Source organism: Anarrhichthys ocellatus, unplaced genomic scaffold, assembly GCF_004355925.1.
Source record: "Anarrhichthys ocellatus isolate YVR2014 unplaced genomic scaffold, GSC_Weel_1.0 scaffold125, whole genome shotgun sequence".
In the NCBI taxonomy this organism is placed as follows: Eukaryota; Metazoa; Chordata; class Actinopteri; order Perciformes; family Anarhichadidae; genus Anarrhichthys; species Anarrhichthys ocellatus.
In genome coordinates, this window is record NW_022280155.1 from 26838 (window position 1) to 98926 (window position 72089).

Genomic DNA, 72089 nt, shown 5'->3' on the forward strand with positions numbered 1-72089 from the left:
GGTGTAGGGCTTGACCATGGCCTGGAGACAGGAAGGAGCTGTTCCTTTCACTGCCCTGTAGGCTAGCACCAGAGTCTTAAACTGGATGCGGGCTCTTACAGGTAGCCAGTGTAGAGAACGGAGAAGGCATGTTGTGTGGGAGAACTTGGGGCGATTGAACACCAGGCAGAGCTTTCTGGACAAGCTCCAGAGGTCTGATGGCCGACGCCGGGGCTCCGGCAAGTAGTGAGTTGCAGTAGTCCAGGCGGGAGATGACAAGAGCCTGGATTAGCACCTGCGCTGTCTCATCAGTGAGGAAGGGGCGAATCCTCCTGATGTTGTAGAGCAGGAATCTGCAGGAGAGTGTAACCGATGCAATGTTTGCTGAGAACGACAGTTGGTCATCCAGGGTCACACCCAGGTTTCTCGCAGTCCGAGTTGGCGTCACCACGGTATCATCAATGGTGATGGACAGGTCTCGGTGCGGGCAACCCTTTCCCGGGAGGAACAGTAGCTCGGTTTTGTCCAGGTTGAGCTTGAGGTGGTGTGTCGTCATCCACTTCGAGATGTCAGCCAAGCACGCAGCGATGCGTGCCTCCACTTGAGTGTCCCCGGGGGGAAATGACAAGACCAGCTGGGTGTCATCGGCATAACAATGGTAGGCGAAGTCATGCGAGCGAATAACAGAACCCAGAGATGTTGTGTAGAGCGAGAAGAGAAGGGGGCCCAGGACTGAGCCTTGTGGAACCCCCGTAGTCAGCATGCGTGGTTCCGACACAGCCCCTCCATGACACCTGGTAGGATCGACCTGTCAGGTAGGATGCAAACAGGGAGAGTGCAGAGCCTGAAACGACCATTCCTCGAGGGTGGATAGGAGGATCTGGTGGTTAACGGTGTCAAACGCCGCAGACAGGTCCAGGAGAATCAGGACAGAGGAGAGAGAGTTAGATCTCGCTGCGTGAAGCGACTCCATCACCGCAAGTAGGGCTGTCTCAGTCGAGTGACCCACTTTGAACCCAGACTGGTGAGGGTCCAAGAGGTTGTTTTGGTGGAGATAGGAGGATAGTTGAGTAAAGATAGCACGTTCAAGTGTTTTGGAAAGAAAGGGTAGAAGAGACACCGGTCTGAAGTTCTTCACATCAGAGGGGTCAAGTGATGGTTTCTTCAAAAGGGGGCTGACTCTAGCAGTCTTGAAAGCCGTGGGAAAGCATCCTGAAACAAGAGATGTGTTCATGAGGTGGGTGAGAAAAGGAAGGAGTTCAGTCGCAATAGACTGAAGAAGAGGGGAGGGGATCGGGTCAAGGGAGCACGTGGTGGGGCGGTTAGATGTAACAAGGTTGAGGACCTCATTAGGGGAGAGGGGTGCAAGAAACTCCTCCGGGAGTTTGCCTTTTCTCCATTTACGCTCAGCCTCTCTTAGGCTCCGTCTGTCATTACGCAGTGAGTCCGACAGCCATGGGGCAGGTGGGGTTGGCCGTGCAGGCCTGGAGGTGAAGGGACAGAGGTTGTCCAAAGAAGAGGAAAGGGTGGAGAGGAGAAGATCAGTGGCAATATCAGGGGATAGGAGAGAGAAGGCTTCAGGGTCAGGGAGAGCAGAGGTAACAGAAGATGAAAGATCAGCCGGGGAGAGGGAGCGGAGATGACTACGGGTAGAAACCATGTGGGTAGGTGGTGGAAGTACGGGGGGAGAGGAGAGGGAGAGGGAGTAAGACATCAAATAGTGGTCAGAGAGCTGGAGGGGAGTGACGGAGAGGTTAGCAGTAGAACAGAGTCTAGTGAAGATAACATCCAGCTGGTTGCCGGCCTTGTGGGTAGGAGGAGAAGAGGCGGGGTAAAGGTCAAAAGAGGAGAGGAAGGAAAGAAGCGGTTCTAATTTATCAGTCTGGATGTTAAAGTCTCCGAGCAGGATGAGTGCGGAGCCATCATCATGGAAGTGTGAGACTAATGTGTCGAGATCTTCCAAGAACTCACCAAGAGGGCCTGGTGGGCGATACACAACAGCAATGGTGAGCTTGACTGGATAAGTGACAGTAACCGCATGAAATTCGAAAGAGGATGGGGAGAACTGAGGAACCGAGACAAGAGTGTATTTCCATTTTGGGGAAATTAGCAAGCCAGTACCACCACCCCACCTTGCAGCTCTGGGAGTGTGAGAGAAAGAGTACACATCTGACAGAGCTGCAGGTGTGGTGGTATTTTCTGGCGTGATCCAGGTCTCAGTTAGAGCAAGAAACCTGAGAGAGAGCAAGGAAGCGTAGCCCGAGATAAACTCAGCTTTCGGCACTGCCGACTGGCAATTCCAGTGCCCCCCCGGTACCACTTGCTCAACATGAGCTGAGAGAGTAGGATAAATGAGGTTAGCGGGGTCACGGCACCTGGGAGTGGCCCAATGTCTACGTGACCACCGAGCAGAAGAGAGGACCGAAATCAGATGCAAACACATGGTTTGAACAATAAAAATGAGGTAAGTACACGTTCGAGAAGTCTTAGCTTGACGAAGTCGGGCTTGAAAAAGTGGCCTTGTTGCCTTTGTTCGCCCTAGCCTTCGTCTGCCAGACGCTTGAAAGCTGACGCTTCCAGCCTACAGAAGTGCTTAAGGACAGCAATCTACTGATTGTCTGCCAGGAGTGTAGGCTCCTCCCTTGCAATTAGCAAAGCTATTCAGCAGCTGAGACTAAATCACACCTCCTCAGACAGGCAGAAACTCAGTCCAATCACCACTGAGGCAAGCCTAAGTACAGCTATAAAGACAACTTAGTTAAAGTAAGAATAAAATACCTATCAGATTCTGGGTGAGTCAGAAGTTCAGTTCTTGCTCCAGAAGTTGAAAACAGTCAACTAATGCTTTCACAACAGATAGGATAATAAAACACATCCGACTTGGTGTGCAAGGTTTCTTACCTGCAAGGTAACCGATTTTATCGGATGACGGATTAAAAGGTTGCATACAATAATGTGTGCTTGGCAACAGAGAAATGGAAACCAAATTCATGCTATGGGGTCCAATCAGTTTTGTGTTTTGAACACAGTCACGCTGCTTCGCCATGTCTTCATTTTATCATGACAGACACCTTTACATTGATGTAACACTGTTGATTCCGGTGTCTGTCCATGTTTCAAAGGGAAATCCAGTATACAGTACCAAAGGTTTTTTTACTCTCTAATGTTCCGATACATTTTCTCTGGTTGACATAATAATTTGACATTGACCATCAAGGAACCAATCCATCTTTAAATATAGTGTGCTTATTTGTTTAATTGTGACGGATTGATTATTTATAGTATTCAACATGGTAATAATAAATCTACTGTTCCTTTAAAACTCATTGTACCATACACATCATTGAACAGCAAAGTTCACCTTGACGGGCTAATGAACAGTTATTTCACTGCATACAGTAACTGTTTTTTTAGAGCTTGGCCAAATGTCGAATAATCCCTCAAAATAACAACAAACATTGTAAACATACCTGCAAACTTGTCACTTTTCGGGGGGGGTCAACTGGCCAGCCAGCGTTTCTCAGATTGAAGTAAGACGAGGAGAAAAGTTTATGTCGTGGTCTTTGCAATAAAACATCTTTGACGTGTCGAGTCTTGGCCAATCAGCGTTAAGATGTCTACAGCGTCTTCATTTCCCTCTGTTAAAGTTTAAGTTACGTTGTGCATGCGGAACTTTGTCGATTGTTAACGTTCGGCATTATCGCGATTTAGGAGGAAAAAACGTAACGTGATAAAACATGCAGCCCCCCCCGGTGTTCCGGTTCAGTCCACACGGTCACTCATTAACGTTAAACCGGAACACCGGCGCATCTGGTTGCAGGTTGTTTGTTTTAACTCAAAGTAGAATGAGGCAATTTCATGGTGCTAACTTTTATGACCACGAAACATGAGGCCCAGATACTGATGAGATGATGAAGAGGACTTGTCTTATCACTTCATTTTCTTATCAGAGTACACCAGAATGCTACATTATCCCCCCCGGACTGGCTTTTGTGCTTCTTACCAAACGAAGAAACAGTAGACTTTACATTTCAAAATCAGCAGCACAAGGCATATGTTTCAAAAGTACCATTTCACAGTTTTTTATTCACTATCAAATAACACAAAACTTTACATTCAGACACGTCACGCTTGCTTTTCTAGGGCTTCTCATTAGAAAACTGAGAACATCCAAGTGAACTTTATGTCTTTGAGTTTGTTATTATAAACAATAACTGGCTGATCTTTTAAGTCAGTAATGAAACACATTTTATATGAACAGTTGAAGCGCTGACTCAGATATTGCTGAATGACTCCGATGCACCGTTGCTTCTTGAGTTTGCCGCTTCTGACAAATGGTACATATCTGAAAGACAAAAAAACAAATTGTTAACAGCTAATTCAAATGGACGGAAAAATTGCAAAATTGAAAACAACTACTTGCATCTTCTTCCACGCAGTCGATTTATCCAGCTTAGTCCACTGTGAGAGGCAATGCCACCACTGGTACTCTATGGTAGAAAAAAGTGCATGTAAAAGTAAGTGATTGCAGAAAAGACTTGCGTAATTGTCATTGAGATTGATTGATTAAAAGCCTGTAGATTCAACTACAGGCATGCATCATTAGGAACAAGGAAAACCTACATGAATTTAACAGAGTTTATGTTTGGGAAATAAAATAAAAAATACTTACTCTTGTTGTATTATTTGAGCCTGTGCTTGATGTAGGTATTTTTCTTGACAGGATAGAACGGATCTAAAGGCACAATCAAATTTATGTCAATGTCAGATTTTAGTATGTTCTACTACTATGCAATTTGGTATATATTTAGCAAGACTAACGCTTAAAAGTAACAGTTTGACATTGTGGGTAATAAGCTTACTCGCTTTCCAATGATGTGTTTTTAAGTGAGCTTTAGAGGTAATGGTAGGCAGATTTTTTTACTTTGGACAGAGCCAGGCTAGCTGCTGCCAGTCTTTATGCTAAGCTAATTGCCTCCTGTCTCTAAGCTCCACACTCAAGCCGAAATTCTACTTTTAGAGTAAGCGAGGGTCCACTAGAGTCCACATGATGTACATTTTGTCATCAGTGGGTGTAGGGGTATTGGCAATTTGTTGCTAAGCTACAGTATAAACAGAACTATTACGTTGTGTCTGCAGCTGAATGCACCTGTTTGGGAGTATAACCGAGGCTTTAGTGCATACATGAAGGTGGCACAGGTGGAAAGTACCACATTTTCTCAAGTGCTGTACTTAAGTAAAGTTTTGAGGTACTTGTTCTTAACTTGAGTATTTATATTTTGTGCTACATAATACTTCTACCCCACTACAATCCTGGGGAAATATTGTACTTCTGTACTGTTACCAATTACTTCGCAGATTACACACAGAAAACTGAAAATACAATGAATAGCTAAGTAGTAGCAATTAGCTACACATCAGCCAACTACAACAGTAAAAAAAACTGCTTTATCATGATAATGTAATTATAGAATATATAATCATATCAATAACATTGATAGGAACCCTTCTGCTCAATAAGGAGTACTTTTATTTTTGATACTGTAAGTACATTTGAGTCACAATACTACTGTACTATCGTTTGAGAATAATTTATGAAATGCAGGATTTAAATACTCCCTCCACTGCTTTTCATCGATCTCTTCCAGAAGCAAATAAGTGCATTTCCTAAAAAAAACTATTTCCTTGAAGCCAACTTACCTTTGAATCAAACAGTGTCCCGAACACTAAAATGAAGAAACCCTGAGGAAAGGCAGATGACATGCAGATATCTTTAGAATCGAAAGGACGGAACACAAAGTGTTTCATTACACAAAAATACTGCCATGTAATTATTAAATTACAACGTATTTCAATAGTGGCAAATACCTGTAGTGAATTGAAGAAGGCAAAGGCAATGTGGATTCCCTTATTTGTTGATGATATCATGGTTCCGATTCCTAAAGCCCAGGTCAGTCCGAATAAAGGAGTCAAAATGACCACACACCTTAGAATGACCACCAGTGTGTGCCTTTCATCTGTTTGGGCAGCGTCTCCCACACCTCTTCTCAGCATTTTGAACAAGACCACGATTACAATTATGAGGTTGATGGAAACTATTACCAAGGCAGGTATCACCAAGGCCAGCAGGGCATGTGTCTCAAACCAGTTGAGCCAACAAGCCTTGTCTTTCCTGATGTATCCATTTCCTGGTGCTGTGACAGCAACAGTAATAACAGCTATAATCAGAGGGCACCCATAGCCTAATAGGAAGCCAATGCCCAACATGGTTGACCTGGACATGTGGGAGAAGACCATAACCGTCCGGTAGAAGAGCAGTAGGCCTGACACCAGCATCCAAAAGAACACAGCGAGGTAGAAAAAGTGCATGAAAAATGTTGCTGTGCTGCATGGTCCAACTGGAACCACAAAGTTCTCCCCTGGGTTTTCGAGGGGGTTCTTAGCAATAGAGGCTCCGATGATGAAACAGATGTTGGCGATCAACAGAGACAGGGCAGTGTTAATGATGGAAACATGACGCATGAAGGCAGTGCTATTTCTGGTAATGGCTTTCCAAACGTATCCTTCAATTATCAGACATATAACTAAGCTTGCCAGAGATATCGCAACCCCAACATAAGTGATTATATCCAAGGCGACTCCCAGCCCTGGAGGGATGTCAGTCGCCATCAGAATTGAGAAGGAGGTGAGATGGTTGCAGTTGCAGGTTACTATGTCGTTTATGTCGGAAATAAATGTACAGCCCTCATCATCCCAACCACCCAGATTATTAAAGACTGTAAAGTTCCAGAAGACGCACTGTGGGACTTGTGACAGCGACTTGTTCAGCTTTCTGTAGCGCAGAGTAACATTCTGAATTGTTTCATTCATATTTATTTGGACAAGCACGACAGCAGCATTGATGACAGTCTCATTGTTGGTGGCATTGAAGAGGCTGGAGTTCCGCGCCGGCATAACATTGTTAAGAGTAGCAAAGGTAATGGTGGTGATAAAGACATTGATAAGGTTGGGGTCGTCTGGTAGTTCTAAGAAGACGCTTGAATTCAGATTTGCCATGAAGCAGTTGTTAAATGTGGTACTGCTTAATATGATCCGTGGAGTCGTAAAGTTAACCTCCTCCACCAATCTACTAGCGAGGGTCTCCATGGAACCCAGTAGACTTGAGCTCGTATTACTGGTTTCATTTGCATTCAGAAATTCCCAGGACTCTCTTGAATCATCACCAATGATGACATCAACTGTTTCAAGTACATCCTGAAGTACATCCTGCAGATGAAGAGACATTTCATTGTGAGGGTGGGGCCTCTTCACAAAGTACACACATAACCTTTATTAACAGGCTACAGAGGGGAAGGTTTAACATACCTTTATGTCAGATGCACTGATTTCATCACCGATATTGGCTATGTTCCCTATGATGTCAACGATAGCGGATATGGTTGCAGGTGAATCAGAAACTTGAGTTTGTTCATTTCTGACAATCATACTTAGATTCGCCACAAATTCTGGCACCGTCTCCTCATTCAAATTCTAAAAGAATGAAACATCAGAAACACAAAAACATATTCATGACATATGCAGAGATGTTTCTTCCTGGTCACTAGAAACTGCTACAGACAACAGCTGTGCACCTTTCAAGCCACAAGAGGAAAGAGCAGGCTAAAAGAATTGGCTGGTCTTAAGGATGTCTCAGTTATTTTGGACCGATCTCGATCTGAGTCCTTTAATATTGTGTATCTGCCATACTGGGTGCATCCAATATTTACTTGAATGTTAATAAAAATGTATTTGACACATTGTAATAACAGCTGTAGCCTACTGCATCTGACGCACATTATTGTTCAAAAGTGTCTTCATCCAAATAGTGAAGGTCCTGGTTCAAAATTGATAAGCTCAAATTAATGATGTAAATAATTGTTTTAACTTGGAGGAAGGGAGACACGGGAGAACCAGACCCAGGAATGCGTGGGGCAGACTGTCAGGCCCCGCTGCAGTAAAATGAGAGGTTTTCTTAAGGGACTCTGGTGCTCAGAAACACCACCGCTTTTGTCAACAAGGGACCGCCATAATTAACATGAAATTCATTTCCTCGTAATAACTTTAAATAAACATTGTCTCATACAATTTGGTCAGGACATTCACAATGGCAAGTCTGCTACTGATAATCCCTGCACCTCAGTACATACCAGATACCTTACATCACAGAAGCATCAGACACATCTATAATAGAATCATTATTGACCAGTTGTCTTAGTGAATGTTTTCATATCAAATCCACAACCTGATTAAAACCAGGATACAACATAAAATGTCATGTCATGAAGATGATATGGCTCAGACTAGAAGTTGAGTTAAGTTGAAGCTACATATTGGTGAAATGGCATAATTGATCACCTACCTCCGAAGCAATTAACAATTCATTGATTTTTGTTACAATGCAGGTGTCCTCCAAAAGTTTCCACTCTCCTGGTAGCTGACACCGCGCCTTCTTGAACCCTGCTAGACCTTCATCACATTCTATGCTTGATTCGTCGTCTTTTTTTTCCATCCCCATATGGAGGATCATCACATAATACATCTGAAGAGTTAAATTATCAATTAGTGTCTCACATGAAGATGGCAAAAAAAAACATCTTAGGGAACAGCAAAATCATATTTTAAGTGTTGCTCTTACCGTCTATGAAAACGTTCAACCTAGTTTGATCTTGATTAGATTTATCCTTGACTTTACAAGTGAAAACCATTTCCTTTGCTACGCTGCAGCTCTCGAACGAGTAATCATACTTGATGCAGTTTCCTCCATCGACTTGGCCTGTGAACGTTAAACAGTGTTGTTAACGAGAGAAACTGCAAATAGCTGAGTCCAGCGTTTCAGTATGGTCAGATTGAGTAGTTTTCAACGTCACTTGATACTTACTATAGTCCAGTCCTACCCACTCGATCTTATAGGGGGACTGCACACAACACTCAAGGGGTTGTGTCTCTCCCTCCTTACATTTAGCATTGACTTCCCTCCGCAGTCGTATATTGGGAGCTTGTGTGATATCCGTTACATCTCCTTTTTGCCTGAAAGTTATGATTCCGCCCGTCAGAGTACATTCGTAACGTCCTGTGATTAAGAGAAGCAAGTGTCAATGGTTGCAATTTTATGCTGTAAAATAAAGAAACATTCTAACTTTTCACTATAGCTGTTACTAAACATTTTTGATACTGATACATTGACATTATTTTTCGAGATGAATGTTGTGGCTAGTATGCCAGCTAAAAAGGGACAATGTGTCCACTTTTTAAGTGGATGTCCAATCAGTGTTGATGGTAAATGTAGTCCATTGAAGCATTTCCTTAGTGCGTGCTATATTGACCCTGAGGGCTTTCTGCCAGAAATTGTTTATTTAAACCCAAAACATGATCTTTTCCTAAACCTAACCAAGTGAGATTATTGTCTAAACATTACAAGATTTGTGGGAGAAAGTCCTGAAGGCAAACATCTGCCATGTGTGCACTGCAAGCATCAAAACCACACACAGGTTGCTGCTGTGCTGAAACTAAACAAGAATGACACAATAAACAACGCTGTGTGCGGCGCACCGATAGAAGATATTGTTGCTTCTTCTGACATGACAATGGAGCCGAGTAAACACTATGCGCACAACGATGGGAATTATATACAAAATATATAATTACACTAATTTCATCTCACAGCACAAACTCCCAGTAGCTCTGGGGATTGCAGCAACTTCCGGTTCTGAAAAATGAAGCTTTAAACCTGCATTCTTTCTAATGGCCATCAGGGGCGAATCCTGGTTGCAAAAAGAAGTCTGAAAATGACTGATTTATTACCTCAGTCGACATTGTAAACATGAGTTTATGGTCTCAATTGCTAGTTTAAAGTATTCTTCAATACAGCATGATGTTCATTTTATAAATTATGGTCCCATTTAGAGTAAAATAGACATAAAAAAGGATATGATTTAGGGAGGGGCTACATTGTGATTGACAGGTCGCTACCACAGCGTTGTCCTGTGGGAGTTGTTTGTGACACTGTGTGTGGGTTAAAGTTCTAAGACTAAAAAACCCAGTGTGTTTTCAGTTCATGAAATTAAGATGGTAAATGGACTGTACTTGTATCGGGTTTTTCTAGTCTTCCAACTACTCAAAGGGCTTTAACACTAAAGGTCATCATTCACCCATTCATACACTGATGGCAGGGGCTACCATGCAAGGTGCCACCTGCCCATCAGTACTCTAACTAATCCTCATACCCATACCTGGAGCAATTTTTGTTCAATGTTTGGTCGTGCTTAGCTCCAAACTCTCGTGTCATTTGTGGTTGGAAAAAACCAAGACGGCGATGGCCAAAACAACACAATCAAGGCCTCAAAACCACAGTCAACTAACCAATGGGAGCCCTCACTGTTGCCGATGTCGGAGCAGTCTCCAATAGACCCCAGGGGGCTTTCGGCCTGAGTGTATGCCCTTTTAAGTCGCATTAAGCACGGAGTTGCATATTATTTTGTATTATGTATTTAAATATTTTGATTTGCCGATCTCATTCTGGAAGGTTTCGGGATCATGTTCCGGCAGGATTAAGCAAAGGACCAACAGAAGTTTCCTATGTTTTGCATCCCAGCTGCTGAGTGGAGGGATAAGGGGCATATAGAGGCACTGTTGGACAGAAGCTAGCGCGCAATGCATCCTGGTACATGTAGGCACTGCAAGCATGGCTCCGCAAGCAGGACAACTCTGCTTTTTTGGTCAATATAGTACGCACAGTTTTTTTGCTTCGATTCACTTAATTTACTATCAACACCGAACACATACTGTAGGTGCCAAATATTTCCTAAAACAAGAAGAGGAATTAATTTCTCTAAAACAAAAACAAAAAAAGTAATTTTACTCTAACACAGGAAAAGACAACTTTAATATTTATTCACAATATTCTGACATAACAGGAATAGAATCCCCAAACTATGATATATCTGATCTCAATTCACATAAATATGGAATGTAGAACCCAGCTTTGAGTGGTGAGGTAACTACTGCTTTATACAAATTGCAAAGTGATATTGTGGTAATTTATTTCTTATTAGTCAACAAATTCAGCTAGCTTTGACTTACCAATATCACGAAGGATGACGTTCTCAATTTGAAGGCTAGAGGTCAAACCAGAATCAGTTTTTGTAATCCTTCCATCGATTTCAATTTTCTTTCCATTCAATTTCCACACAGAACCGGTCATGACTGCCTCATTCAGGTTGTCCTCACACATCAGCTTCATGGGTTCGCCAGTTAGAAGGGGGCCTGGAGGAACAATGCGAGTTTGACCTTTGGAAAAATGAAAAGATATCAGTTTGGAATTCAATCAAGTAAACAAAAATGTCTTACCTACTAGCTTTTTTGAACTTACTGTTGAACAGCGCAGTAACTGAGCCAATAACAGAAGCAATGTGTAGCATTGCTTCTGGAAGGTTTTTATTTGCATTGTCCACTTCAGATGGATTAATTTCCGTTGTCAGAATATCAAAGTCTGTTATTATGCTTCCTTCCCTGTAAGAACAAACACAAGTCAGCGTTGTGGTGTAAAATGTGTACGGGTTCCTGCTTCCAAACATTTTTGACAGAAGAATTGCCAATACCTGAATCCGGTCACAGAGACATTGACAAACCCTGTGATTCCCTTATACTGGTTAAATAACTGTGGAAGAGATTAATAATATCAACATCGGAACACGAAGAACTGAAAATACAAGGACCAACTGAATATGGTGTTATCAATGCACTTACCACTGTACGAATATTTTTCCTAAGATCCTTGTATGCAAAACTTGATGCATTATTTAAATCGTCTGTGTAGGTTTTGTTTAATTCGACAGACATTTCCACGTTGAATTCTGTTTATTTAAAAGAGATGAAATACATGAGCAAAGCTATGGTTAAATACTTATGCTTTAAAGAAACTGACAAACACCAGTACAAAAAAGTCAGATGGACAGGACACAAAAGAAAAAACACAAGAGAGTGGACAATAAACCATGGCTCACTGTAGGATCTATTTGAACACCAGTGCATATCAATGGTGTATAAAACCATTTCTCTCAAAAGTGTTCATATCCTCTTAAAACATCCTTTGCCATTGAAGTTTTGAGCTGTAACGTGGCTGGCGGAATTTATATAGGCAGGCCGATAATCCAGCAGTATTCAGTGCAATTTGGTAGATGATTTAACAAACACACACACACTGTATGGGAAAGTATAGCCCCCTACTTTGAACAGTGCAATATGTGCAATACTTGAACAGTATTTGTAGCATAACGTAGCATTTTATCATTGTTAATTGTACTGTATATATTAAGGGCTCGAGTACTGACCTCTGTGCGAGGACCCTATTAAAGGAAGGAATTATTAAATATGCAAATTAATCACCTTTTCGAGGGGCTTAACATGCTCAGAAAGTTGGGACAGTTTGCATACGCATCACATGTGAGGAAAATGGTATATTCTAGGGGTCTCTGGCTTTGGAGTGCCAAAATGGCTCCTTTCAAAGCCCCCTATACAAAGTTGCTTGAATATACATTTTAAATGAAGCCGTTCATTGAGGTTTCACTTACATGTATGAAATTTGGTAGGTGGATGTAAAATGTGGAGACGTACAAAAAAGCCACTTGGAGTGACTGAGGTGTTAGTCTGAACTACTTGCAAGGGCCTGTTTTCTGCCCAATATATTGTTGGAGGGCATGCACCCCAGTGCAACTGCACTGTCTGCTCTGTTTATAATTAAGCCCCTGACTCTGAAGCCATAAATGAGGTAAAGTTTTTTTTAAATATGTGTATGAATGGTATTCTAGTGCCTGACATTACATCATCAAATGAGACAACTGGAACAGTGGTGTTTAAGACATCTGATTTAAGTAATGTAATTAATAATACAAGATACATTTAGTGATCATAAATGGATCCGAAGGACCATTTTTTGGGCAATGAAACAATACCTGTTTGGCTGTCAGTAGTGGTGGAGATAGTGGGAGAAACTCTGGTGGTGGTAGTGGTTGTAGCCTTGGTACTTGTAGCCGTTTTGGGGGTTGGAGCTGGAGTGGAGGTAACAACTGATTAACTATAATGTTTTTTATTTTTTATTTGTGTGCTAAAACAATTATTTTTCCATCACTTACTTGTTCCAATTGTTGTAGTTGTTGTGGTTACTGCTGTTGTGATCACGCCTGTTGTTGCAGCTGAAAAGATGATTTTATAATCATGTTACATTGGAAAGTGAAATCCTTCAAGTGAAGGTATATTACAGAAAATATTTTAATAAATGTCAACCAGGGATGAGATGTCCCAGCACACATTTCTAAATACCCACTGGTAAAGACAGCTGATGGTGATGTCAGAATTCTAGAGACATTTCATAACAGTGTGTTACTGCTGACAGTATAAGGCAACAGTATTCTAGCCCTGATCAGTTGCCTTTACAACATGTATACTGCACTGCAATGGATGCATAGTTTGAATACCTAATACCATGGTATAACTACCATGTTATAAGCATGAAGAACATTGCAACTATTCTTGGTGTAGTTTGGGTGTTACGATGTGATTTGGCAATACATGTTCAGTCAGGATCAGCAATATTCTGATCATATGCAATTCTTGAAAATATAAATGTATTTATTATATATTTAACTTTTAAATCATTTTTTGGAATCTGAAAAGACCATTTGAACATTTATTTGTCAGAGTGTTGCCTAAATCTTATTTGTAAATATGTTTTGTGCTTGTCATAAGTTCAATACTGTCTTCCCAGTCTTACTTGTTGATGGAGTTGTTGTTGAAATAGGACACGCTGTAAAGTCTGTAAGCAGGAAGAGAGAGAGGAGTCGCTGCTGAATAGATACAAATATAGGGAAATATAGAGACTGACACATCAAAGGTAATTACCACTGTACACTTTAATTGCTTGACTATAACTCGCGTCATTCTTCCAGATATTACATTTCAAAAAGTGGAGTCATCTTTCATTTAAGGAAAAGACAATTGCAATAATTGACAAACTATTGCGACCCAATTCACAATCAAGAAAAGAGCATGCATTAACTTTTAGGGCCACTGATTGGCCCACTATCGCAGCAGCTCCAGGCAACGAGAATAATGCCGACTGAGCTAAAGTTTTAACTTGGGAGGAATTGGAGGGTGGGCACCATGCGTCCGCGATAATTAGGTCCCGCCACGTAGGTTGGGGGACCACATCTGTATGAACGCTGTGCAGTGCACCCCACTGGTACCGGTATCAATTTAGGAGCACTGGCATTGGTAATGGCATTTTTTAAACTATACCCAGCCACACTAAGTGTCTTATCTTCATTTAAATTTTTATACAAAAGCATGAGTTGAAAAAGGGTTTCTACAATGAGGCACATCACATTCTGGCTTGAAAGCAATAACGACTACAGATCAACTTACTGTGCTGATCAGCAGGCTGGCAGTGTTGTCCATCAGGAGGAATGGCACTGATGCATCCACATGTGTCCTCAGTGATGTTGTCACAGGATCCGTACTGGAGACACTGGTCACATGACCAACGATACTGGTCCTCACATCTGCATTGATAACCGGCGCTGCTCGGAGAGCAAACTGGAGACAATCATATACATTGTGTAAAACATGTGCATGTATAACACATTTCAAAGACATATATTCGATGTAAATAGAGCCTTGAAAACCTGTATAATATTTGTAGTTACAAAAAACAAACTTATGTGTTTGATGTTGTCTAAAATATTTTCAATGTGACATTCACAAGAGCATCTCATGCTGCTGAACTGTCCTACCAGCTATGTTTGTTCATTGTGACACTTGACTTCATGGATTGGTACAGACACAGTATCAGTTTGAGTTGGGTTGGTACACTCTGATAACACCTTGTTTTTTCCTGAGCCGCCAGTTAAAAGATTTCTTGACATTTTGCCAGTCAGAGTCATCATCTGATGTTGTCATTGAGTGTCATGATTAGCTGCTGGTGCATTTTGAACTTAGTGCTGCTTTTGTCAAATATATTTCACACACTAAAACAGATCAATCAACTGTGAATCAATACAAAATGTGTTCATATCTATATCATGGAACTTGAGAAATTATGCATGCCAAATTTGGAGATGGAAATAAAATAAAATAAACATATATATAATAAAATACAACTTGCGCTATGTGCTGTCAATTCAATGTGTAAAATATTTAAAATACATCACAAGATGGAAAACAATTTTGTATATACTGAATAACTTAAAGGTGCAGTGTGTAGAATATGGCTCCATCTAGCAGTGAGGCTGCAGATTGCAACCAAGTGAAACTTGTCCTGCGTGCCAATTCACATGCCATTTCATCTGCATAAGCAGCAACAGCCAATCCCCTGTAACAGGGTCTCATGCCTCAGAAGGTTGGGTTGAGTTGTGTGCTGAAATAGGGTATGGCCTGCTTGTGCTCTCCTTGTGTCAGGACTGCATTAGCAAATCCTTGTTTTTCTGCTACGAACAAGTGAAAAGGTTTGGAGTAGTCTGTGTTAATCAGAGCCTGTGCACTTAACAGATCAGCCTTAAATAGCATGAAAGTATTTTCCGCAATGGTGGTCCATTGCAGAAGAACGGTTTTGTTCTGAACTGCGGTTTTCATGAGATCGCGGAGTGGTTGAGACTTGAGAGTATAGTCTGAGAACCATGGACGGCTATAACCAGCCATTCCCAAACATTTGTTTGATTGTCGCTTTGCAGATGACCTCCAGATCCTTGGAGTGCAGTCCAACCTGATGATTATGTTATATGTTAAAACCTACAAACACCCACAGGGTGGCCCTGTATGCTGATGATATCTTGATCTATTTAAGTACCCCCTCTAACTCCTTTTTTGAATTAATGAGCCTGCTAAAAACATTTGGTAGATATGCAGGATATAAACTAAATCTGCAAATAACACAAATTTTGACTTTTAATTGTACACCTCCTAAAAACATTAGAGAGAAATTTCACCTTAACTGGGACCAGAACTCCTTGAAATACCTAGGAATACACCTACCGAATAATATCTCAACATTGACAGAGATAAATTACACCCCCCTCTTAACAAAAATTAAAGATGACATACATCGATGGAACTCTATTTCTTTCCTCGGACTAAGCCATCTGTAAAAATGAATATTCTCCCACGATATCTGTTCTTATTTCAAGCACTTGCTGTAGAAACTGTAGAAATTCCCCCAAAACGAATTTCAAGATTTATTTGGCAAGGGAAAAAAACAAGGATTACATTTAAAACTCTACAACTCCCAAAAGAGGAAGGAGGAATGGGTCTACCCAATTTTAAGAATTACTTCTATGCTGTCCAGATTAAATCCTTAATTAACACGTGTACCACAACTTATTGTGCCAGGTGGAAAGATATTGAACTCTCTATTATGAATGATCCCCCAATGCATGCAGTATTGGCCCACAAAAACTCAGTGGCGGGCCTGCATTTTATACCTAGGCCTTCACTGTTGTCCTGCAGCTGAAATACCACCTTATAACCACATGATGGCACCACAGCTATTATTAGTTTCTAAGGCTGTAACTATGTACGTAGTAAATGTACGTATCTATGTACGTACCGTTCGGTACGAGACTTGCAATACGTTTGAATAGTACTCGAGCATTTGAAAAATGCAGAAGCTTATATTCAGGTAAATATAATGTTTACTGCGCTCATGGAGGACAGTGGTTCTCAGCTGGTCTGGCTGTGGGACCCACCATCATTCCTTAATGACAAGTCACGGCCCAAAGAGATCGTCTTAGGATTTTACTTTCACAACTTGAACATTGAACGTACTGCTCTGCAATGTCTTTCCTCGTCTCAGCCCCATGTTTCATGGTGTGTGGTACATCTCACTCAGTCAGAATGCCCATATTTGATTGGCTGAGCTGCATCACGTGATGTGATTCACTACCCGACTAAGCCTCTGCTGTTAAGTTTCGTTTCACGATAGTCACGTGCTCGCCCACTGACCAATCACAGCACACTCTGCACCTCGCGGCAGACACTGAGCTGCACTAATGCTGACGTCATTATAGGCCGGCTAGCAGGTGCTGACACATCAAAGAATACGCCCAACATGTCAAACTAAAGATCTGATTGGTTGAACACTATGACAATCAACAATATCGTCCCCATTCACTTAAACTGCACATGGATGCACTTGTGAGTCTGCAGGCCTCTGGCCTCTGTTCTTACCTAGAAACACAGAGGTGAAATCTGATTGGATAAAAGCTCTACTTAAAACAAGCTACACTGGAAGCAGAGCAACTGAGGAAGACAGGAGCTGTGCTATGAGAAAATAAGATAATGGGGAAAATATTTTTATAAATTGTGTTATGTTCCCATTTTAGGCATCTAAGGGATGCGGGGAGTAACGGTGTTACTTTACCCGGGGGAAGAGAGAGAGAGCACTGTGAAGGGTTTTAACAAAGGATCGTTTATTGGAGATAAGCCCGCGGCAAAACAAAACTACCCTCTGATAGTCAGAGGGCGACTCAAAGTGATAATCGCACCAACACGATGGCGACACCAGCCCACACGGCTGTACCCGGAGAGATCCACGGCACCACTCTCTGCGGCTTGGTTGCGGCTTCGCCCCGGAAGAAGGCTGTCCTTCCGGAGCTCCTCTCCTTTTAACCACGCCTCCGATTTTGATTGGGCCCAGCTGGCCTCTAGTAACGGGCGGCACCCGAGAGGACACTGCGTGTAATCACAACAACAACACACGGCACGTAACAAATTGTAATACATGTAGTGTATTTAAGAAAAATTATTAAATTATAAAATAGATATAGCTTTGGGATTCTGTTTAGGCCAGCAGAGAAGGCCTTGCAGGCCCTGACGACCCACCACTGCAAAAACTTGGGAAAGCTTATAGACAATTTACAAAATCCATGGATCAAATTCCATTTAGAAATCTGGAACGTGATCGAAGGAGAATATAAACTAGATCATAAACTACAAATACTTCAATGGCGTGCCTATGATCCGGGGTTCAAACCAAATGAAATGGATCATAGATTTAAATCCTGGATTCCAAAAGGTATAACAACATTCTATTCTCTGATGGAAAAGGGACAACTAAAGGACTTTGAACACCTGAAGAAAAAATATTCTCTTGAAGAATCAGATTTTTATAGATACCTCCAGATACGCAACCATTTTGAACTTAACATTAGAAATACAACAGACCTTGATGACCCAATACTGAGAATATTTCTCGGTGCCTACCAAAATGATTCAAATAAGGGAATTATCTCTAGATCCTACAAAGGCCTTATGACAAAAAAAAACCCACACTGCAGTATATGTTAAGGAAAAATGGGAAAGAGAAGGTAACCTCTCAATATCAAACAAGCACTGGTTGGATGTGTGTAAATTTCAATGGAAATGCACCAATTCTCACATGTGGCGGGAATTTGCGTGGAAGTGTGTTATTCGTTTCTTTATCACACTGAAGCAGAAGGCAAGCTTTGCTGGAGGGGATGCTACATGTTGGAGACGGTGTGGGGCTCGGGAAGCAAATCACCGGCATGTACTTGGAGTGTCCAGTGGTAAAACCTTTCATAAAACATTAAAAAGCATACTCAACACTGACCTGCCCCTGGGTGTCCAGATGAATACCTATTTGGCATTTTAATAACAGCTTGTAAAAAAGCACTCACAAAACGCTGGTTGCTTCCTGAGACCCCCACGATACAGGAATGGATAGATATAGTAAACAACATCTATGTTATGGTAAGGATCACTTTTTCCCTTCGCCTTCAGAAAAATGTGTTTATTCAACTCTGGGACAAGTGGGTGAGATACGTAAAACCCTTACGAACAGATTTTATGGAATAATGAATGAATGACCCTGTAATGTTGCTTTCGTTTAGCAAGCCTCATTGACCTCTATCCCATTCTCTCTCAAGTCCCCCCCCTGTCTGATGTTTTTTCATTTGTTAATGTGTACACTCTCCCAAATTACAACTGCCCCGTTACCGGCTACGAGGGAAAAGGAAGTTGAAGAAGACAGCACGATGAAGCTAAACCAACCCCAGGTGAGGGCATAGACCAGGATTCAAGCCGATGTCAGAAGGACCCCCCCTGAAGAACCATGAGGTTGCTGGAGGCTAAGACATGGAGCACTTCTCCTGGGTATAAGAGTAATATCTGGAGAAGGAGTAGAGTCAACTATACAAGACGAACAAGAAAATCCCCCTGTGTTGGACAGGAACCGACAGACCTGTCAACACCAGCACATTTGAAAGATCTTCAATGTGGACTGGAAACTTACATCACCCTGCTTAGAGTGTTGGCAAATGCCCCTTCTCCGTAACCAGAATAGATAGGGACGTACTATGAACAACATTGCAAAAGAAAACAGCGGAGATATCAAGCCCACCTCCACTTCTAGAGCAATGGGGGGCCACCCCGTCGGCGGCGGAAGAAGTAACGGTTAGAAGGACAGCAAACCATGCCATGTCCCACACTAGACAAGGCACCAAGAGGAAATCATCCCACTACACAACCTACGGACAACCAGAGGGACGAAATCACACCTATGCTTTCAATGCACACACCCTGGCAGGAACCAGTGGCATCGACAGCTGTCATTTGGACTGAATAAGAGGAGGCAACCCAAGCTGTATCTGGTACGAATACCTGTCCCATTGACTTGGGAGGAAGTAGGACGACCAATAGTCGCACCATTGACACGGCAGTGTGCTACAGCTGCCGCAAGATTACGGAAGGATATAATGCATCCAGCCCAGGAGGTACACCTCGAGGGAGCTATATGATTCCAACACCATCAGCCAAAAAGCAGACACAACCCAAGAAGGTAAGATAGCCGGAATACCAGTCTTGCCAGGTAATTACAGTGGTGCAGATGTGGAAATGGAACAGAACAACAGATGGGAGTAAGTGTCTGAAAGTGTCACGGGACATAATGAGGACTCAAGAGCCTACGAGGGACAAATCTATGGATGCAAGCTTGGCGACATCTACCAAACGGAGGTAAAAAGCCTCAGTGGACCACAACTCATTCCGGTGTACCCAAGTAATCACTCATCAGTGGTGCATGGAGTGGTGCATTCCTACCCTATCTTACCAAGAGACTTCAATGCATGTCGCGGACAGGCAACGTTGAAACTGCCGTATCACGTGATAGACGTCTCTTTGGAGCAACATCACCTGTATGAAAGGGTCACAAGGTCATTGGCAAAGTTAATCACCATCAAAGCCTTCCTCTACTGAATTGGAGAGAAATGTGGAATTGGACTGTTTCCATTTTATGGTGTCCCATTCTTGGCAGAACACATTGACAACATCACCTATATAATCTCCAAGAGTTTGCCAATGAGACCACAGAAGGATTCAAATTCCTGTCAGACTCAGCCAAAAGCCAGTGGATGGCCCTACTCCAACACGTAGCGGCTCTGGATTTCCTGCTAGTTAAGCAAGGTGGTCTGTGTGCTGCACTACATCCAAATGAAACAGGAACATTTTGTACTCTGGCTGTAGACATCACCGCCAACATGACCCACGTCATCCACACACTGAATAGCAAATGCCTTCGGTCCCAACGGAAGAACAGGAGTGCCCTACGGGTCTCAAAAATGGTAGGACATAATGGATAGAGGATGTCAACGCATCATTGCGCTCATAGTCAGTGCACTACTTACAATGCTCCTGATGCTGATGGGGTCCTAATCCTCATCCCCTGTGTCAAAATCATGATAACCAAAATGATGGGAAGTAAAGGACAATACTCAATCCAAGTTGTCCCGCTACTGCAAAGGAGCACACCAAGGAGGAGCAGATAGCAAGGGGAGACACTGTTGTATGAAGACATGGAGGATGCACAATCAAAGACGGACTCCAGAATCCTCACAGGTTACATCTACCTTGACCTATTGCCTGACTGAGAACCCCTCAGCAGGTCTCCCTCCCCTGAAGAGCCACCGTCCTATCAGAACATAATACAGCAGTTAAAAGCAATGGACATCAAGACGCAGCAGCAAAACGAAGACAAGAACCAGATCATGATTCCAAGAGCACCAGCCCTGACGGAAAGACCCACGTCTAACTAAATAAACGTGTCTCATGGCAGAACAACATATTTTAGAGACCTGGAGGCAAGGTTCTATGTAGTGGCAGATCTCCTACTACAACATCAGATAAAGAAATAGAAATGATCATCCACAACTCATAGACCACTGGCTCACTTTACAATTCCACCTACCACGGCCTCACAGATGTTTGAGGTGCAGTGACCCAGACTTCAGAGTATGGCGATATTGTAACAGAGCCCAAGTGATAACTGAGGAAATAACAAATTGTACATAACAACGGTAACAGGCTCTACCACTCATCAACATGCAACACTAGTGTTGGGTGGCAAAGCTACAATTTACAATTCAGCAGAGGGGTCCACTTATGGAATGTACCTTTCACAACTGTACTGATGAATGACCCTTACCACCACACAGGGAGTGTGACAAGATAATCAGTGAAACTTGAAAGCCACATCAGAGTGGATATTGCACTTGAAGGAAATATCCCAATCTGGTCAGAGTGCAAAGGTTGACACTGGCCAAAGCACTCATGTCCAGCAACATTCAGGAACTGTTGTGAAGACATAGTGTCCCCATAGGAGTGGCTGTCAGAAATATTTCAAGAAGGACAATTGGAAATCTATCCATAGTACATGAAACGAAAGAGGTCCCGGATTAGCGACTAATCCTTTTTTGAGGACTAATGCTTGACTGACAACTAACTATATTACAATTGTTGCAGATGCCGAAAGGGACTAATCCATGTGAAAAGTCCAGAAGGGTTAGGGAGACGGTCACTCCATCAAATTCCCAAACAATTAGGCGGATAACAGGAGGCCGGTCATGCCGCAGTATAGATACTGTGGATACCCAGCACCAATTCCTGATTGAGACAGTCTACCAGGAGGCCAAAGAGTGTTCAAGGCCCTGGACATCATTCGACAAGAACAGGTGATTTCCATTAGTAAATGCTGCCCCAGCATCCAAGTTAAATAATATAGCCTCAGGTGTCAATATGATCAGAGAAGGGAGTTGCAGCAGGGCTGTCATGGTCCTAACAGAGTGTGCCTACTAGTGACCACTACATATGAGATAAAAAGCTGTGTAGTCCCACTACATGGTACTTTCGTTCTGTACTCAACTCACCCGTTCCCCATAGTTACACACATAGAAAAATTGAGTAAAATGTACCAGACTGAGTATGAGAGATTGATGGCACTTGATAATGATGATGATAATTAGCAGGCATCAGCGAATCTGTATGAATTATGACACACGTAAAGAAATAGCAGCCCCTTGCCCCAGTTAGAAATAATACCTGGGTACTCAAACTATTCAGCAACCAAAAGCACTGCAATGGGCAGAAGAAGCCACCCTCAAGGAGTAACCATAAGGTAGTTCAAACTACTCCTAGAACCCTCATACACTCATGTAATGACACGTATAGGTCATATAGCTAACCACCTACGATGTAACAGTAATAACAATATGTAATCTGCTTGCATTACTCTTAGGTGTATAGGGCCTAAAAAACAGCGTATTCAGCATTAAACAGTTGGTCACCTTAAGTGACATAAGTAGGGTTAATATGTAATCATCTAAAATGTTATATAACAATAATATATATATATAGGTAGCCTATAGTTAAGTTGTGTGTTAACTTAAGACTGTAATAGTTAACCTTCTGGCCCATTTGGGGGCCGCTCGGGCTCACCACCCCTGAAAATATTGTTCGGAAAATGGACATTTTTCGCCAGAATTGTACATGTGTACTTTTTTTTTACCGGATTAAACTGCAACGTATGGGCAACACTATCATATAAGTCACTTCTTACACACTCCAAACACAACTATAGACTACTAATATAAGCATCTAGAAAATATGGCATAAAATCATGAAATCCTGGGCAGAAATCGGCGTTATATGTGCCTCAAATCAATATTTCCACCACGAAGCTAGCAGCTAGCCGGCTAATCCGCACATCGTTTAGCATTAGCATTTGACACAGAAAGCATAAATACCTTCGGTTTTTCTCTCCGTGAAACCAGTAGAACGCTGTGAGTGGACAAAGGTACCATGGTGCTGGTCTCCACCGGAAAAAATCCTTGGTTTGTGGTCACGTTTTATGAAATATTAGTACAAAAACATCGAAAATTGTCCGTTTTCAAGCTACCGTCATGTCCGCTAAGCGCATCCTGCTTACAGCCAAGCTGTTTCCTGTGGAAGGGGGGTCAACCCACCTCGGGCCAGCGGTCAGAATTTCGGCCAATGGAATTTTACGCTTGGGGATACGCGGCACTTCTTGCAACTTTACTCACTAAAACTTATGTCAATCAACACCCGCTTCGGCACCCGCCTTCCTGAGACTCTGACGCGTCGAAGGAGGGCTCATTGACTGAAATCGACCGATGATAGGCTGAGCTACAGCCCCATACACACAGACCAACTGAGAAAATCCTATGCATGAGAGCCAGAAACAGGCTCTAACAGGACTCTTGTCTCAAAATGATTTCAAACGGCTGTATTTGGATGTATTGAATAATATGAGTGATAACAAAAGTGAAATATATAGTTATATAGTATATAAAATTAGAATAGAGCATGAGAGAGAAATGAGAATTCGGATTGAAATTCTGTACTCAGACCGCCTATTATGCTGGCCTGCTTCACTCAATCTAAGTAAAATTAGCTTAGAGAGACCACAAACCTGTTGTACTATGACTGTGGAGTAATTTTAGGATTCAATCTGCATTATTTAAAAAAAAATGTTCAATAAAAGTGCTTTTTTTTCGGGCGAACCTGACACTTTTCAATTTGAGCTGTGTGCCATCTTCATTCACTATTAACCAGTAACATATACACAATATTTACACATCTGAATAAGTCTCTCACAAGTTTTACCTGTATTATACCATCAAAATTATTAAAATAGAACTTGTAGTTTCAGATGTACAGTCTTTAAGTATGGGTATGCAATTTTCGAGCAGAGGCCTAAAAATAGGGCTAGGGATTTTAATCAATAGAATATAGCTAAGAATGACAAACCTCTGAAGACAACAACAAACTCATGCATTCAGCCACGAGGTGCCAGTAACCATTTGCATGAGTGGTTCTCTACTGTGCGCAAAGCACATGGACCAGAAGACCAGCGGGAGGTTTTAGCATTTTCCAGAGAGAGTGACAACAGTCACTCGAGGGGGGAAATGTGGTAGGAAAATGTGTTCTTGTATTAGACTGAATGTGATCTTGTGTATTTGTATCCTTAATCTGATCTATTCAATTCAGATGTATTAACCAATCACCAATACAAAGTATATATGCACTTATGAGTTGTAACCCTTAAATCAAAGGTGAAGAAAAGTTCACTCCCTACAAAGACAAAAGCTTGATTGTGTTCACAGAGTTTGCATGAGTAACAAACAGGATGTTGGAGCCACGGTGGCAAGGAAAGGCTGCAGTCTGGACCACCGCTGCTCAGAGAGCAACCTGGATACCAAAACACAATGAATTTCACGTGTGGGAGCTAAATATGTTTTTCTAACTGTGAACTATTGATAATTAGATGTTAATTTGAACAATATGGCCAACATGACTTTGCATTAACAAAATAAATGTTTTTTTTCTTTTTAGTCAAGGACAGTACTGGACACAATATTATGAATGTAGAGACATGCATTTCACATAATAACTGGAAAAGAACCTTGAATCAAGAAAACCAAAACGACAGAAGCGACCATCTTTACCTGTAGAGATGTTGACACCATAGATTTGCACGTCATTGTTGATGCTGACAGGGTAAATGATGTTGCTCAGAATGGACAGCAGTGCATTTATTAGTGTCACATCTGAGATGTTCAACTCAACGGAAATGACGTATTCATAAAGAACCGGTGGAACTGCAAATAAAAAGAAGAAAATAAAAGAACAATTAGTTGCAGTAGTTTGATCATGTGGAGAGAAAAGAAAAGCGTTAACAAGAGTCTCGGTTGTGCATTTTCTTTTCTGATTGAAACAGCAGCGTCTTCTCAGCTTTACCTGTTGATGGTGACGTTGTTGTCTGAGGACACGTCGTAAAGTCTGTAGAGAGAAACAAAAGATATGTCACTTATTAATGTCATGAATTGATTTACAAATTAAATTAAAGAAAAGTAAAATATTTTAATTTTGGGCATTAAAATTGGAATCAGAATGCGATCATAGTACTCACTTTGATTGCTTATTGACTGACAGTACTGTCCATCTATGGGAAAAGCTTTAATGCACCGACATGTGCTGCTTGTATTACCATCACATTTCCCATAGGTGGCACACTTGTCACAAGGCCAAAGGTAGTCATCCTCACATTGGCACTGGATCCTAGTGAGGTCTTGGCTGCAAACTGAAAGCAAAAAAAAAACCCACTGTATTTTCTCTTATGAAAAGGTAAAACAGTTTAAGATAGACATAGACTAGAATCTCCGTGTTCTTACCTGTAGTGATATTAGCCTCTGTGATGAGTAATTGGGAGCTGATTTGGACAGGGAAAGGTATATTGTTTAGGGTGTTCCTCAGTTGATCTGCCTCTGTGGTTTTCACCTCAATGAAGATCTGGTATTCATAGAACACTGGAAGTACAGTTGGAAAAGAGACTGTAATTAGAAGCTAATTTCTTTGTGATTATTTTTGTTTCAAATCAAGGTCATGTGATGACACCCGAGCTAAGACTGTGAAATTCAGCTGAAAGTTCTGAACGATCTTAACTCTTTAATTCTTTTTTTTTGCATAAGTTTTCAATGCTCAAGAACGAACAGCCACGCTATTGTATTACAATACTTAAAGATGCATTTATTTCCATATAGAACAAAAACATCAAGATGCAGCTGAAATGTAAAAGAACACCTTTAATAATTAACCTTAAATTAAGCATAAAGTAACCTTTAAAATCACCTGTCTGTGGCTGGCAGTACTGCCCATTGGTAGGAATACTGTTGATGCACCCGCACGTGTCCCCAATGATCTCGTCACAGGCTCCGTATGTGATACAGTTGTCATGTGACCAAACATACTGTTCCTCACACCTGCACTGGAAGTTGGTACCATTTGGGAAACACACTAAACAAAACAACACACACACACACACACAGGTGAGTAAAAGTGTTAAAATATATGCAGTTTCATACATTTCACTCTTGGTTGAACACTACGAGGAACATGAGACACACCTTTTTGATCAATCATTCACAGGCCATTTGGTCTCTGCGGACTGCAGGATTTGATATTGTTAAACTGTAACTTGTGCGTGTGTGCAGGCCTTGATAGTTTTTGATAGCATTTTTTGTTGTTGTAAAAATAAGCGCATATATGCAAGGGCCCCCGCACCGCACCGGGCATCCCGAAGTCTGTACTTAGGGGGACAAAGGCAACTGGTGCCTGCGACTGCCCCAACCGCGGTGAACCGCCAAAATAGGAGATAAGACTCCTTTTCCACCCAAAGAACGCAACAGCAAACAGGTTTAGTAAACCGTAGAATGCAGCATCGATACAATACGATACCCTTCCAGCTGAACTGCATTCTCAATTACAATTATCCCGGATTTCGGTCGCAGTTTCAAACGAAGTAAATTGTAACAAAAACAAAAGGCAATAAAATTACTTAGTTTCAGGCAATCAAAGTTTGGCATAAAATAAATAATAATCTTTTTTTTACGTCATTTAATGTTGACTTTTCAATTCACGCGGTGTTGGTGTTTGTTTTTTTTTACAGTTCAGAAATATTTGACCAGTGCTAAAGTAAACTCCATGCCTCTCTCTGCTTGTGATAAGGGGAAAGTCAGGTGCATGACTTCAGCTACTTTATCACATCTTTCAGATATCTGGAGTTAATAGGTGAGACATTACATTGTGCATTAATGCAGAGGATAACCAGGGTCCTTCCTGTAACAAACTGTAATATTATATCTAATATGACAAATGTCTTCATGAAAGAAAATAGCAACATACACAGAAATCCATTCGGAATGGATTGAATGGAATTAATCACTCTGTCAACTGTTGTGAAAAGGTAAACTGCACACTTTACTGCCCCTTGACTCACAAAAATTTGCCTCCATTGGTGTTTCCGACCAGAGGAAGCTCCATTCTCACCTGTGGTGATGTCAATGTGTGTGACGTTGACAGTGGGACCCAAGGCCAGGGTGAAGGCACCGCGCTTCAGGAGGCCCCTAAGGTAGTCCACCATCTCAATGTCGGTAACATTCAGCTCCACGTCCACTGCATACTCAACCTCAGTTAGCAGCGCTGTATGAAAAACAATCGGTTTGTACAATGAGCTTTATTCATCAGTGCAACCCTCAAAAGCAAATATCAATTTGGCATTTAATGCACAGACAGGGACACTCAAATTTCACTGGCATATACATTCAGCTAGTAAGACAGGAACCTAGTTCAATGGGGTGGGAAGCCAGTGAGGGATCATGTCTTTCTCCCTAAAGTAGTGACGGTGGTTGGGCCAGTGTAATACAAACCTCCACATTAACATCGATTTTTGTGATATATCAATTTCATTAATTCATTTATACTGATTTTGCTGGGAGTGTCTACATAGTGTTTTTAAATCTGCAAAAAAAATGTTTAACCATAAAGGGGCAGCAGAAACCAGCCATAGACAGATTATTAAAACACTAGCTCCATATCAGCTTTGCCATATTAACTTCATGAAAGGTGATGCGAACATAACATTTGTCACTTGTCATGACACAGCCATTTGGAGGGTGTTTGTGTGAAACTAATGAATTTTAAGTCCAATATTCACTCTCATTTTAGCTTTGTTACCCTCTCCATTAATTGTTAGTCAGGGACACCCCTAATTATAAGTTACAACTTGATTACCTGATATTGACTGGCAGAACTGTCCATCAGCTGGAATGCCGTGGATGCATTTACAGATGCCACTGGATATTCCATCACAGGCTCCGTACGTGACACAAATGCTGTTCGGCAAAGCAAAATGTTCCTCACATCTACACTGGAAGCCAGCTTCAATTGCGGAGCACACTGTCAGAAGAGTAGATTTTGTGTTTATACAATATAGAGCTTGGTAGCATGTTTGTCTTTGACTCGTTGAAAGAAGGCCGAGGCTTGATGCTCAAGCTACTCACCTGTGGTGATGTTAATGTCAGAGATCTCTGTGCTGTTATCAAGTGCTTTGGGAAAACTGGTAGCATTCAAGGCGGACCGAATCTGCTGGATTGTTTCTACATTAGGGACATTCACTACGACCTCAATGATGTAATTCCATTGGTCTGTAGTTACTGCAAAAGATTGAAATGAGATTAGAAAAACAACAACACATGACAGCCATGCATGCATGATATACAAGGTAGTGATAGATGGATATTTTTGGGAAATTCGCGTATTAATTTTCTTGCGTTAGATGAGAAGATTGACAGCACTTTCATGTCGGTACATTGAAGAGTTACAACCAAGAGACAATTAGCCTAGCTTAGCATAAAGACTGCCCACAAAATAAAGCTGACTGATTAACATGCTGTATAGTGTTTGTTTAGTCAATAAAACCAAGGTGAAAAAAAAACGGTGACTTCCTTGAAACGTCATCACAACAGCAACAAAAAGAGACTTCAGGTCAGCTATTTTTTCCCCTAACTAGAACAATTCATGTCAAAAGCGATCCAATCTCCTGGCTGTGGACATGTGCGGACAAACAGAGTTATATTTATGAATCTTCTCATCTAACTATGAGTTATAAAGCAAATAAGTGTATTTCCCAATATTCATATCATATTCATTAATGGGACTCACCAGTCCTTTTCTCCCTAATGTGAGATACAAAGTGTTCTTCTTCGTACTGCACCTGAGAAAACAGAACACGCGTTCAGAGAGTTGCTTTGTGTTATGAATTAAAACCTCTGATCCCATATTTTCCGTTCAGCAGTGGACCTACCGGTAAGAAGTGACGTGAGAAGTTCCCTGTTTCCAAAATAATAGTTGTCAGTAGAAGGGCAATGATGACCAAGCCATGCTTAGGTATTGCCATTCCTTTCAAGAAAGATTGGGAGGGACAGAAAAAAATAACAATAAGTTACATAGTGATTCTATTCAGCTTTAGCATACTGGCTGCATTGCCTCACAGCCTATTGTTTGTATTTTTAAACAGTCCAAGATACAAGGATTCATTACTTGAGGGTTTAAAGGGGAGCTAGGGAGCATGTCTATTGTCTCCGATAACTGGCTCCGCATGACAATATTTGTGTCGTTATTTCATTGCTGCAATACCTGCGTGGGCAGGTACTAACCGTTTGCAGCATCACTTACGGTAATCTCAACCACGGGCAATTAACTAGAAGGGGCATTGTCAGCTGTTGCTTTGTTGCATCGGTGACATGAAATCACAGGGTTGCATTCCTAGTGCTGGAGTTACAGCACATCCTGCAAGTCCTCATGGCCTGGTTGTTTCCCATCACCACAAATGGAACCAGGAAAGACATTAGCTAGACCCCCCAATCCTTTGTTTAACGTGGGACAAGCTGTGAGGGAGCTGCCGATGACTCAGCGAGTGTTGGAAACACATGGGCATTATAAACATACGTATGATGCTTTATAATCTGCTTATAGCACTGTATTATTGTAGTAATAAAGTGTAGTAGTGTTACTACACTAATAATCATAACTCTTTCAAAATAATTTTACAATGACTTATAAGGTCAAGTATAAACATACTTCATAATTGATGGTGACTCAGGGACATGCGTGTGCGCAAGGATCATAATTCCCACAGTTGTAATACATAATCATCTTTTTTATGATTCATTATATTCATGTCATGATGCATTATAATGTGATTATAAGTCACTGTAAGTGTTTATTGTTTGCTTTCAGTCAAGTGAAACAAATATCATCAAATCTAAAATGCCAGTGACCTTGAGGTAACTTTATATTTCTTGGTATTTGGGTGAAACCAGGAAGCATTGACTCCTGAAACTACTTGTGCTGCCAAGTGTGACATAGGTATCAGATGTATTTTTTATCTAGAGACAATAAACACAAACCCTGCATCGTTTACCTCTAAACACGGATTTAATGACTTTTCCTCTTCAAGTTGACTTTAACTGCACTGGACAGAAAAGCTTCCACATGTTGGCTGTGGCTCAACAAGATCCAGTTTGGCTAGATGGCACAACAGTGGAGGATTTATCATTTGTAGGATGCCAGAATGGTGACCTGTTCACAACTGGAAGTGATTGAGACATGCAGTTATTTAGATGAAGATACATTTTTTTAAAAAGTTCTTTAACTTATCATTATGAAGTAACGATGTTGATTTCACCATCTAATGGCTGTGGAATAATGACACCGATGGCATTTAGATTGGTTACCTTTAATTGGTTGGCTTTCACTATGCAATTCTCTTGTGTGCAACCAAAATATTTAGAGTATAGCTGTTTTGTTTTCCCCGGTAACTGTCGTAGCCTTCCCCAGTCACCAAAGAGTATGAATGTTAGTTCTTTGTTATCATCTCCAATGGTGGAAATGGTGAACACTGGAACAACCGGAGTAACTGTGGAAAACAAAATACTGTGTGACCTGTGCAACTCTTTCTCATAGAAATTAGCTGGGAATAGATCCAAATGTATACATGTCACCAGATGATTATCAAACGCTCACTTGCCTGTTGGTGACGTTATTGTGCATTCATTTGAGTAAAGCTTTGTGGTTGCGTTGGTTGCAGCTAGGGAAAGGCACTGTGCTGTTGCCAGAAGAGCCGTGGAATGCGATTAACTAAGCACTGAATTACAATATCATATATTTTGATATGTTTTTTGCTTTTTCCCTCATTTGTCTAAATTTGTCCCTAGTAGTAGGCTATGAGGAAAAGGGAAAGCAATCCAGTCGTTTAGGGGGGAAAGTTGAAAAATTGTCTTTTGCCACTTTAATGTGCTTGTTTGGCCCAAGTGAATGCTGAAAGATGACCCATAGTGCTGCATTTAACATGGCACAAAGACACAATGTGTTGACAGCGGGGACAGTGAGATAAGTGCGAGGCTGGCTCTCAGGTGACAATACCTCCTTTGTTAAGTACTGCTCTGAACAAAGGAGCTGTTGTTACGTAATTTAAAGGTATGTGAATTAAGAGCCTCTCAAAGATCATGTCAAGATATCCTGAATTCAACATCCAGCAATCTGATCAGAACAAAACAAAATGCAGTAAAAGATGCTGTGGTTTTATGATGAAATTTGGCCTTCATTGGCTGAAAAGGATGACGCTTAGTGCGTCTGGCTACCAGTGTTTTCAGGCAAGAAAGCTTGCAACAGAGGGCTCTGTCCAGAATCACTCGCTTGTTCCCTCATTCACTACTTGCTTTATGAAAGACACTGAATAGTTAACTCCATAGAGAGTCATGTGTAGCAAGTATTGGTGACTTCAACTTAACATTTTCACAAGAAGAATCTGATTATCCGGGTTATGCATTGGCCCTCAAAGACTAGAGTATGCCAACGGACAACTGGACAATGCATGGCAGGTTTTGCATAGCGCCGACCCAGCCAGACCCCTTTTAGGACCCATATTCTACATTCTGGGATGTGGCAGGCAAAGTCACACACATTCACACTGAGAACAAAGGACACAAAGAACTAAAGCAAGAAGATCGCCCAACTGGAGGTAAGAATCTCAGTTCTGGGTGACAAGCTCTGCAAGTGTTACAGAGAGCTAGACTCTACAGTGAGCCTGCTCCTCCAGCCGAAGCTCCAAGGACTCGGTTGGGAGCCAAACCAAAGATTGCTCCAGTTAATCCCACTCCGTAGCATGATGATCCTTGGAACGCTGTACGCAAGGAAAATAACTGTGCGGCGGGCTACTTGTCACCGCATGGTATCAAGGTGTTCGAGAAGTTCTGGATGAGCAAGGGGTTTCCATTGCTGAACACACAATGTCATTATCTGTCATCCTCCATGCCTCTGACTAGTCACCTGTCTCCTAATCTCTGTACAAATATTCTGCATTCTTATGCAGAATCTGTTTATGCTTTCTCCACACTTTGGGGATGTTAAGGTCAGTCGGATCCGCCAGGTTGCATCTGGCTCAAAAGATATTGCTGCAAAGTTGGAATTCTTTTTGTAGACGATTTCTTCCTTTTTTCCGAAATCGTCCCAACTGATTTCAGTTATTCTCTCAAACCTAATCAATCCATAGAATTAACCATCAGGTCTTATCAAACCCTGTCCCAGTTCCTGTTGATATGACCCATCGCATTCAACAAATGAGAAATATTTTCATACGCTTCACAAAAGGAACTCATGGTCATTGTAGTCACAGTCACGTCATTTTTCTACACTGTTTTTGTAATAATTACACATTCCCGGGAATAAAAGAGTGAGTCAAGTATTAAAAATACTAGTGTTAATGCCATGAAAATGACACCTTTATTTCTGCTAGATTAATAATTGGTCAAAACTAGGAAAAGAACTGCACAGCTAATGATAAAAATGAAAACTATCAACCCGCCACAATGTCACACATCAAACACTCACTGAGTATATTCCAGCTTTCAGAAACACATTTTGATCCCCGAAGACGAATAAATGTAATTTCTTTTGACCCTCTTTAATGTCAAGGAATAATTGTGTATGATTCATATTTGACTTGTCAGTTTGCAAAAGTATTGGTACCAACACTAAGCCAACAATACAAAATAACTTCCCAGAAAACATACAGTAAATACTGTGCAGTAGGGAAAACTATTTCACAATAACCAGTCATTTAACACACACACATTTTCAAAGCTACGGTTTGTTGAAAAGGCACCGTGGCAAATGATTTCTACACAATCACAAAAGAAGAGGTCAAGCTGTCTGTAAACAGCCAGCCTCAGTGAGCTCAAACCTGAAAACACAAACACTGAAAAAAGCCTCTTCAATAAAGTCACACAGACATGTAAACGTAGCTCCTTACCATCCTCTCTCTTGCACTTCTATGTATGTATCCACTCCTGTGTTCAGGGAACACATGCCAATACAGAAGTCAGCAGTGTAATGTGGAGGCTGTCAACAGGCAAGTGGAACTATGGGAAATGTGCTGCGCAGCTCACTTCCTGTAATATAGTAAGGGTAGCTCAACAGGTTTAATAATTCCCTCAGCTTCCTTGACTGATTTTATAAGCTACTTCATGTTTGTACCCGTAGGAATGTGTGAAGCAATAAAAGATAGATAAGTTAAGATAATAGGCTATCAAATACATTGTTTTTCATCTCCTCAAAACAAGTCATGAGAGAACATTCTTAAAGTGGCACGAGCAGGAAGTTGGAAACACAGTAAAGTTGATAACACAAAGCACCAAGAGAACGACAGTGACTCAGAATTCTAGATGAATCCATTGTGTCAACAATAGACTGTCAGTTGTTGCGCCGGTGAATTACTTTCATTCTGTTCACATGAATCAACAGAAGGCACAAAGTTAAGTAGGTGCCTAGGAGGGTTTTAAGTTTCTGGCAAAGCAATTACGCCTAAAACTATTAAGGCTGCTGGGAAACACACAAAGCCGAGCCCAACCACTCTTCACACTTAACTCAACCCTTAACACAAGCCGACAGCAGGCTGCACACCGCCCAAATCTCAACAATGCCCAAGGAAAGCCCGTCTGGAGACTGAAGATATACGTAGACACTGGCTGACGCTGGTTCATTCATTCAGTTCACTTACTTTCACTTCATATTGTCAGTCTGCAGTTCATTGAAATTTAAGTTATAATTTTCCCATCATCATCACTGTCAGGTGTAGGCGCATTTACCAACCTACAACCCTCCTGTCGTGTTCGGGTCAAATCTGACCGATTTACAACTTTAATCAATCATAAATATTGTGTTTTACATCTGATTGCCTCAAGGCCTCATGATATCCTCCACACTAGGCATTTGAACATATTAAATTGCTGATCACCACTTTCATTGAATTTTTAGTGGTTTAGTCAATTTTGTAACACCCATGGTGTTCCCAGTCAAAAGTGACCGCCATAGGAAATGAATGGGAAATACTAGATTATGCCCCATACACACCCACAACCACCACCCCTCCCACACACACACACAGACCTGTGTGAACACCTGTTCACAGCCCCATATATAAAGTTGTACACATTTAAAACTTCAAACAAAAAATCAGGTGTTTCTTATGGGAACCCATCTCTATACCACGCTTATGTGCCCATCCCCCCACGTGAACCACACCTTCCAGACTAAACAATGTTTCATATCTTCTCACTTTCCCCCTAAATAAACCTTTATTTGTGCCTTGCTCTCATTTTACTCTGTGAGCACAATGACTAGGCCACTGATGAGGCAATTTTCTGTCAGAGAGGCTCTGGACCTAATTTTTGAACCAGATGAAGAGGAGTTTGAACCGGAGATAGACGAAGATGTCTCAGAAATTGAAGATAACATTGATCCTTATTTCGATCCGGGCTATTATAACAGATGGTGAGGAAATGGCACCAGAGGAGCAGGCACCTCAGGAGACATTCCAGTCCAAGGGTGGCAACTTGCTCTGGTATTCATCGTCCCAGCACAGAGGAGGCAGAGAGAGAGTTGAAAACATAATAAGGATGATGCTAGGGCCAACACGTTATGCAACATCTCGTGTGGATGACATCAAGTCCAGCTTCCAACTCTTTTTACCAGAGTCCATTGAGGGTATTACACTGGACATGACAAACCTGGAAGGGAGGCGTGTGTTTGTGGACACGTGGAGAGCATTGGACCAGACCTCCAAGCTTACATGGCTCTGTTGATTCTAGCAAGAGTATAGCGGTCAAACAATGAGGCTAGAAAAAGTCTGTGGGATGCGGAGTCCGGGAGGCCTAGATTCCGGTCAACAATGTCCTTACAACAGTTTCATTTCATTTAGCGATACATTTTCAGTGTCTATTCTTTGTATATTCACAGCAGTTGTTCATGTAAACCACTAGTCTGAGACATTGTTTACAGCTTAAAACGGTGTTAAATAAAATTTGGTGATGAATAATGTTTTTTGTAAGAGCAGTTAAAACAGACAAATTTGACCGGGAACACTAAAGTAACGAAACACGACAGGAGGGTTAAATGTGACACATAGCATTGCAGGACGGAGTACGTGCCAGGGAACTTTATTTTCATTCCATAGTGTGAATGTTTAAGGTCAATGGATTTTACACTCAAATGAAATGGTGGAACCTAAAGCTAGTGCACCAGGTGCACTGATATTGTCAATATTGTATGTTTGACTGTCAGAGAGGATGGCAATGAGAAAAAGCAGGTTTTGAATGTTCACTCTTTGGAATTTGGCATTGGTCAGCCTGGTCTTACTCCCAGGGCATCAAATACCAATCAGAACAACAGTATGAGACGCACCAGGCTTTCAAATAACTCCAACGTTAAACCATCCGCATGGGGATTAGACACAAAGCAACAGGTGTAGTATTTAAGGGAGAGAAGTCCACAGATGGGAGGCTAGTGGATGGGGGTAAAACAAACACAGGACTTTTGGTCAGGAGACGAACGATCGTGTACCAAGTGAAACCAAAAGTTTGTTTATACTGACACTGATAGTTGCTGACGATGTGACACTATGCAGTGACCTTTTGTCTTCAGCTTACGATACGTTTTGTCACGAACCCGACTCAATTAGTTCATGTTGTTCCAACTCAGAACTGGTTCTGTGTACCCAACCCTTGTTGATATGTTTGTCTACAGTGTAAACACTGCTCGGCAGTGACATTCCTGGGAGTCACCTATTACTATTATTGGTAATGATTTCAGAGGTACACCCATTGTGGATTTTTAAAGGCCGACATAAAAACATAATAACTATTTAATAATAAGACGATAGCCAATTAATTATCCGATACCCTGCTGCCATTCAATCCCCCCGTGAAAAAATAAATCAATCTGAATTGTTGAGTCTATTACAGACTGTACAAACTGGATATGAATCTGGAACTAAACATCAAACTCAAAGTAATAAACAAGCCTGCCTAAATAAATAGCCAATGTAAATCTCAGTTTTGGTAAAACCAATTTTTTCGTACTGGAGATTTTATCATTTATATGAAAATATCCTGAGGTGTAAATTGATGGATTACATTGTTGTAATATATTTTCACAATGGGTGAAACTAAGTCAACGATGACTTATTTTACCTTATTTTATAACCCAAACCACGATCTTTTAAAATTGTGTTTTGGGTAAAAATAAGTGAATAAAACAAATAATCAACCAGACTATAAAACATGAAAGTGATATGTATAATGTTTTATATAATCACTGAAATGAAAAATCTGAGATGTGACAGTTCAGAGTCAAGGCTGGAGAACTTGCTCCGCAGGTTTCACAGCTCTGCTGCTAAGAATGTGTGACTTGACAGCACCGTCACCTCCTGCCAGTCAGTGTCATTTAAAACCACAAGTTAAAAGGTAATTTCTACTACTGGTCTTGCAGCTATGAGCCATGGTCCAGTGGTGGTGTACAGGTGGTAAAACACATGGTATCTTTCCTTTTGACAATCTAACATAGTTATCTAATGTGTAAGAGAAAGGTGTTTCATCAATATGCTCTGCCAGTAGCAGTACCTTGTGCCACACAGCTGACTCGAATGTCAGTAAGCCACCTTCACGCACACACATGGGTTCTATAGTTTACGCTCATGTAGTATTTCTCTTTTCTTTTCTATTTGCAGTGCACACATTGTGTCAATTTCACACTTCAGTTCAGCTTTGGTTCAAGTTACTATGAGGCTACTTTAAACTGGTTATGAAGCCATCTTAGTTTAATACTGATGCCTCTTCGTATATCCGCGTTAACCACCCGTGTTGACCCGCTGTTTAAAAATGACAAACACGATTCACAGGCCTTATCTATAAATTGTGAGAATAAGGGTGAAGCTGCAGGTTGCTGCTGCGCCCCCTAAAGCAATATTCTTAAATACAGAAAGGCTCTGGAAAGTATGATCTGCTTCAAGTTACATCATGACTTCCAACTTGAATGAATCATCTGTCTATTGTCAATGTGTACAAGGTCGGTGCTTGGAGCGCATTTTGAAGAATCCAGTATGACAAGTTATGTTCAACCTATACTGCAGATTTTACAGCTGAGTTGGAGCGCCGTATGGATGAAAGGATGGGTGACCGTGAAAATGGTTTTCATACAACTGCAGCATAAGGAAACAAGATACAGCACTGTGCTTATATTGCACTGCAAATGCATAGACCCTGCTACAGCTCACGTTGTAAAAAATATGTTCACAACGGCAATCGCGTTTTGCACCACACATCCGGACAAGTTAGCAAGCTTTAAACATTTAATTAAAATTAAAAGTAGAATCAAAATGTCTGGTTGTTGCATGTTCTGTTGTCAGAATCGATACTCCAACAGCGAACTCAAGTTCTACAGACAGGATCTCCCGACTGTTGGAGAGCAACAGGTGTTTCAGTTAGACGAGTGACCGTGTTAAGTGGTGACTTTCGGCATTTATGAATGTCTGTGTCATATCATTTTTGGCGTTCTGTATGTGATCACGGATACATTTTTAGTTGGAAGCATCTGAGCCTTGGGTGGCCAAACTACGGCACGCAGGCCAAACTACTGCCCTCTGCCCTTTTTTAAATGGCCCACTATGAAATAAAAAAGTAAGAGCCTTTTTCTTATAGTTTGAACACTAAATATCGCTGCCTTTTTGAACATTTTGAACTACTTGACCTACATTGATTACTAGTTGATGAAAACATTTACCGTAATCGAATAGGTAAACCAAAAAGACAGAAGACAGCAAGTCAGTGGCAAAGAATTTAAAAACTAGGAAGATTTTTACTTTTTCACAGGGGAAGTGTGTTTGTTGAATTTGATGATTTGTTGGTGAAAACTGGCCCACAATCAAAAACGTTTGGATCTGATGACTTGTTTGCTCATAATTTTCTCACCAGTGTTATATTATGAGATCTATGACGTATGGCACATGAATATTATGTGGTGTAAAAGTGAAAGTGAAGTAATTTTTGGTATTTTCCGTACTGTGGTCTGTTTTCTGAAGCTTTTCAACTCACTACTAGCTAGCTATAGGACCATTGCTCACATTTTTAACTAGCTATTACTTTAGCACTTATTTTATCTATATGCAAACAACGATAGGAAAGTGTCCAATGCCTGTACTTTAGTATCAATCAGGTATCTGAAAAATTCAATTCGATGATACACACTCTAAATTGTCGAATTTACAATCAAAGAGAAGCACATGTTGGTAACTCAGTTGAGACAGAAGTTGTGCAAACAGGAACAAATACTAACGGTCCTCGAACGCTGTTAGACCTTGTGGCATCACAAGGGGCCAGGTGGTAGATGGATGCTACTTTCCCTTTAAATATCAGCAGCCACACCACAAGATGGCTGCCGAGGCAACAACTACAGCTCCCAGAAGGCCTCGCCACTCACCCAGGTGTGGGTATTTAATGCACCTGATTAAGACAGGATTGGAGAGCTGCAGGAGGAGAGGAGAGAAGAGAGAGCACGTGGCTGGAAGGAGCTCTGAGAACGGCGTACAGAAACGCAGTGGCGGGCCGTGCATTTTATACCTGGGCCTTCACTGCTGTCCTGCAGCTGAATAATCTCAATATGATGCCACAGCTACGGTTATTATTTGTTTTGTGTAAAAATGATACATAAATACGCCGAGAGTGCGTCTCCTCTCTGCTCTGACTGCAGCTGGAGACTGCTGCGAGAGGCTGCTGTGAGAGTGACCGCCTGTCGTGCACGAATGGTACAGAACGGTACGCGCTTTCACGTCAGAGTCAAAACACCAGAAAAGTCGCTAGATTTGTCGCTTGTAGCTTTTGACAAAAAAAGTCGCCAAGAGGGTTTGGAAAGTCGCCAGATTTAGCGAGAAAGTCGCCAAATTGGCGACACTGGTACCTGCTAAATATGTCCCCAGCGAATGGTTCCTATCACATATAAAACCAAACAAAAATCCATCTTCATAAAAACAAATTGTACAAATAATAATAAACAAGCATATTAAAGATACTGCAGATGTAAAAACAAAAGCAGTTAACTTACCAGAGCTGCTGTTCACTATTTAAAGACAAAGTGCATCCTCCTTTCTTTGTTAATAAAGAGTTTAATCTCACGGTTGTTCAGTACATCTGTGCGTTTTAGTTCCAGTAAGAAGTCCTTCTCGATTCATGGACACCTGTGAAGACAGTCGAGCCTCCCCAGTTGTATTTCTTGAATAGGTTTTAATGCTTTTGAGGGCTGAAAATGTCCGCTCCACAGAGGCAGCAGATATTGAGATTGTCACCGCCCAACACGTCAGGCTAGCCCACTGACCAATCACGTACTTGTAGGCCAGCTAGCAGGCTCTGACACGTCAAAGAATACGCCCAACATGTCAAACTAAAGATCTGATTGGTTGAACACTATGACAATCAACAATATCGTCCCCATTTACTTAAACTGCAAAGGGATGCACATGAGAGTCTGCAGGCCTCGGGCCTCTGTTCTTACCTAGAGACACAGAGGTGAAATCTGATTGGATAAAAGCTCTACTTAAAACAAGCTGCACTGGAAGCAGAGCAACTGAGGAAGACAGTAGCTGTGCAATGAGAAAATAAGATAATGGGAAAAATATTAATATAAATTATAATACATGTAGTGTATTTATGAAAAATTATTAAATTATAGAATAGCTATAACTTTGTGATTCTGTTTAGGCCAGCAGAGAAGGCCTTGCAGGCCCTGATGGCCCACCACTGCAGAAAAGTGTTGAACCAGACTGAGTAGGATCCAAAGGAAGAAGAACTGGTAGCCTATGAAACCGAGGACACCCTATGTTGAGTTTTTTAATACTGTTCAGTTGAACAAAGCCTTATCTCCTCGTGGACACTCTTTGTTTGTTTTGGACCTTTTGAGTTGGTTAAAGAAAAATAAACCTTGACCTTTTTCTGGGAATCGTTGATTTTTGCCTGTTTTTATTAATTACCTTGCACCACCCCACCCTAGCCTGCTATATTGACCTCTCATGACATTGCAACCTGTAATATGGCTGCCAGAGGATATGTTACATCACCTGCATGTCCTCTATTCTACTCCGTCTAACACCATGTCATTTGTGGATTGGTGGGAATCAGAGACATCTTTGCAACTCCAACTTTCGGCAGGTCCTCATTCCCAAACTGCACCCACCTCAGTTGTTGTAACTAAAGCCACACTGACCTTCTATTTTATTTAAATGAGAAAGTGAGGGATTTACAACAATGGGGACACACTAGAGACAGAAACTGATTCTCAGACACAGGTTGATGTACGTCCGATACCGATGCTTTTTTTTCACGGCCCTCGACTTCTGATACCGACGCTTTGTCATTGAGACATTCAGGACTTTCCACTAACTACAATGTAACTTTTTGTTGGAATTCACATTGTCAACAATGTTAACAATGTGTTTTCAACCGTGTGCTGGGCTACATAGTGTGATAGAAAATGACGACAAGGGGTTTGACGAAGCATCAGTATGTAACGAGTCGGGAGCATCTGCATGTGACGACCTGGGATTGAGAACGTGTTGGAAGTTCTAGCAGTACCCAGATTAGTCTATATTTATGTCTGACATACATGGACTACGGACCCCAAGAATAAACTGCTGTACAGTAAGAAACAACTAGCATTGCATAAAAGTTATCAGTTATGTAATGTATGTCATCTGAAGAAAAAAAGAGCATTTAATTATTATTTTAGGAAAGTTACAGTTAATATGCATGTTTTGTGAAACTAAACCAGAGAGAGCACATCAGGGAATCTGTGTCTGTCACGGTCCCACCTCCGTGACAGTTATGTTTTTAGTATGCTCTCTCTCTCTCTCTCTCTCTCGCTCTCTCTCTCTCTCTCTCTCTCTGTGCCCCCCCACACCTGTCATCAAGCAATACTCAACAACTGGGAACAAAAAAATTTCCGACCTGCGAGAGAAATTGCAATGAAACGCCACTCAATGTCAGAGCTCAGGTTTAATCCATAAACCTTGTCTGTGCGCTTCCATTGTTGCGTGTCTGATGTCACACGACAATGGTAGCACATGTTGTAAATGTTTAACTGCCAACTACAAGGCAATGTGAAGTATATTTGCCTATATGTATTTAAAATAATACATACTATCATTTAGTAAAACCTGTTCTGCATGTAAATTGATGTCAAAGTGTGTCGCCACGCTATAGCTGTTGACAGTAAACAGTCTCGACAGTTACCTTCTCTGCACAAAATGAATTGTGTGTACACTTGCCAAGGAAACATTAGTTTGTCACGGTATCTCCAGCCAGCCACCAACTCACAGTCCCTGCCTGCTTCTCACGATCAAAGACTTGTTTTCATCTTACCTGCTGGTCTGCTTTTGGGTTCAGCTTTGAAGCGGTACAGTGTCTGCTGCATCTGTGTTCGTCTTCTTCAAAATGACTGCCCCTACCCCCAAGGCAAACATGAACTTAATAAATAGTTGCATCTATTAACACTATTACTGCATGGGCTGCAAGTGGACGTTTTTGAGTGGAGTCCTCCAGGGGAATGTATACATTGGTATTTTTGGAAAAGCATGAATTATAACAGAAACCATGTTATTAATTAACAAAACAATAAGAAATTGGAATGATAGAAAAAAGCACTTTGAGTTTACATGTAATAAAACATGTTATAATAATAAATTGCCAAACCCATCTATGATGGTTGCCATAGATCCTCACGTTGTGCATGTGTAATAAAAAGAGTGAGTCACTGGGTGTGTAGAGGAATGGGAAACATTTGATATGATGTGCGTATCAAAAAGTTATTCTTCGACTATAGGAATGAGCAAGAGAAGTAAAAAAGAAAAAGAAAAAGATGTAGGTAGAACATTATGTATGAGTGCATTTCATTTAGCTGCTGTGCTTTTTGTTTGTTGGGCAGTATTTAAATTGTTTACTGTGCATCACATCCAATTTGTCTTTGTTTTGTGTAACTATGCATTTCATCTTAGGAATGTCTGTGCTTAACACCGTGTATAGATGATATTTGGAACCACCAGGTAGTGCACATCCAGTATAAAAGGGTGGACATTTAAAAATAAAAAAGGCTAGCCCCATTTATGACCACAGCAACAGAAACCAAAGTGCCGACGACTAAAATGCTGAACTCTAGGCTTCAAAACCGTAGTTCACCAACCAATGTTTGACTACGTCCACTTCTTAGATACAGTCTATGGTAGTATAAGGTACCAATTCCTGGACTGATGCCTATCTCGCCTCTGCTGCAGGAAATACCAGCCCAGTGACATGGCAGGTCGTGAAACAACAATGTATTGGTTTTGTGTACATGGACACGAATTGTCTGGTTTTTTTTCGTGTCGCTCAGGGAAAAAAAGAATGCAAGTTGAAAATCAGTTAGAATCCTTTTTCGTGGTGGACGCACATATTAAGCTCATCCATGTCCCCTCTGCTCTTCTCCCTGTACACAAACAGCTGCACCTCCAGTCACCAGTCCGTCAAGCTCTGAAGTTCGCGGATGACACCACCCTCATTGGACTCATCTCTGGTGGGGTTGAGTCCGCCTACAGGTGGGAGACTGACCATCTGGTGGCCTGGTGCGGTCTGAACAACGTAGAGCTCAACGCTCTAAAGACAGTGGAGATGGTTGTGGATTTCAGGAAGAATGCAGCCCCACCAGCCCCTATCACCCTGTGTGACTCCCCCGTTGACGCTGTGGAGTCCTTCCGCTTCCTAGGCTCCATCATAACCCAGGACCTCAAGTGGGAGCTGAACATCAGCTCCATCACCAAGAAGGCTCAGCAGAGGATGTACTTCCTGAGGCAGCTGAAGAAATTCAACCTGCCAAAGACAATGATGGTGCACTTCTACACAGCCATCATTGAGTCCATCCTCTGCTCCTCCATCATGGTCTGGTACGCTGCAGCGCAACATTCGCTCTGCTGAGAGGGTGATTGGCTGCAATCTGCCGTCCCTCCAAGACTTGTTCGCTTCAAGGACCCTGAAGCGAACAAGAAAGATTGTAGCCGACCCCTCTCACCCTGGACATAAACTGTTTGAGCCCCTTCCATCTGGCAGGAGGCTGCGGTCCATCAGGACCAAGACCTCACGCCACATGAGAAGTTTTTTCCTCATCTGCTGTGGGGCTCATCAACAAATCCCGGGACCCCCACTGACGCTGTCATCCCCAGGAAAATTTCCTTCAGGTACACTCCCCTGCACATCCCTTCTGATTCTTTATTTAAATACACCTGACACTTTACATTACTTTACATTAAACTTACATTTTACATTTATAGTACTGTTAACAATCTGAATGAGTGACAACCACACACACAGTTATGACAAATGCTTTGAGCTTTAATTGGTTGAATTTAAGAGGTTACATAGTAGTAAACATACTGGTTACACACAGTAATGAAATCATCCACTCGAGCCACATGTGCGTTTCACACCTCATCTTCATGCTGTCAGACTTCCTTAGAAGATAAAAGGAAAAAAAAAAAGCTCACACCCTGCAGTTTGAGTCTCCACAGCGTCAAGGAGAGCAAGCTCACACATTCTCATCCCCAACATCACCATCATCATTTTCAACATCTCACAATCCACAGCAACACAACCTTCATTCTCCTTCGCTCTGTCTGGAATACTTGAAATAGTCAGTCCGGGGTTAAGACCCCCTGCAACAGGCCAACCGGTGAGAGTTCACATCTAGCACCACGGGAGCTTCAATAGTAACTGGTTTGGTGAAAACAGAGTCCATCATTTGCTGCTCTCATGGCGCCTGCAAAGTCCTCTCCAAACAGCGACGAGTTTTTTTGGTGGTGCTTTTCACTTTTATTATTATTTTAAGAACTTGGAACTTCGAAGGAACTGAAAGAAGACATTATTTCTACCTCATTTCAATCAAGTAACACAAGTAGACTTCAAGTATGGAGTAATGCATAACTTACATCCCGGCCAGGTCATCATCATCAAGCCAAGCGAGGGGGGGAAATACATCTGAATGCCAGCGAAAACACCAGATACAATGAAGTCAAAATGATAACAAAGAGGTGCTACAATAACGTAATAATCAAACTAAATGTAGAAAACATAACAAAATAAAATGTTAGTCATCTGCATTTCAGAATAAAAGACTGTGAAAATTAAGGAAAAATACAGTCAGCCTCAGTCTAGAAAATAGAATTAGTGCATCATTGTTAGATTTTAATATCCATACATATCCGCAACATATCACGCATGAAAAAAAGCACTGAAATACTCAGCCGTACATTAAGCTCCGAAATGTATCAAGAACACTTTATCAACGCTACATTTGTTGAGGCAAACGGGGCTAGCTAGCAGAGATCTGGATGTGCGTACTGGTAGAAGTATTTATTCTCTCCTGTCCTTGAGTCCAACAGCGACAGAGCTTCCAAAGCAACGTATCTAAACCGTTTTTAGATATATGGCTTTGGTTCCAGAGAAGCAAAGGCAGTGGCGGTAAACGCTGCTCCCTTCCTGTTCAGTTCAGTGATAGTTTTGGACCCCTTTGTCCAAAAACATAAAGTTCAAAGGCAAAGCCATAAATCATAATATTAGATGAGGTGAATATTACTAGACTAATGTAATATTGGATTACTTTGATGTTTAATCCAGTATTTTTTTTAAAATATGGTTTTGGTTCCAGAGCAGCAGGTCAGCCCTCTAATCTGACACTGCCCCCTGCTGGTCTGGTAGGTTACCAGCTAAAATGACCCACAGATGATTTTGCTCCAGGTACAGGCAAAAAAAAATAAAAAAATAAAAAAATGAGGGGCTGAGAAAAGGGACCAGCTCCTCCAAATCATACCTGGGCAAAATATCTGTGAATATGGTTTACAAGATTCCTAAACCCTTTAAAACCCTAAGAATATTACCAGTGCCATTTAGAGTTATAGCTTATTTACCATTGTCTGTGTGTAGTTTCCTTCATTGCAGTCATTTAGCAATAACCACCATGTTAAATTAGATAAATTTTTTGTTTTTGTTTCAACACTGAAATCATGTCAAGCCAGGACGATTGGCACGACTGACAAAAAACACCAGTAAAACCCTTTAAAAGGTGAAGGCATTGGCCAGTTGAGATGTAGAAACTAAGTTTGGCTGCCCTTGAGCCTAATTGTTCTGGTCAAAATGCTCTCTTAACACTACCTTAAACAAGGCTGTACACATAGTACACAAGTACTTCCTGGTGTGACACTCGGTGTGCTTTAATCACATTGAGGGTTGACCCTGTATCCTGGTGTTTTGAAGGAATAGTGTGTACACACAAGACAACTGAAGAGGAGGGTAAAGAGGAGTAAAGTACCAGCAGAGATTTGAATGAGTCATTGAGGGGAATAGATCACCACCTCATCTACGACACCTAGCTCAAATTACGTGACAATGTGAAATGTCAGACTCCATCAGATCTGAGTCATCCCTCCCACAGAGAAACTCCTTGTTTTACTCCTGTGCCGATTCAGCTTGTTCAGCTTGTTTTTTTCCTCCTTCCTTGCACTATAACAGGTCGGGGAGGTGGCTGTAGACCGAGTCAAGCAGTGTCTGGCTGGCCTCCTGACTCTTGACCCCCGCGATCTCAAACAGCTGGTCCAGCCGGTCCTCGGCAGCCGGGATCTCCTCGATGACGTGCAGCTCCTCCGGGTTCAGGATGTGCAGCATGTCGTCGAAGATGGGCTGCAGGTCGCACGGGTCCAGACGCACCTGCCGGAGCACGGTGTCTTTCTTCTCTGAAGGGGAAACGGAGAGGGTGAACGGTTATTGGGATTAAAGCTAATCTAATCAATATATTCATATTAACAATGGATCATAAGACTATGTGACAGGGGTTCACTCGTGGTGATAAACCCACGCTCAATTCTGTTGTCTACCTCAGCTCTACAAAGCATTTTAGCATCTTAGAGATCATTGTTTTGGTTTTACTGTTTTGGTTCATTCTCACAGCTGTCATGTTTTCGGCCGTGTGTGCGTGCATGTGTGGGTCTGTCTGTCCTCGCGTAATAGCCCAAAACCCATCAGCCTAATATAATTTGTGCTAATTTATGACTGTTTGCTCAAGGACCTCTCGTGGTAGCAGGGATTCACACTTTTGGAAAACTGACTGACTTGCATTCATTCATTCAATCAGACTTTACAGCAGTGGTCTTTGCAGACACACAGATCTGTGCTCTACTGCTCTTTTCTAGTTTGTCACTGTTTTCAGATGCAACAGGCAGTTTTCATCAAGAAAGCTCGAATAAAACCACTGTGCGCTACCTTTCAAGCACCAAGCAGCAGACAATTATCAACTCACTAGTTGCTGAGCATTGTGGAGAATTTAGCTGCAAAAGAGCCAGATAATTATCTGAAGAGTTAGTTAAAAACTAAAGCAGAGAAAAGTGAATTTTTCCTCCAAGTGGGCCAAAATGCAGGTTTAATGATATGTAACAAATCTGAGCTTTGAAGGCCTGGTCACACCAACATTTAAAAAAACAAAAATCAATTCAGATGTAGTCAATCTGAACAGTGGATTGGCCTGTCTGGCCAATAGCAAGCTGCCGTTACATCGCTGACCTTTGACTGAACTGACGGAGAGTCCAAGAAGGGGGATGCTATAGTAGCTTGTTAGCTTTGCTTCACCATCCACTTATGTTGAAGCCGTGTGGTCCCAAGTCAAGCCAGGAGTGGATGGTACAAATACATCTTGTGAATAGTCTGTGTGAACTTATTGTTACGTTGGTGACCTTGCTGACGAGCTGGATAACTGCCAGCTAGCAAACAGTAGGAACATGTGTACAAAGTTCATCATGACTGTTAGCAGTTGGCAAGAACTAATAGAAGTCAATAACAAACAATTATAATCAGTAATACAATCATCGGCCCTGATTAACCCCAGTCACACATCTATCAAATCTATAAGGATCTTTAAAGTAAAACACGCTGGCATATTGACATTTGTATAAACATCCCATAAATTGAGGCTACAGATTGCAGTGTTCTTTTATCACATAATTTAAATGCATTCTTATTGCTATTACAATATGAGACATGAGGAAATGCAAAAAAATGGTTTTCTTTTAGCAACAACACCCGGAGGGACCACATGAGGTCAGTCAGCATCCACACGTCCATGTTTGAACTGCTGTCGCACAGCTTTCTATGAGTGCAAGACGCCTGAATGAGTGTGAAGATGGAAAGAAACGGCTGATACTCACACAGGCCACTGCTAACAAACCACAGTCTCTCCTCTGAGAACCATCACATGTCTTGGCGACCAGAAATGCCTTGTCGGGTAAAAACATGTGGGACATGTGGGAGCGAGTCTCCAAAAACACTCCAGGTCACTTGATATACTAACAGTGTCTGACACCTGAAGCATTTAAAAACACACTTGTTGCACACTGCCAAAATGTCGGCCACAGTTAAGAAATGGAAATGCTACAGCTCCATTAAGCAAGAGGTTGATGTGAAAATAGAAGCAACCCTATTAGTCTTCACTCAGTGAAGATGTAACAGAGACACAATGAAACTTTTCCTTTATCATCTTTTTGGTTCCGTCAGACATAAAACGCAGACTTGCCTCAGCATGGAACATTTCTATTCTATCTATGTGTCGACTGTGGGATAACAAACAAAGCAAGCTGCTCCTGAGCGCCAGGGGCCCTTTCATGAAGAAGGACCCTGTGTTACAATCTTCACTGTTTCAAGTTGTGTGCTTCTATATTGCATATTCATAAATTAATATGTTTTCACCACACAGCAAAACTGGAGTCAGATAGATAGTATTCTATCATAGAAAGACTTTCTTAAAGTGGTAAGAATCTGTGGTTACTGCTAGCAACACAATCCCACTGACAACTCATCGAATGCCGACGCTTGGCCTCACGATTCAATTTATGACGCTCTAGATACCCCTTTAGCATCAGTTTTGGACGTGTCATGGTGTCTTTTCAAATTTAACTTCCGTGTTCCCAGAAAACATACAGTTTCCACTCGTTGTATGAATACAGTGTCTTTTAAAAGATAAACTTCTAACGGTAGGTACTTCGTTTTTTAGGTTTACTTACGCAACACAACTACTTGGTTAGGTTTAGGAAAAGATCTTGGTTCGGGTTGAAATAAGTAAGTGCGTTGCGTAACTGGTGTTAGTAAAGTATGGAAGTGACGTAACAAAAGTGCAGTAAAATAAGTCAACGTTAACTTTTTGGTTTCAAATGAGACACAGTTTGTTTGACCCATCCAACCTCGATGCTCGGACATTCACATTCTTTACACCACGTCAGTTGATCTGACCGTCGAGTAGTGAGGCGGAAGGGTGTAAATTGGAGTTAGTTTAAAGCCTGATGCGTCTCAAACAAGACGCTCTATTCCTCTGATGGCGATTTTCATGTAAGATGTAAGGCACTTCCCGAATGTTACAATCTCAGTTGTAATTGCAGTCATGGTTGATAAAGGTGTACTTTTTAAACTATGCTAACAGTACAGTCATACCAAAAGAGTGGCCCTGGTTTCTGGGCACTGACACTGTTTCACGGATAACTCTCTCACCTTTGGTAATGAAGGAGCCGTTCCTGCTGAGGGCGGAATCTTTGCTGGAGGTGGAGTCACAGCGGAGCAGGGGCTCTGATTCGTCGGGGAAGAAGCCCTTGGTGCGGTCCAGCGGCGACTGCTCCACGCCCATGCTGCTGGCCCCGGCGACGCTACCGCCGCTGGCCCTGGCGACGCTACCGCCGCTGCCGACGCTGCTGGGGGACTCCAGCGGCTTGTGGATGGGACTGAGTCTTTGGCTTACATTCACTGAGGTCATCAGCTGGTTGATGTCAAACTGTAGATAGAAACAGAAAGATGGGAGGAGTGGAGAGTGAGGACAAGAGGAGAAAATAAACATGAGCGTGTGACGAACCAATAATCACACACACACAGATACACAGGCTGGTATTTGCTGCCCACTGGGCACAATTCCACATCCTTGTCCTGTATCTCTTCATTTCTTCATCGCCCTCATTCTCAACTCTCTTATTACAATAACAAACAATTATAATCTTAGTAATACAATCATCGGCCCTGATTAACCCCAGTTACACATCTATCAAATCTATAGGGATCTTTAAAGTAAAACACGCTGGCACATTGACATTTGTATAAACAAATTTTCTACAAATTTGTATAAAATATCCCATAAATTGTGGCTACAGATTGCAGTGTTCTTTTATCACATAATTTAAATGCATTCTTATTGCTATTACAATATGAGACATGAGGAAATGCAAAAAAATGGTTTTCTTTTAGCAACAACACCCGGAGGGACCACATGAGGTCAGTCAGCATCCACACGTCCATGTTTGAACTGCTGTCGCACAGCTTTCTATGAGTGCAAGACGCCTGAATGAGTGTGAAGATGGAAAGAAACGGCTGATACTCACACAGGCCACTGCTAACAAACCACAGTCTCTCCTCTGAGAACCATCACATGTCTTGGCGACCAGAAATGCCTTGTCGGGTAAAAACATGTGGGACATGTGGGAGCGAGTCTCCAAAAGCACTCCAGGTCACTTGATATACTAACAGTGTCTGACACCTGAAGCAGACACACTTGTTGCACACTTGTTGCACACTTGTTGCCTGCCAAAATGTCGGCCACAGTTAAGAAATGGAAATGCTAAGCTGGGCAAGTCCCCAGTCATGTCACAAGTTAAGACAGGCAAGTCCAGAGGCAGGCCCCAAGTCCCCAAACTTTGAGTTTCGAATTCAAAACAAGTCATAATGCGCTCTTTACCAAATGTAATGGCATTACGGAATAAAAATATATTCAATTTACAAACATCATGAATGCTTTTTTGAATTTTGTATTCATTTGTTAAAACAAGTGCGACTGAACTTAATCATCATTCAAAAAAAAGACTCAAGTCATCTTTTCTTCTTTATCTCATTAAAAAAAACCTAAATATTTCTCAGTACATTTTTATCTGTTTAGCTCCACATCCTTTCATATTTGTGCACTCATCTATTCTTCTAACTCTTTCTTTGTAGTTAAACCTTTCTTTACCCCTTCAATTTAATCACTGTTTCTTTCTTTCTCATCCATCTATGCCTCCTCCATCATTATTCTTCCTCCCTCATCTTTTCCTCCCCCTCTTTTTTCTCTCCCTTTGTCCCATTTTGTTTCAGTTTCCCTCCCTATCGCTTCGTCAGCCTCTCTTTTTCTCTCTCCTTCCTCTATTGTTGCAACCCCTCCTCTCCCCCCGCTCTCTCTCTCTCTCCCTCTTTGGTGTGGTAATGAACCTGTGGTCTGAACCAGTAGCGACTGGTTTGCGGATGAGATCATGAGAGCTCGTCTCGGTTCCCTCAGTGTGAGCCCAGTCTGGCCTAACGGTCGCAGCAGCAGAGAGGTCATTTCATTGGCTGCAAACACTGGAAATGGAAAACAGAACCAACAAAGAAAAATAAACGTTCTTTCCTCATGATGATGAATCCATCTTCATGCTGTGGAGGATTTCTGCTCAGCTCAACATCAGGCCTGATGAATTAGCTCCAGCGGGACGTGACACAGAAACACCAGTTCTCTTTCTCTGGTGCTTTTTATTTCTTTATTCCATAATGTCTGGGTCACTGGGCTGCAGCGTGACACAACAAGCTGTGTCCAGCTGACAAAGGCGTGCATACATACATACACAGACACGTACCCACACCGTCACAAAAGACACGCAGGCTTTCACACGGCAGCACATGTAACTGGAACATAATAGCAGGCCAAATTATACAACCTGATATTCAACTTTGTGGCTCAGATCTAAATTTATTGCTAGTTCTTTGCAGATTTGGCTCAAAAAGTAGTGAAATTTACTTACATTTTTTCAAAATGTACCTATTTGGTTACTTTATTTGGTTGATTGTGGGAAAAAATACGTTTTAAAAAGATTTTTTTTTTTTTTACGGCTGTCGCCATGTTGTTTTTTTTGTGACCAATGAACAGATGTCCCCATGTTTGGAGTGCGGAGGAGTAGAGATGCTGTATACGGCTCTGGTAGCGGCAGCAACCTGTCAATCACAGTAGCCCCGCCCTAAATCATCCCATGCTTTATGGTCTGTTTGACTCTAAATGGACCATAGTTTACTAAATGAACATCATGCTGTATTGAAGAAGACTTGAAACTAGAGATTGAGACCATAAACTCATGTTTACAATGTTTACTGAGGTAATAAATCAAGAGAGAAGTAGAGTCATTTTCTCATAGACTTCTATACAATCAGAGGAGTCGCCCCCTGCTGGTTAGTAGAGAGAATGTAAGGTTTAAGACACTTCTGCATTGACTTCAATCGGCAAAACCGGAGGTTGCCAAGTGGTTAAACATCAAGGAATAAAGATGAATAAAGCACTTTTCAATGCTGACACGTCCTCTCTATTAGGGTTGAGGTAGAAGTAGGGCTGGGTATTGTTTAAAAAAATGACGATGCCAGTAGCTGCCAGCCGCCCACTCATAAATCCCTGTTTGCAGAGCCGTGTGCCGGCATTCTATCCCTGTATGGGTTGTAGCTTATGCGGTAGTCGGTCATTGACAATTGTGGTGATTCGCTGCCAGCAAAAGCATACAAAATGTCAAGAGGAGATTTGATACTACTTGGTACTGGGTTATACGGATATCCTAGAGAGAAGTTTTCTTTTTGGTTTGTTGTTTTTCTGACGCTTTGCAAATAAGGTTTGTGTCGCTCACCAATTGGCGTGCAAATAACACAACAATTTGTAAGTCATTTAGCGTGCAATAACTGCGGCATACATGTCACGTAGTCTGTACTGACTGCAATGTAAACACATGAGCGGGGGAATGCTATGCTCAGAGCCAAAGGGAAAAAGACTACTTATTTGATAAAACAAACACAGGACTTTCAACCAGGAGACTGGTCCCAAAGTGTTCCTGAGTTATTTTGAAGTTAGTGATGCCACATTGTTTTTCGCTTATCTTACTTTACATGCTTACTTTTAGCCCAACCATGATGTTTTTGCCCATGTTTGTTGCCAAAACCCAACTGCGGCAGATTCACGGAAACAACGTGGTGTGCAATGACATGCAAAAAGCCTAAAACGCGTCCTTAAAGCCCTGCTACTTACACGCCTTCCCATATACATGGGCGATGCAGTCATTGCCATACAATAGATCACACCACCAGTGACAAACTCTGACCCGCTCCCCCCTCTGGTAGAGCACTTTGCGTACATCTGCCACTCTGTCTGAGGGCCTCTCACACCGCATTGGAATCTGGTTTCCTCACGCTGGCAGCCTTCAGCGGCTCTTTGCCGAGCTACCGAGGACGGAGCTGGAGCGCTGAGGGGTCACTGCGAGGAAGAACGGCACCGCTGTTCCAGAAAGCTCCCAGGCTGGTGTGTGTGTGTGTGTGTGTGTGCGTGTGTGAGAGAAAAAGATCAGCCTGAGTTGCTGACTGCTCCTGTCAGCACAACACAATGCCTGCTGGGGACAGGGACTTAAACGCACACACACATATACACACACACACACACACATACACACACACACATACAGACTGAGCCAGCCAGCCCCACTGTTAGAGTTGGCAGAGTACTGCAGAGTGAAGGGCACAGGGGACAGACACACACATTCACACACGCACACATACACACACACTAGAGATGTGTTGATTAATGAGATCCAAAAAAAAGTATCTCACTCAGCTGTAATTACTCTAAACAGATGAGCTATTAACTAAGAAGTAGCTAAGTCAGGAACTTGTCCCAACACAGCATCAACCCAACTTTGATAGAATCTATGATGTCACCGTACATTCAGCCTTTACCACTAATTCATCTATGACATTTTAAGTACATCTTCGAATGGATAAGCCCTCTTATTAATGCATATTCAAATGTCTAACATACTCACAAACACGTGCAGATAATCTCTCTGACTTTTAAAAGAATCAATGCAGTTTCTGGGAATTTTGTCCTTTTCTCCAGAAAGTAATGGATGTGGTTTCATTTCATCCGCTTATGGGGCTGTTTATGGAAGGGACTGAAAGCCGTCTAATAGGACCCGAGTCATAAACACCCAATTATGGAAGAAATTGCACTTGATTGTGCATCATTGTGGCAGGAAGGGATAATGACTCCTGTGTGTTGTAGTTTGTTGTGAATTCCCCTCTCAGAGAAAGGCGTAGAAAGAGAAGGAGGCGCATCACTTCCTGCTTGTGTGTATCCGTGTGTCCTGTGAATAATGTACTCATTGAAAACCAAACTCACTTTCTAGCTCCATCCTCTCGTGTCATTTTACTTGGTCATCACCATCTTGTTTTTTTATTGTCATCATCTAGGTTTTTGATCATCGCCATCTTGGTTTTTGTAGCCCCGCCCTAAATCATCCCCTGCTTTATGGTCTGTTTGACTCTAAATGGAGCATCATTTACTAAATGAACATCATGCTGTATTTAAGAAGACTTGAAACTAGAGATTGAGACCATAAACTCATGTTTACAATGTTTACTGAGGGAATAAATCAAGTGAGAAGTAGAGTCATTTTCTCATAGACTTCTATACAATCAGACTTATTTTTAGCAACCAATGGGGGTCGCCCTCTGCTGGACATTAGAACGAATGCATGTTTAAGGCTTTTCAGACCTGGAGGTTGCTGCCAGGTCAGTCCCCACTTCCGGCTGTGCTAAACTCCGGGTTTGACGAGAAACACCAAAAAACATCACGACTATACATTTTATACATTCTCATAATAATCCAATGACTTGGCTGATGAATTTAAATAATGGTAGTGAGATGGATCATGAAGGCAGCATTGACTCATTCACTTCAACAGCAAATATGATATTTCTATAGCTGTTCTTGTGGTGGTCCATTATTTCTTCACACTTTTAAATCTTTTTCTGATATTTTGAAAGACTTACACGAACAATTTTGACTTTATGTCTTTATGTTAACCAAAAAGACTGAACAGCAAAGAAAAACAATTACCATGTTTCCCCTTTGATGATTCATTGTTTTCACTCCTCCCCCAGGACAGCTCGGTCTGCTGCGGTCTCTAACATGATGCATTCATTAGCCACACTCAGAAGACTTATCGAAGTGAAACACCATGGCTTCTCTTTAATCACTTATTTGTACACACAGATCACACTAGAAAAGCAAGCAGGCAGCTATTAAACATGTATTTATGGCATGAATAAAGCGTGTATTGTTGTTACTTGACAAGAAGTCGACTATAATCTAAAATTATTTGTATACAGAGACTAAGATTAGTCAACTTCCTGTCAACTATTCAGAATACATTTGGTTGCTTTCCAAGTGTAAAATGAGTCTTCTTGTCACATACACTACACCAGATAGCAGTGCTATTGGTACTGGGTAAACATTTTGGATACAGGTCAGTATAATTGTGGGGACTGCACATACTCAAGGTTTTATTTTTGATCTGACTGCTTTGCAGACTCACTTATTGTTCTACAGTCTGCAGCAGCAGAGATACCAATAGAAACATCCATCAACCAGCTGACACTCAGTTGTTCCAATGGGAATACCATCGATACAGTGAATGGTTTTTTTTCTACTCTGTGAAATGATGGTACCAAGGATTGAATTAGGTACCAGGTCCAGATCGGTCAGAGCAGTTGTAGCAGTCCCTGAGTACTTGCTGCCATTTCTATATTCCTAATAGGGACATTCCCGCCCCTTCTTGTGGACCATTTCAGAAAAATGAATTGTACGCCAGTAAATGGTGCGAGACAAATGATTTTTTAATCCCCTTTGAATTTTAAAAGATACATTTGCACGTCAAGAATGTATGAGACTGTGAAAAGACATAACTAGAAAGACTTTACCCCCAACTTTGTCTCTCTCTCTAGCTGAAGCTACTGTGTGTTTCATACTTGGATGAACAAACACCAACGATGAGGTCTTGCTCGTTCTCTCCCTTTGTGACGGTTTGTTTCTCTAAGTAAATATGTCTGTGTTTGGGAACTGGTTCACAGACTACTTCCTGATTGGCTGATCTGGGGAATCAGTACCCTCATTCAGTCATGCCAAAAAACCTCAGTTTGCAATCAGTCATTTATTAGGTATTTTCAGTTTGCCTTCTGTTAAATTAGGCAAATAACCAGAAAATCTCTCAACAAAATAAGAACACACACTACATGGTAGGTGGTCACCTGAAAATTACGTCCACGTGTACTGTAATAGTTCAATGGGTCATTCCAAAACCATGGACAGTAATTTGATGCTATAACAGCCCTCGCTCTTCTGGGAAGGCTTTTCAAATCAGATTTTGGAAGCCGATGTTGGGTGATGAGCCCCGGCTCTCAGTCAGTGTTCTAGCTCATTCCAAATGTGTTGGATAGTGGTTAAAGTTTAAGGTCTTCAACGCCAAACTGGGAAAATCCTTTTCTTAATGGAGTTGGCTTGGTGCGTGTGGGCATTGTGACAAACACAAACCATTAAAAACAGCCCCAAACTGCACAAGACACACCGTCTTGTGTGAGACACATGGGGTGTCCACATACTATTGGCCATACTGTGTTTCTGTCCGTCTTAAATCAAGTTAATTAAGTATGAATATTGTTCCAACGGGGCCCTTTTCAACATACTGAATTCTCCGTAATCACCATGCCTCCCCCTCGCCAAACATTTTCATTATCTGCTATCTTATCCAAAGAGAGACAAATATCGCCGGAGATGATCTGCTCATTATTAAGCTGCGATGAAAGGACAAATTACAACGGATGACTAAAGAGCTGAGACACTGAGACAGCCGGAGCTTTTTCAAAACAAGGCTGTGACTGTGCATCGCTGACCGTGGACAGTGCAGTCAAGGGCACCAAGATATGAATCACTGGAAAGTTAATAGAGAGTAAGAAGTAAGTAAATGGTGATGAAGGATTCGGTGTATCCCCTTTGTTTGTGGCTTTTTGTTTGTGTTCTGAGGAGATTACAGTATGAGGCTGATACCAGAAGGCCCATGACTGAGGTTGGACATGCGAGTTGTGTAATCAATAGCAGTCATCCTGCTACACACATGCACCAGGCTGCATCATGTCAACACATGTGCGCAGGTTTCAGAGGAAGAAAAGTATGAGATTTATGTTTGTGAAACTAGCTCGTCCCCTGTAGATGCAACTAATAGAGGAGCCAAGTCTAAATGTTCGTGGTTTGTGTGTTCAACCACTATCACTGATCAACCAAAGCAGGGGTCGGCAACCTGCGGCTCGAGAGCGGCATGCGGCTCTTCAGCCCCTCTGTTGCGGCTCCCTGAGTCTACATCCACAATAATACGTTTTTCTTAAACGATCTCCGTCCACATGATTTCAGCATCATTTTCTCAATCAGTGGTCCCCAACCGGGCCGCGGACCGGTACCGGGCCGTGGATCATTTGGTACCGGGCCGCACAGAAAGAATACATATATTATTACCGTTTTATTGATTATCAGATTCTGAAAGAAGTTTTATTTTGAAAAATGACCGGATTCTCTCGCAATTTCATCCGCCTGTGCCTCTTGACACATGTCAAAACGCTTGTCTCGCTCACGTGATACGTTACCTCAAAAACTAAGCCCGCAAACTAGCGAAAATTAGTAAATTACTTTTGGAGAGCGTCTTTGCAAAGGGGACAAGGTCCACTAAGGAGACAGAAAAAGAGCCTACAACTTCCAAGACAATGAAAGCTTCATTTAACAGACAATATCAGGAGTCTAATTAAATATGAGGAGTCATTCTGACGCGCCAAGCCCGCTCTGCAGAATATGTGGCGACAGAGGAAGATCAGCTGCTGGAGATTGTAAATGACGGTGGCCTTAAAAGTATGTTTGAGACAACAACTCTGCTGGTGTTTGGATTAAACTCAAGGCTGAATATCCTGAGATCGCCACTAAAGCACTGAAAACCCTGCTTCCATTTCCAACATCCTCTTTGTGAAGCGGGATGTTCTGCAGTGACGGCAATCAAAAGAAAAGGGAGTCGACTGGACATCAGGAACAGACTTCGGGTGTCATTGTCTCCTATTACCCCCAGATGGGACAGTCTCGTTGCAGAGAAACAAGCTCAGGGCTCCCACTGATTCAGCATTATTGTGAGTTGTATTTATTAATGCATTTTATATTTGTTTTCATGCCGATCGTATCATTTTATTTCGTCGTGTTTTTCCGCCACACCTTGAAGGCCGGTCCGTGAAAATATTGTCTTACATGAAACCGTGGTGCAAAAAAGGTTCAGTTGCATATGCGTGTGTGTCCGTGAGTGAATGTGTGCAACTATGTGTCTTTCCACGGCTAATCTCGCATTCTGCTGCAGCAAACTGTATAATATTTTGGGCAGCCAGTTATGGCTGCATACTCTCGGACCTCTCGTGGTTGCGGCGACTCACACTTTCTCAAAACAGCTTTGTTATTGCCTGCTTGCTGACTCCTCACTCACTACTCGTAACGGTCAGTATCAGTAGAGGGGCCGCTACTGATAACACATCAGGGGGTAGTCGCCGACCCCCGTCTGCTGTTTAGTGCCCAGAGTGTCTTGGATGGTGTGTGTGGCTAACTAACAGTACACATGTTCACGAGAAATGTAGTATATCTCAATAAACGGACTAATAACAGAAAAAAACTGATTCAAATGTCCCATTGGGGCCATTGGGTCCCAATGTTCCATTCTGTCCTCAAACAGACAAAGTCACACCACTTCCTCCCTCATGATCTCACTCATCCCAACACGCATTTTCCATTACTCTGTAGTTTTTGCAGAGAGCGGCTGCAACACTTAGTGTAATCACTGCTTCAACATCAAATCATTCTCCCAAAGTGAGCCGTTGCTTTAAAGTGAGGAATGCAGCTAAACCACAGGGACTGGTTCCAGCGGGACACGCAGCTCTCCTCACAGATTAGATTTCAGTTGGAGGGAGATGCAAAGAACAGCGTGTACTACAGCTTGTGCCAGCGATGTTGACGGAGCTGAAGAGGGAAAAGATGTGTACACAGGGAGAGGTCAAAGATATTCCCCTGCCACACTTCTGAATACAAGCTGGTTCTAAACAGTCTTGCCCACACATCCATCCGGCCTACCTGTGGGTTGTCCTCCATGACACAGCGGATCTTCTCCACCACGTCGATGCGGCGCTGTCTGTGCAGGGCATTGATCAGCTTGGCCAGGTTAGGGTCGGCATCCCGGATGGTCCAGTGCTGCAGCGCGGCGTACGCCCGTTCGTGATCCGACGAGTAGCCGTTTGAGAAGGCGGCCACCTCCCTCTCCGTGGCATTGGCCAGCGACTGATAGATGTCTATCCATTGGGTGCCCACATGGGCCGCCACCAGCTTCAAGATATCCACCCCTGAGCAGAGAAAGAAAAGTTAGAGAACGCAAGCTTAAAGGTTGACTACATTTGGGTTCTTTTCCAAGGTTTTCAAATGGAAACGCCCACTCAGCCTTTAGCAAAAAAATTGCTTAGTTTCCTTGCCGGTACATTGACTATAAGGATGGATATATACTAAATATGTAGCAGCGTCTCCATGCGTAAACCTACGTTGGGTCACGTGGGGAAAGGTTTTCAGACGGGCTTGGGAAAATTGCATTTGACGCTAAAACAGACCTACTTCAACCAAAATGTTGGGATTTGAATACATAAGGAACACTGGGAAATTACAGAATGATTAAAAAAAACTCACAAAACCCCCCATTATAATAATAAACCCGCTCTTTAAGGTTGAAAGAAGAAAGGCTTGTGATCATTTGTTGAACCACTATTCAGTATAAAAAAACGAGACTCAGATGATTGCTGGATTTCCTCTTAATTGAAGAATGTAGCTGTATGCTGTGCTAACTAACAGGATGCAGCAGCAAACAATTGCCTCATTTCTAACTAATGGAGCCCTCATGCTATCCGCCACACAATATACCATTGTTCTCTTTCCGTCAATTACACTGAACTTCTATAAGGTCTGTGAATGAGAGTGTGTCTGGAATTACACTGTCTCAGCTTGTGCAACTAGTGTTTCATCTCTTTAGTCCCGTGCTCTTTAGTGTGTGGAGGAATGCATTTGTTAGCGCCACAGTTTTGCAGGAGTTATATGACTATATGCATTGTCCGTTAATGACGAAGCATCCCATCATGCTGTGCAGAAGAGCAAGTTGATCCTCTTCAGGGTGTCCAACTTAGTCATGAGGCCAGTAGCACTCGAGGAGCTCAAAGAATCCACTCAGTGCAACAGATCCCCCTCTTAACCAACACCTCCGCTTTCCACACACTGTCATGCAACAGACAGCATGTCATTAGTCTTTGATCCCTCTGGATCAGCTGAGGCAGTCTCTTACTTTAGTATGTGGACACACACCTGCTGTGTCGTTGGAAGTAGGAAATAGACAGAGTCATTAATCTTGAAGACAGACAGCTGTTTAGCCAATGCCGGTCTGATTCCCAAAAGTGTTTGTGATTTCACCAAACACGTCAAGTTGGGTCGATCACAGTGGAGAATCAATCAAATTTGAAACTTATTAGAATTAGTATCATTAGCATGTTTCTTTTTGTTGTTGTTAGATTTCATATTTGGTTAATTCAAGCACACACCATGGTCTTCTACGGAAAACCAGGGCCTGTAGACAGAGCTCACATGGACTCACAAGTGTTTTTGTTGTGTAACCGGGAAGTTCAGTGCAGGAGCAGTCATAAACAAATACTGGACCTGTCGACACTTGCTGTTATTTATCTGGTGCTCATACCAGTTAAGGATACGTGAAGAAATATAGAACATGGACACCAGGGAAGACTGCATTCGGTACTTGAAAGAATCTGGCAATCCGATACGTATACAGGGGTTATGATTAACTATATTGCGATAGAAAAACTGTCCTAGAAAATTCTTGGAACCCACTGGCTATTGTTCGGACAATGATCAGCCTCTGGGGTCAAGGAACTTTTTTTCTGGGGTCTGCTGTTTAAAACCCATTAGTCATAGTACAAAGAACACACAACCATCTAAAAAATGGGAAAAAAGGTTTACTTTTGTTATGACGGATCTGATCACTGTAACATCCAACATCAAAACGCTACTTATCTGTGCAATGTGAGCAAATAAATTACTATTAATCAGTAAAAAAAAAAATATATATATATATATATATATATATATATATAATAAATACAAAATGTAAATGCAAAACGTTGGCTTAAATGATTATAATGAGCTTTTTGCATTTTTCTCCTGTTGTCGTGCTAACGTTAGTTTGCTGACAATATTAGCATAGCTAGCTTATGTTTGCGAACCTCAACAAAGTCAAAAGGTCAGTACAAGTTATTTGCTGCTTAACGTTACATTACACAACTTTGCAAGTTTACAAGTTGCAGTCACATCAAAATATGAAGGTTCTATTGTTTACCTTCGTGTTATTGATGTGGGTTATGTAATGGACGCGATACATTGCATTAAATATATGCTCAGTAGTCTTCTTTATTAATTACCAATAAGCGTGATGAAACAATATGCTGTGCAATACAATACAGTTGCATTTAAACACTATCTATTGATAAGGAAGCGCGATAAACATTTGATTGTCTAATTTAACACACATGGGATATTTTTCTACGATAGGTCCTGGTGATGGAGCCTGGAGTTCTGCAGTAAGACGCTATTAGGAGGACTTTGCACTTGGGTTGAATTTTTCTCTTTGTTAACTCAACGTCTTTAAAAAAAGATGGTCATTCTTTTAGGTATCTGATTACTGGTGCAAGTTGCCATGGAAATCCTGCGCTATTTTAGCAAGTTATTGTTGCAGAATGTGTTGGAAAGGACTTTTCTGTCAATCTTACTGTAAGTGTGTCACAGTAAATTCATGCATCTCAAATACCTTCACACTTGACATTCACGATCTCTCTCGTGACACACACACACATCACCACTTGACGTTTCTCTTGGAGCTGTGACTACTGATTTTTCTCCAGCAGCAGCTCTCCCCCCTCAGACGCTCTGCTCCCTGTTTGGGCACTCTCTGCTCCACTTCCTCGCTGACTGTTGCGTGACTCAACAATAACTTGGCTGGCAATATAAATGCTGACTCGTGCGTTTGTCAAGCAAAAAGGTCGCGCCTCGGATGTTTTGTGTGACACTGTGCGTGTATGCATAAGCCATGGTTTGCCGGCTTGGTTCGGGACCGCAGAGCCTCTCGGTGTTATTGTTTTATAATCCTAATGAAGTACTGTAGCAAACGTTTTTGAATATTTCGCACAACATGATTGGTTGATGCCTGTCTTCGCAGTAGGAAAGCTCAGAAAAATGGTCAATTTGTTGAATTTTTTCTGGTTCTGTAAATTCACTGAAGCGTCCTGCAGCCTATTACGTGGAGGTTACACTTCCAGAGCATCGGCACAGAATTAATGACACCACTTTTGATAAGTATCAGGTTGATCCCTGATTAATGTCTACTGGGGCAAAACATGCTAAGTACATAAATCCAGGATGATTCAGAGAGATTAAATGGATGTAAACCAGTGGTGGTAATTCATGACTTGACAGAAACATAAACACATTGCCTGTACATGGATATATACACACAGAGAAGCACACATAGGCCGAGAGAGAAGTTAGTATATGAACATCATGCTGTATTGAAGAAGACTTGAAACTAGAGATTGAGACCATAAACTCATGTTTACAATGTTTACTGAGGGAATAAATCAAGAGAGAAGTAGAGTCATTTTCTCATAGACTTCTATACAAACAGAGGAGTCGCCCCCTGATGGCCATTAGAGAGAATGCAGGTTTAAGGCCCTACCATCACTTGTCAGAACTGGTGGTTACTTCCGTGCCACTATATAGGTGGTATTACATGAAAAGTGGCACTGCATAAGAAGTGGAATCACTCCCGTTACTCTGGCCCAATGGCGTTGGCACCCATTTAAACAATACCCCGATATGCCACACACACTACAACTCTACCGTTTACACTCATCCTCCTCTTCTCGATCCTTGATCCCAACTTGAACCCTCATTACTACATGGTTAGCTTCAACATTTAACCTAAACCTAATCCTTTTTTTAACCCTCAACCCAAGTCATAATCCTAAACTAACCTGACAACTAACCCTTACCTTGAAAGTAAATGTCCCAAAACCAGAAGAGCCCCGGTCTTTAACTGACCCTTTGTAGGAGTTCAAGCTGACTTCATTTGACTTCATTTTGCAAAGTGTCCTCACTCAAAATTGCTTAAAAACTCAAAGGTGTTGAAGAACACACACACACACACAATCCCCTCCTCCAGCTCAAGATTAATGAACTCTCATGAATCGTGGAGGGACCCAGAGGCCCTCGCGTGCCGGCCTTCTTGGCAGGGAGCCTGTTGACTTCACTTGCCATAACACACGGCGACAGAGGAGAAATCCCCCCCCCCGCTCTGCATGCCTCGCTGCCACTGCGAGCTGAGCACATTTAAATGACCTATATAAGTCTCGTGATGATTCAGTGCATCGGCCTGCGGATGTGTTTATGTGTTTGCATAGGGAATTATCCGTGTGTATTAGCAGAAAAAAACTGTCAAACAGCTGCTTGTTGCTGGTATTTATGCAAACTGACGTGTTTTATCACAATGTCATATGAAGCAGGATACCGCTGCCTGGAGGGGACGTACTGCGAGCTATCCTGAGGGTGCGCTACACGACGCGAGTGTCATTTTTGCACACAGCACCGAATGAGACACTGGTGTTACTTTCCAACACAACAAATGTTAACGAAAAACAAAGTGTTGTGTCCTATCCTGATTAGTTGACAATGACACATCTTGTTTGGCAGTGCAGGTGATAAGGACTTCTACTGTGACACCACTTAATTTGCGTTTTCCATCTGTCCATTAAAACTAAAGAGTAAAGCGTCTTTTTTTGCGTCACCAAACATAGGCAAGCAGTAGTCTTCTTTACTTATGTGGAAAAGTAACGATCTAAAGTTTCTGGTACGAGACATTCAGTCAGCAGATAATGAGAAAGGGAGGTCAGCACTCAAAAACGTTCTCAGTGGACACTGTATGTATCTTTGTAGATAAGTGGCACAGAATAACAGTTATTCATTATCTTAAAAGGTAGGGTTGGTAACCTGCTTCAAAAACATTCTGGTCACATTTGTTGAAATTTTCCTTTCATCCTGACAGCAATGAATGAATCTGACAAAAAAGAAGAACGTCTGGGGGCTCGCTTCTCAAATGGCTTCATTTGATGCAAAAGGAACACCAAGTTCCATCCAGATAACCAAGCTCCTCACCCTATCTCTCAGGGTCTCTGTGGCCTAGCCACTCTGCCAAAGAAACACCTTTCAGCCGCTTGCATCAACAATGGCATTATTTCCATCATTACCATAAGCGCATGACCACAGGTGAAGTTTGGAATGTACCATAGATTGACTGAGCTTCGCCTTCGCCACAACAGTTCGTCAAACCTGTCAGCATTATTGTTGTCCGTCTGTCTGTCAACCGCTTGTTCCATGTTACCCTCGCTCAAAGACCCCAAGAACTCCTTTACTATAGTGGCTCACTCTGATAATGCCACTGGAAATGAAGTTTTTAACTATTCGGTACAGCCCCACTGTAAGATAAGAAAGTGTACTTACCGCTTTGACTTATTATAGCCTATTCATTCATTATTTTGCTTCCCAAAAAAAAGAATGTTTTTGGGCAAACTGAGTGGTTGGAAACAATGCAGTTCTAGATTTTGGATCAGTTTGACAACTTTGCCCACCTGAGGCCTCATTACAGAAACTTCCAAATTCTGAAATCCTTCTCTTGGTTTAGGATGTCTGTTGTTACAAAAACATGTTTTCTAACTGCATTTAGGGGGGAAAAAACCTTGTCTTATCTTCGGACAAGAATTTGTCTTTTACATAACCGTCCCAACTTTCCAAAGTTAGGTATCTGAAATTCAAAAGAACTGTAAGGTGTGTGTGTGTGTGTGTATGTACATACACACACACACACACACACACACACACACACACACACACACACACAGTATATCATAAACACTGAAATATAATGATTGAAAGGCTACTCAAACAGTATAATGACGCTTTAAATTTCCCGGATCACGTATCGACTTTGGAGAGGCCAACAAGAAGGCATGGGGCTCTGCTGGTGGTCATACAGATCAGAAACGCACTTGTTTGTGGCTGACCTCCAGACTAAGGTTGCAGATACAGGCAGTCTCGTGTAGTCCTACATTCTAAACATAGATAGAGGCATGACAGGACGCGCGCCGAGTGAAGAATGGAATCTACAGATGTAGTTAGGATTTCATTAGTTAAGATAAGATAGGATGTCTGAGATAGGACAGGACACATTGATGAGTTTCAGAATTGCTTCCGTAATAGGAAGATAGGATAGTTTTCTTTAATGACTACAATGACAACGACACACGTTTCTTTATAGCAGCAGCGGTGGCTTATGGGTGCTGCAGCATAAGTGTCCAACACATCATATAAATTAAACACGCGAATGAAAAATTAACGTGAAGAAAAAATAAAAACCTATGGATCCAACAAGTCGTCTCACTCCAGCGCCTTCTTATTGCGTGTAACATGATGTAAAGCAGGGCGCCATGTGCATCAGCATCCTCACAAATACCATTCTGTTTGTCACATCACATAGTCATCTCACATTTCTTCCACTTTCGGAACGCACAACATTAAATTGGTGAAACGTGTGTGTGTGCTTTGTGGGATCATAACAAGTGCGGTGTACCTCCAACCGGGCAACAACCTGCCTCAAACTGTGCTCTTCACAATCAAACCCAGGCTGAACCAAGAGCAGGCTACCTCGGCCCACCTTAGTACTGCACAGCGCAGTATATTCTAACATGAGGCTCCCCGCTAGACTTGGATGTGGAACTTGGCTTTATTAATGGTGTGGATGTTTAACGAGGGAGGGTGGTGGACAGGTAGAATGTTGTTTTCCTTCATGTTTTCCTCCAGTCTGAATCTGACTTTGGCAATATATAGTATGTTGTGAATAGTACGCCTTGTGAACACACCAAGCCTGCCTCTATCTGAGGTTCTCTCAAAGGTTGGTTCAAAGTGCATTCACTAAACATTACATTAACATTCTCCAAAGAAGACCATAAAGTCTTGGATTGATGTGCTACCTTCAAGACTGCCACTGGTTTCAATTCAATTTTACTGAGGTGTAAAAATCTACTTTTAAAACTTTAAATAAAAGATATAATTTCAAGTAATTGCTGTATCTTTACCTTGTATTCATGAGAATTCGAGGCTAATCTGAAGCAAAAAAGAACCTAATTCCAGTTATGTACACCTTTACTTACTATTTAACTTCTAGTTTTTAACAATCTAAGCAGCCAATTCTCAAGTTTCTGATTCCTCCACCAACAACAAGGGCTATCGAAACCGTTCCTGCTTGCAATTGCATTACCAAGCCACCAAAAGTAACTTTGACCAAAACAAAGGGCTGATAAAATGTTTACTGTATTGATTCCAATCTCATACTGAAAAATGTAAAACCACCAGTAAGGTTAATTTTGCTTCGGGCCAATCTGTTTGTATCTGTTCTGTACAGCCACGCTCGAAGGCGCTGCAAAACGCTTGTGGTCATAGCCTCCTCTTGGGTGCGTCTTATCACCTCCTCGCTCTCACTCCAAATAATGTGTTTTGACAAGATAAATAAATGTCCACACTCTCTCCCTGAAGGCATTTGCGGTGGCATACTTTGGTTGTACAAACAAGTTAAGACAGATCAAATCCTGCCTTTTTCTCCTCTGCACACCTGGCCGATCACTGATAAAAGTGGCCATGATCGTCTGTTGTATCGCAAAATAGCTACATAAAAGCACCATAGTTGTTTGAAGACGAAAAAAATGTAGGACCACAGGGTAACCTTTATACAACATTCTTGTGATTCCTTTTTGTTTCATTAGACTGCTGCGCCCTTGTTCCAGATAAACAAATAGGTTGTTCAGTTCCTGCGCAATACAAATCTGGCGCGTGGCCCTGGAAAGCCCCATTCGGCCGTGCGGTGGAGGACTAGCAGTGTTCACTACTTCCTGACCCGGCTCAGAGCAAACGCCAAGTACTGTATGTGTGTGATCTGTGCTTTGACGTTTCCCTTTCTTTTTTTTTCCTTTATTGCCTGAGAATTTTAACTGCTCTAGTAAAGGGGCATTACAACCTTCAAGTTGAGCCAGTCACGCACCTTGGAAGGATTAAGAAGCTGTTTTGTTTTATGCTCCAGAGAGTAAACAGCGGTGTAAAATGGCTATTTGAGTTGCATGTGCATACATACATCTCCACGTAAATGCATTCACATGGGCGCAGAATAACTCATTCAATTAGGAGAAAAAATGTGACACACCGAAAGGTCAGTTTAAAAACGGGTCTTTAAATGCCATGAAGGCGTCAGCACTGATCCTTACACAGCAATGGGTTTCAGCTCGACATGTTTCCACAATTATTGACCCATAGTGGCAGCCTGAAGGAACAAATACTGAGTCTTTCCCAGGAAAAATCCTCTGGGTTGCACATTTCTCTCAACAACAACAGTACTAAGAATGAGGTGATGAGCATGAGTATCATTATCTTTGTCTGTGTATTTGAGCTGTGGGTTTGATCTCATTATTAATTTAAAAAAAAGACAAGTAAAGTTGTGGGCAGGGAAAACCAAAACAATAAGCTGAGAGATGCTAAAACGCTCTGTTGAGCAGAGAGGAACTGCAGAGTTGAGTGATAATTCTCTGTGGGTTGATCCCTTTCAAATTTAGTCATTTTGTCCACTATTAAGATAAGAATAATCAGTGCAGCTTTAAGGGAATGTAGTTCTTCTGGCATTTTCATTCAACATACAGAAACTTAAGTTATGCATAGAGCACAGCTCATGGGTTGGAGGAAACCTGCAGTTTATCTCTTATGGTGTCAAAGAAGCTTCTTCAAAGTTACTTGTCTCTATTTACATCCATACCTCTTTGTCAGGCATCTCCAGTATCTGGGCCAACAAGGGCTGCTAGGTAATGACAAGGAAACCCCAGTGTGGTTAGCCAGCAACAGTACAATACAACATTTCCCACTGTCAAGCTCACAACTCACGCTTCCAACATAAACGCACACCAGTGTTGCACCATTTCTCTCACTCTCTGTCCATGTCCTTCTGTCTATATATCTCTCTTTGTCGTCCTGTAAGAGACCCGCTTGACCCACTAATGTGCCTTGCCAACCAAACAACAACCCTGATGCAGCTGAAACCAGATTATTCCAGTTCTCTGTGGCCAGGCACTGAGGGAGCAGAGAGAGGGTGGCGGGTGGCTCGGCTTTAACACTCACACACACACACACACACACACAGAGTTTCAAAATGGAGAGTCGAGTGTCTCAGGCAGGAGGTGTCCCCTGGGTTTGGGTCTTTCTCTCTGATTGAAATCTAGAGCTCAGCTGTGGGACAAAATGTACTCTACCTGTTGATAGCCACAGTGTCAACAGACGGGCACTGTAGAGGAGTGTATGGGGGGGGGGGGGTGTAACAGTAGTAATATAGAGAGAAGTGAAATCCAAAATTTCCAAAACAAGCATCAGACAGAGGAAGTTAAATGAGGCACATAGAAGAGGCAAATAGAGGATGTAAGACAGCTGGAGACAGGAAGAGGTCAAAAATAAAGCTTAGTGAGTGAAACATAAGAGGAAGAAACAACAAGATTTGAGCGAAACAACTAAACAGGTGGAAAAAATGTGTGGAAATAAAGGTACAAAGAAATGACAAAGGAAGAGAGAAGCAACTAAGAACAAGGAGTTAAAACAAGAGAGGTGAGTAGAGGGAATAGAAACCAAGATGAAATTGGACAACTGAGAGCAGTGATGCAACCTGGGTGTGTGTGTTGGGGTTAGATGGTAGTGACAGCAGGGTGGTACTACAACAGGGTCACGTCCTTGCTTGTGTAACCACTGGCCTCCACGCCATGTGCTGTGGGGCACAATTGATTGGATCAGAAACCCACAGTGGCTCGATGGCATCAACTGAAGGTTCTACACGGCTCGGGAGCAGAACAAAATGTGTGTCACCACACCCGAATGGGACCGTGTTAGCTGCGGATGTAGACCATGTAGAACCACTAGTCCTGAGATTACAAAACATCATGGCAGGTTACTGCTATGACACGTTCTTTGAGGGCATATGTCTTACATATTAACAGGGATGTCATAATGCTGCTGACATTGTCATAAACATGTCATGCACTGTGGGTGTATTACAGTAGAGTTAGTTGAATGCCCAGTGCATTGACATTAGACTCCCAGGGGCACTGACCAACCGTCGGTACATGATGAGTTGGGAGTGATACCAGGTTGGTAGAAGTCTCATAAAGATGGTTGCTATTGAGACGTGAGATGTTTTACAACAAAATCATACATGAAGACCTTTAAAATAGAGTTCTAGTTTATATAAAAATAGGACAAACTGTGACAATTGATGTGGACGCTGGGATGAATGTGTTGCTATCAGCTCATTCATCTCAGTGTACTCCAGTCAGATCCATTGCGGCATCTTATTTCATACTACCACCTGGAACACCAGAGTCAAGAATTTTCATTAAGATGTAAATGAGAAACTCTATTTCGAAATACTGTTAATGTGCTTTTGAGTACCTGTTTGTTCAGGTAAAGTTCCAACATGATCTATTCTCAATAAACAGATATCTGCTTATGAATGCAGAATATGTGGGCAACGGGACAAGATTTTGTTACAGGAAGCATTCTGGTTTCCGTTTGTAGTCCGAGTAGTATTAGTACCAATTGGGTTAATTGCAGGTAAACAGTCTGTGTAGAGCACAAAATAGGCGGAACACATTGGCCGAATTGCAATTTGGGCCAATGTGTTCCGTTGATGACGATTTTTCTTTTCAATAACTTTGAATTAGCTTGGTAACTGGCCAACTGTGCAAAAATCTAGTCGTACACGTCGTCTCTCAGCTCCAACTCCATTCCCGCATCCCAAGTTGCTTATCGGAATGTAAACAAAGACCGCAGCACGGAGTTTTGGTCCAGCTAAACCAGAACCCCTGAAAATATTGGCCATGGCACTTCAGAGGCTAAATCGTCATCAGACAATTAGCCAATGGATTCCAAATTTAGCCAAATCTAACTTATTGTCCTAAAGTGTGGAAGGGAAAGTATAGAATCCTCTATACAGTGGATTAGCACAGCTTTATACGTCACTCCATTGAAAAAACAACCTTTGAATCTATTCTGTTCTAGAGGCTTGTGGTGGTCTAAGACAGAGGTCCCCAACCTTTTTTGCACCACGGACCGGTTTCATGTAAGACAATATTTTCACGGACCGGCCTTCAAGGTGTGGCGGAAAAACACGACGAAATAAAATGATACGATCGGCATGAAAACAAATATAAATGCATAAATAAATACGACTCACAATAACGCTGAATAAGTGGGAGCTCTGAGCTTGTTTCTCTGCAATGAGACGGTCCCATCTGGGGGTAATGGGAGACAATGACACCCGAAGTGTTTTATGTCCAGTCTACTCCGTAATTTTGTTTTGATTGCCGTCACTGCAGAACATCCCGCTTCACAAAGAGGATGTTGGAAATGGAAGCATGGTTTTCAGTGCTTTAGTGGCGATCTCAGGATATTCAGCCTTGAGTTTAATCCAAACACCAGCAGAGTTGTTGTCTCAAACATACTTTTAAGGCCACCGTCATTTACAATCTCCAGCAGCTGATCTTCCTCTGTCGCCACATATTCTGCAGAGCGGGCTTGGTGCATCAGAATGACTCCTCATATTTAATTAGACTCCTGATATTGTCTGTTAAATGAAGCTTTCTTTTTCCTGGAAGTTGTAGGCTCTTTTTCTGTCTCCTTAGTGGCCTTTTCCCCTTTGCAAAGAAGCTCTCCAAAAGTTATTTACTCATTTTTGCTAGTTTGTGAGCTTCATTTTTGAGGTAACGTATCACGTGACCGAGACAAGCGTCTTGACATGTGTCAAGAGGCACAGGCGGATGAAATTGCGAGAGAATCCGGTCATTTTTCAAAATAAAACTTCTTTCAGACTCTGATAATCAATAAAACGGAAATAATATAATATTTATTCTTTCTGTGCGGCCCGGTACCAAATGATCCATGGCCCGGTACCAGTCCGCGGCCCGGTGGTTGGGAACCACTGGTCTAAGACACTTTATGTTCGATTTCCCTTTTCACTTGTCACCCGTTTGTATGCCATAGCAGCGTCATACACTCTTTTAATGGAATCACTCTTGTTGAAATCAAAGAAACAGCAGGCTTACCCTGTCCGTTGGAGTAGTAGATCCATTTCTCTTTGACCTGCGATGGAGGCGCAGCTGCTTTCTTCTGAATTGCCTTCTCTATGATGCTGCTAGGGTCCTGTATGGGGCCCTTCTTCAGCACGCGAGAGCTCCGCTTCACGCTGCAGATCACAATCACCACCAGCACCAGCAGGAGCAGCAGCACTATCATCCAGGGGAGGTGCTCGTTGATGTCAAAGTGATCATGGGTGCTCGGCTTTGGGGACCCTCTGCGAGTGGGCCTGTAGTAGCTGGAGACCCCACTTCCACCACCCCCACTCCCCTGGCCGGCTACCTTGCTGATACCAACCCTGACTACCTCTGCACCCTCCAGACCCTCCACCGCACTCTTGATGGGGCCTGTTACAGGGTCAGAATTGGGTTGCACGCGTTGGTGCTCAAGGTCTATGTGTTGCTTGGGAGCTGGGAGATGTGGAATCCGTGGGGGATCGCGATTTGGTGGGGTGGGAGTGCCAGACCGGCTGAGGAGTAGCCCCTCTGCACGGTGGTCTTCCCCACCCGGTTTTCCCCTCAGTTGAATGGCTGCTGACTGGCTGTAGGTGCCTGTGATGAGAGACAGAGGGATCGATGACGACGATGAAGATGGAGCAAGTAAGAGGAAGAGAGATGAGAGAGAACAGAGAGAGCCAAGAGACCAGATAGTGCAGAGATGGGAGACAAGAAAGGGAGGGTGAGGAAATTCACATCAGAGATTTGCTTTACCCAGACAATGAAAACAGAAGGTATCACGGAAGGGAAACCTAACACTTTAATCCACGCAAGCAATCTGACACTTAAACAAAAGGAAGAATAACCCGCCCCCCCCTGTGATCTCGGTCATCTGCTTCCCTGCTGACACCCTCCATCCTTGGGTGTCCACCCAGTGTATACCAAACTGAAGACCAATATTTTTGACGTTGACTGCTTGATAGTGGCGAATGAGAAGGCAAATAAACCTAAATGATGGATGGAGTACAAAAAGGTGGGTGTCACTCTATAGATAGGCATTAGTGACTTGAACATTTTGGACCAAATGCATCCTTACTGCTGCCAGAAGGATTTTACAGCTGTCCGGGCAAGAGATGACATGTACAAGGAATTGAGTTGCATACAGAACAGATGACAGATGCAACACGTTCACTACAAGTTAGTTGGTTGTCAATAGCCAGGTTTCTATCCAAATGTACAGCAGGTTTTAACTGAACTTCAGAGAATTGCCAAAAGAAAATGTTAATTAATGAGTTTTCCATCCACTACTGTTTTGCCAATATTAGGAGTTGGTTCTTCAAGATAAACAGCTGGTGGTATTCTCCAGTCAATTTAACCATTCCAGAAGAAGATGGCACAGTGAGACATAAAGAGAGCTCCTGTCAAACATAAGAAAACATGATGGAAGTACAATACTTTTGGTTTGTTTCATGTATTTATTTGAGTAAAGATCTTGGTGTATTCCCTAAACAAAGTACGATCCAGCTGTACTCCTTCCCCCACACTTAGGCACAACTGTGCTCCACCTTGTAATCTCACAGCAGATGAGCTCTGAATTTGCTCATCCCACAGTCTGCCCCTTGTTTAAGCCTAAGCGAGGGCAATTGTAATCACATTTAGGCTTCCAGTGCAGGAATAATTTGAAAAAAACGTAAAAAGGATTGGGATGGGCTAACTATTCGCAGCCGAACAAATCTGTTGATATGGGAAAAGTACAATTAGGATTGTCCCAAC

At 42.0% G+C, this 72089-nt stretch overlaps 2 protein-coding genes across 2 annotated transcripts in view; both read right to left on the bottom strand.

Moving 5' to 3' along the window:
* Nucleotides 1-3801: 3801 nt before the first annotated feature.
* LOC116399716 (adhesion G protein-coupled receptor F5-like) lies at nucleotides 3802-33008 on the bottom strand. The gene is given in 30 exon segments (XM_031877089.1): nucleotides 3802-4324; nucleotides 4403-4469; nucleotides 4652-4714; nucleotides 5680-5721; nucleotides 5848-7245; nucleotides 7345-7509; nucleotides 8378-8521; nucleotides 8523-8557; nucleotides 8654-8791; nucleotides 8897-9088; nucleotides 11098-11304; nucleotides 11387-11526; nucleotides 11616-11674; nucleotides 11764-11870; nucleotides 12969-13064; nucleotides 13149-13208; nucleotides 13787-13828; nucleotides 14437-14607; nucleotides 24822-24974; nucleotides 25114-25155; nucleotides 25286-25456; nucleotides 25548-25682; nucleotides 26005-26169; nucleotides 27202-27354; nucleotides 27946-28110; nucleotides 28215-28367; nucleotides 28876-28927; nucleotides 29018-29112; nucleotides 30137-30304; nucleotides 30450-33008. Coding segments are annotated over 28 exon segments (4479 nt in total). The 5' UTR covers nucleotides 29111-29112; nucleotides 30137-30304; nucleotides 30450-33008; the 3' UTR covers nucleotides 3802-4253.
* Nucleotides 33009-43433: 10425 nt separating this feature from the next.
* The window catches only part of tnfrsf21 (tumor necrosis factor receptor superfamily, member 21), a 43129-nt gene continuing 14473 nt past the window's right edge, over nucleotides 43434-72089 (bottom strand). The window contains exons 3-6 of the mRNA XM_031877077.1: nucleotides 70350-70931; nucleotides 58153-58418; nucleotides 48645-48921; nucleotides 43434-45847 (exon numbers count right to left, since the gene is read on the bottom strand). Of these exons, the coding sequence (XP_031732937.1) occupies nucleotides 45618-45847; nucleotides 48645-48921; nucleotides 58153-58418; nucleotides 70350-70931 (1355 nt within the window). The 3' untranslated portion in view covers nucleotides 43434-45617. The remainder of the gene's footprint in view (nucleotides 45848-48644; nucleotides 48922-58152; nucleotides 58419-70349; nucleotides 70932-72089) is intronic.